Below are 50,995 nucleotides of genomic sequence, written 5' to 3' on the forward strand. Positions count from 1 at the left end.
GAAAAAGAAAATAAAGAAATACATAGGGAATTTTGATTTTGTCCACAATTTCTTAAATACAACACAAAAGCACAACCATAAAAGAAAAAAAAATCTTCAAAATACAAAAATTGTACTTCAAAGGATACTTTATAGCTACAAGATACCACTTTCTACCCACTAACTTGGCAATAATAAAAAAGATACATAATAGCAAGAGTTGGTACCGATGAGTGGATATTTGAACCCTCACTGCGTATGGGAATGTAAAATGATGTGGCTATTTTGAGAAATAGCCTGGCAGCTCCTTAAAATGTTAAACAGAGAGCTGCTATATGATCCAGAAATTCCACTGAGAAATGAAACATTATGTGCACATAAAAACTTGTAAAAATATTCATGGGGGTATAACTCATAATAAAAAAGTCAAAACAACCTTATACCCATCAACTGAAGAATGGGTGGATAAGCTGTGATGTGTCAGTACAATGGAATATTATTCTGTAATTTTAAAAAATGAAGTCTGATGCAAGCTACATGGATGAACCTTGAAAACAGCATGCTGAATAAAAAAAAAAAAAAAAAATCCAGACATGAAAGGCTACTACACCATTTATATGAAATGTCCAGGCCAGGCAAATCTGTATACATGGAAAGTAGATTAGTAGTTGCCTAGGGATGGTGGAAGCAGGGGCAGAAAGTGGGGTGATGATTGATAGCTGGGTATGATGGTGCATGCCTGTAATCCCAGAGGCTTGGGAGGCTGAGACAGTAGAATCACAAGTTCAAAGCCAGCTTCAGCATCTTAGTGAAGCTTTAAGTAACTCAGTGAGACCCTGTCTCTAAATAAAATACAAAAAAGGGCTGGGGATGTGGCTCAGTGGTTAAGTGGCCCTGGATTCGATCCCCAATACCAAAAAAATAAAAAATAAAAAAGGTTGACAGCTAGAGGATGGGGGGGGGCGTTCTTTTGGGGGGGAATGAAATGTTCTAAAATTAATTGTGCCAATGGTTGTACAACTCTGTAAATTACACTGAATTGTTCACTTTTAATGAGTGATCTGTATGGTATGTGGATTATATCTCAACATGCTGTTTTTTAAAAAAACTTATAACATGATAATATGTACTCCTTACCATTTAATAGGACTTAAAGCTCAATCAAAAATGGTCAAGGGCTGGTCTTCGTGGTGCACACCTGTAATCCCAGCTACTCAGGAAGTTGAGGCAGGAGGATCACAAGTTTGATGCCAGCCTGGGCAACTTAATGAGTCCCTGTCCCAAAATAAAATTTAAAAAGGATAGGGGATGGAGTTAAAAAAAAAAAAAAAGAAACAACTGAGCACTTTACCAAAGAAGATACTGAAGATAATATTTATGAATAACAAACATGTGGAAACATGCTCAACATTGTTAATCATCAGGAAAGGCACCCTATCTCTAGGGGTTCAATAATTTTAGTGACTATCCTGCCTCCCAGGAAGCAATTTAAAGGTTTGCTTCCTCCTTCCTTCCTTCCTTCTTTCTTGCCTTCCTTCCTTCCTTTTCTTTCCTTTTCTTTTCTTTCTTTTCCTTTCCTTTTTAAACTGTAGTAAATCAAAGGGTTGTGGACATACAATTGAAACTACCCAGTAAAACAAGTCACAGAGAGAAGGGAAGATGAATGGATGGAGTTTTGGCAGCCAGGATGCTCTAGGCTTTGACCTGTGAAGGAAGAAGCAAGGGCTACTTCTATTCCAAGTGTTCCAGTTAGTCTTGTCATGAAAAGCAATGGTGGCTGGCAGTGGTAACCCCTAGCACTGGAAGAGTTCTAGAAATTATTGAAATAAAGAAACACACATTAATTTGGAGCAATAATTGCCCTTCATTCTCATTGGCAATGTTTGTGGACACCCACTAAAAACCTAGCCTTGAGCTGATGAGTGAGGCCAAGGCTTCAGTGCCCTCCCATGCAAATGTAACTGGGCATGATGCCCAACCCATAAATCATACCCAAAGGCCTTCAGCTGTGTGTCATCTACCAACATAGCAGGGCCATCAGAGTGTTCTTGAAATGTGAATCAGTGTCTAACAGCTAAAAATCAGAAGCATACAAATAAAAATATGTAATTCTGACTGCTCTTGAAAAACCTAAATGGCAACTGGGCCCTCGCTGCATTCGAATGACAACAATGTGCTGAGGAAAAGTCTCTTCAACAAGAGCTCTGGTGCTGTTTGAAGTGCCAACCCCTCCCACTCATTTCTGCCACATGCCAGGGGCCTGCACTCCAGCAGAACGTCATCCTACCTCTAAGAAGAGCCTAGACTGGCAAGGTTTGGATGCAGGCATGGTGTACAACCGCCAAAGCTCATGTTGAAATTTAATCACCACAACAATGTCACCTTAAAGAGGTGATTAGTACACACCATTGTACCAATTTTCCATGAAAGCTCTGCTTGTGAATCTATTCGTGCCTATAACACCAGAGTGGGTTAGGTGTTGCTGGAATGGGTTCCTCTGCCTTGTGTGCCTGCTTGTCCCTCTGCCACACAATAATGCTGCAGGAAGATTCTTCCCAAGTGCCAATGCCATGCTCCTGGAGTTCCCCGTCTCCAGAACCATAATCCAAATAAATCTGGTCCTTATAAATCAGCAGTTTCAGTTATTCTGCTAGAGTAGCAAAATGGACTGAGACACAACCATATTTGTATTTAAGTTTGGGATAGTGTTTATAATGGCTTGAGTCCAAATGCCTGTGGTTCTAATCCTCAGAATAATTTAATGAGATAGATGCTACTGCTATGCCTATTCCAAAGATGAAATAAAGGAAGTAAAGAAATGTCAAGTAACATGCACAATGTCACACAGTCTGTCCAGGGAGGAACTAAGATTTTCTCTGGGTAACCTGACTCCAGAGTTTGTGTGCTGAACCAGAGAGCATATGAAATCCAGGGTATTCCTCAAAGAGCACCATGATATCTAAATGCAACAAGGTCCTAGATGTTGTAAGCACTCCTCAGTAATTAAGCAGACAAATAGTCCTTTGTATTACAGTATCTTGGTGCTCAATTGGCTCTGTCTTGCCACATGGTCAGGGTTGAATATAATAGCCAATGGCTTCCAGCCTCAATATTTGTGCTCTGCTCCAAGAGCACAGAAGCCCTGTCCAAAACCTGCCAAGAGGAAACCTGCCAAGAGGAAACCTGCCAAGACTCTTGCTCCTCAAAGTGTGGTCCACTGGCCTTCTATATCTGCACCACCTAGGAACTTTAGGCTCATATAACTAACCAACTTCTTTTAGGATAATACATGTCTTCCTTTAAAGTTATTGAAGTCATATGGAGATATTTACTTTGGTCTCCTTGTCAGCACTGTGCCACATGACATTGAGTCCAGTCATGGGAAGGATGTGTAATCTATTCTTCCCCTCTTTCTGGGCATTTCCCTTCTTGCCACCCAAATCTTTGCTTGTCCAAGCTAGAATCAGGGAAGATGGGATAAAGGGATGGGAGTTCATCTGTTGGTTTTACATATCTGTACTGAGAACATAAGTATTTTCAGTATTCTCTATGGGCAAGCACATAGTTACTATCTCTCATTTGGCACACACACCATTGTACCACATTTTCCAAAAGAAAAATCATAATACACCATCTGATAGCTGCAAATCACCTTGCAGACAATCAAGTATTAAGTCAACAGGACTTGGTCTCTGGTGATCCTTCCTCAGTCTCTCTCTCTCTCTCTCTCTCTCTCTCTCTCTCTCTCTCTCTCTCCTTGTCTCTACCTGTTCATGGTCTAAGATGCCTGTATGAGCTCACATTGAGCAAAAGGTCATGGAGTCTCAATCTTTTTTCCTGTCTAAATCACAGATTTTCTAAGACAGCACCTGGATTTTTTTTTTAAGTATTGCCATCCATCAAGTGTGATCACTATCCAAAAGTTTACATGCTTGCTATCCAGAGTGTTCCATGGACCACCACAATGGCACTACCCGGGAGTATAAGAAACTCTGATCTCATTTCAGACCTATTGAATATGAATCTTCACATCAACAATATCCCCAGGTGACTCACATGAAGAATGAGGAGCACTCTTTATAGGACTCTAATTCAGAGATTCACCAATATATAGAATAGTTTCCCCATATTCTAGCAAATTGCATTAAGACCATTATAAATTCTTTGCTCACATTTGATCAGAAATCCTAGGGACCTGTAGTCTAGGATCTCCTTTTATTTGACAATCACTTTTTGTCAAGGGACAATGTTTACTGCCAAGCCACTAAATGCCAAGAACATCTGCAGTTAAATATTAAGTCACTTTAAAGCTGCCAACATACTGCTGTTGACAGCTGAGGCACAAGAAAAGACAGGCAACAAGAGCTTCCATGAAGTTTCCATAAATTTCCTCATCCTTTTCTCCCTGGAACTGTTCTTCCCATATAAAATAGGTATCATGTTAGCAGAGCAAATTTGGCCTTCACTGTCTCTTCACTTCCTACTAATCTTCCCCCTCCTCTTCTTCCTCCTCCTCCTCCACCCCTACAATGTCCTCAGTGAACTGTCAAGTGAAAAACAAGAACATTTGATCTAAAACACTTGCGTGGCATTCATGAAGCCCTGGATCCCATCCCCCAGGACCGAAATAAATGAATGAATGAAAGAAAGAAAGAAAGAAAGAAAGAAAGAAAGAATAAATAAATAAATAAATAAATAAAATACCATATACTTGACTTATTTGCCTGCTGACTCTCTCTCCCATTAAAATAGTATTTCATGCAAGCAGAGATTTTTAACACTTTGTTTTTTACTATATGTTCAAAACCTAAAATGGTCATTACATACATACAGTAAGCATTCAGTGAATGTTTATAAAATGACATAAATGAATGAATGAAGCTGGCAACAAGGATGTAATAGTCAAGGGGTAGGCTTTGTAAACATGGTTAAATCTGTTAGCTTCTAGTTGTAAAATTTTGGGCAAATTTCCTGAGTCTCAATTTTCCTATCTGTAAAATAAAGCTAATAATGCTGACTTTGCAAGATGCTGTGTAAATTAAACGAAAAATATGTGTAGTGCCTGACATGTAGTACACTCTCACTATGACTATTTTTTTTACATTAAATTAAAGATCTTTTTCCAGAGGGAAGCCTCCTGGATGGTAGCAATGAGGTGAGTGGTGTCTCCCCAAAGCTGAGCATCCCAGAAGCAATATTCCCCCCCCCACCTGCCCCCCATGGCCTCATGGCGGGAGGGGGCACAAATTCCCTGTCTCAGTGATTGAATCCGCCCCCCACCTCCAACCCCCTTGGCTTCCAAGGCATGGAGACCACAATGCTCACTTTAGGGGACAGTGGATGTCTGTGCTAGGGAATTCCCAAAGGACTAATGTCACAAATTAAATTAGAATGTAGGAAACAAGGCTTTTTAAATCTATCGCCCCAACTAGGTAAACTGCCTACTCCAGCAACGGAGCAGCTATGACCAAGAGCGGCAGCCTCTCAGCCGGCTGCACCGGTTACCACGGCAGCCTCGTGACCGCTAGGTTGACAGCGGCCCCTCCGGACGCCGCTCTGTCCCGCTCTGGGTTCTGCTCCCTCGCGGCCGCGGGGCCCCTTCCCGGCAGCAAAGGACAGGTCCAAACCACAGAGGCGAGTCCTCAGACATCTCGGCCAGTCCTCTGCCTAGTGGGCAGAGGCACGGTGGGAAGAGGCTGAGAAAAGTTCATTGTCCTTAGCAGATGGGACCGAGGTGACTTGGCTCATGCAGCTTAGCCGACCCCTAGGTCAGGGAGGAGCACTCGGGCCGCCCACGGGCAGCCCACTAGGGGGCGCGCTGAGCCTGAGCAGGCTGGGGCGGCGCCTCCCTCCACCCTGCGCTCCCTGCGCAGAGGCAAGGCGTGCCAGAAACCCCAATTTGTTGTTTAAAAAGAAACACACAAAAAAATTGGAAAGCAGAGAAAATATAAAGGGGAAAAAAAAAAGCTGTTCACAGCTCCTGAACTCTGGAATTCCTATTACTATATTTAGGTGATGAGTTGCATTTTTTTAAAATTTATTTTTTAGTGGTAGTTAGACACAACACCTTTATTTCACTTTTTTTTTTTTTTTTTTTTGTATGTGGTGCTGAGGATGGAACCCAAGCTCTCCCACGTGCAAGGCGAGCGCTCTACCACTGAGCCACAATCCCAGCCCATGAGTTGCATTTTTAAAAAGTAAGAGCAGGTATCTGGATTCTTCTTCTGGTGTGTAGGGGGAGGGCGGCCATGGATTTTTTTTTTTTTAATAAATTGATGTAATCTCTGGATTCAGGGTCAAACATTTTGTCCCTTTCTAAAGGAAAGAGCCAGATGAGAGGTGGGACTGTGTGTCTTTTGGAAAAAGGGATTCTGCAGTGGGAAGCGCTGGATGCATTCCTGACCTTGTGAGTGTGTTTGAGGGTGCTGTGAAGAGATGTTAATGTTGTGTAAGTGAACACATAAATGGGTTATCAGGGAAGCAGGAGCTCAGGAGGCCACGGCCCTAAAGCCTACTTACACTTCTTTGACATATCAACAGACTCTTAGAACAGATGATTCCTAGCATTTTGACACCATGAAAAGTGGTGTTCTACCAAAAATCGTGTAAAATGGGGAGCAGAGAGGAGACTGAAGAAGGTGGAATGAAAGGCCAGTCCCTCATTTCTTTAAGATGGTCTATGAGTGTGAAGACTCTATAGGGCCATAGTGTAACACAAGGTCATGTGAGTGCTGGAAGTTTCTCCTCTTGCACACCGAAGGAAGGGTGAGAATTCAGTAACAGATTTATTAGGTGCAAGCAAGGAATGCTCCCACTGCATGAGAGGGGTCCCAAAGAGGGTCCCACCGGTGGCTCTCTGCGTAGGGTTTTTTTGTACTGTTTTGACTTTCACTGGAAAGTCTCTCTTGGTTGTTCTTTTTTTCTGACTCAATTGAAACTGTACATTTTCAATCTCTTATTTCCATAATGGGGTTGCTTAATGTCTTTGTCAAGTTGAGTTCATGTTATACTTGTCCCTGAAAACAAAAGAATTGCTTAGTTTCAAAACAGTAGGGTTGACTAATGTTAGTGTAATCAAGGACATCTGTAGCAATAACAGAATATATGGGCATGTAAGAGGGAGTGGGGCCTTCCCGGCAGGCAGCCAAAAACAAACAAAAAATAAGCAGTTAGCTTGGGTTTATAATCTAGGGTGTGGAGATCCCATACTCTGAGGTCCCCATTTCTCTCTGCCTATAAATAATTTATCTCCTGCCTCAAAAGTAAAGAAAATATAAAGGAGAAAAAAAGCCCAATAACAGCCCTTAAACTCTAGAATTACTGATGGAATGTTAGTACAATGAGTTACTTCTTCAGAAAAACAGCTGACTTCAGGATTCCTCTTTTGGAGGGTGGGATTGTTTTTTAATTTTGTTTTTATTAGTTTTTAAGAAAATAAACTGATGGGCTGGGGATGTGGTTCAGTGGTAGTGTACTATGCTTAGCATGCATGAGGCCAGGGTTCAATCACCAGTATCAAAAAAGAAAAATAAAGAAAGAAATTGATGCATTCTCTGGATTTAGGGTAAAACATTTTATCCCTTACTATAGGAAAGAGAAAGATGTGGGATGAGACTGGGTGTCTTTTGGAAACCGGGATTCTGCTGTGGGAAGAACGGGATGCATTTGTGGCCTTGTATGGGTATTTGGGGTTGCTGTAAAGAGGTGTTGATTTTGTATAAGTGAACACAAGCAGCATAAATGGGGTATCAGAGAAGCAGGAGCTCTGGAGGCCACGGCCCTAGAGCCCACTTATGTCTTTGAAATATCAACAGACGCTTAGAACAGATGATTAATAACATTTTGACACCATGGAAAGTGGTATGCTACCAAAAATAGTGTAAAATGGGAAGCAGAGAGGAGACCAAAGAACGTAGAGTGAATAGCTAGGGCCTCATTTCTTTAAGCTCTATACGTATGGAAAAGGTAAAGGGCCTTAGAACAAAGGCAAGACAACTACAGCCCAGGGGTTGAATGTAGCTGGCCATGTGTTTTTGTAAATAAAGTTCTATTGGAATATGCATTGTCCATGACTGCTTTCACACTACAATAACAGATTTGGGTAGTAGAAGCATTGACCATATTTTGCTCACAAAGCCAAAGGAAGTATTTACTTGACCCTTCACATAGTTTGTGACCCCTTGAACATCATTATAGCCACAATTCATGTTCCTTGAAACCTTGAGACACACAAGAGTATAGGAACTGGAGGAGATTGTATGCCAGCGACCCTTGGACAAAAATGCAGAAGCCCACTGAGGGATTTTTCAGTTATTTGAAATGTTTCAAAGTTTCCAGTGAGATATACTCTACTTAAATAATAAGTGTCTACAAAATAGAGGCAAGGATTGTTATGCCCTTGTATTCTGCCATATTTCACATATATGTTGCTTTGTATTGTCATTCAAAGAAAAGAGGAAACCTATCTTTGAATGCCCACATGAGAATGGAAAACATATATGGATGCCAGTCTTGTCAATCATTTGGGGATAATTAGATAAGATAGATAACCTCAATGGAGAGAACCAGTGACCAGGTTCATCTATGGTACCAGAGTCCAGGGAGGCTTCTGCGTTGGGTCCTCTTAAGGGCAGGAGAGGCTCAGATCTCAGCTCTGCTCAGTCCTGAAATGCAGCCGACAAGTTAGAGAAATCTCTGCTTTGAATGCCTGAGAAGCCGAGGTTCTTAATGTCCATACAGTATCTTGATTAAAATAAAAAGGGAGTTTTTTGAGAAATGTTTTTGGAGCCAGGTGCAGTGTCACGATCCCAGCTACCTGGGAATCTGAGGCCAGCCTGAGCAATTTAGCAAGAACCTGTCTCAAAATAATAATAATAATAACAACAACAACAACAACAACAATAACAGGGCTGGAGATATAGCTCAGTGGTAGAACACTTGTCTGGGATATGCAGGCCCTGGGTTCAGTCTCCGGTATTGAACACAAACCAAAAAAAGAAAAGAAAGTAAGTAAGCTTTTATTTGTCCCCAGGATGACTTAATTTGTAGATTGCTGCTGCTATTATTAGAGGACACTGCCCATGCTATTTCTTCTGCTCTCATTCCAGAAATAAGGAATGCCTTGCAAAGGCATTCCATCTTGGAAGGTCACTGCCAAAAGACTCACAGGACAGTGCCTGATTTAGGCAAAGAAGAAGTGATGAAAACTGGGGGGTTGTAATAATGAAAACTTGGCCAGGCTGAACTGTGTTTCCCTGAATTTTCTCCTTTCTATGTTTCCAGTCAAGGTGAGTCAGGACAGGCTTTTCTGTGTGATTTGAAGGGCACAAAAGAAGCAGTCGTTTTGCTTGTTCTATTTGAAAGGGCAGGCCTGGTGTTTTCATGGCTCATGGCTCATTATCTCTTGATTGCTAGACCTACAACTACCCCACCGTCCCCTGGATCCTCCTTCCACATCTCCAAATCATGGCCTAGGTATACAGTGGGTGAGAGGCTGTGAGAGCTCACCAGGTTCTCATCCATCACTGGAGGCTACAGTTCATTGTTGGGGCTCCAGCCTGTCCTTGTTCTTCACATTTCACCTTCTTCCTTTCTCGACTGCCTGCCTTGGGGACTTTGAGCTCTGGCATCAGACATGAAGACAAGAGCCTCACAGAAACTACTTAGTTAGCCAGCTTTCACAGTTGCATAAGACTAATTTCTTAAGAAATATGTTTATGTTCCTCCTGATGGCTCTGTTTCTCACCAGACTCTGACTAAAACACTATTAAAGATACTGAATAAAACCAGGAATTAGAAAGTTAATAATACAGTTTCATTTCTGCCAATTCTGATTGTCACATTGAGGAAGTTATATTATTCTTATAATTTCAATTTCTTTAAAGTACAGGAGTTTTACCAAGTGATCCTCTTACATTTCATTTCAGCTAAGACTATCTGGTGACTAATTCTAATGCATAGCTCTTTATCTGCAAAGCATGGAGATAACATTGTGACTTCATCTATTTTTATATGATATTTGACCATCAAATACATAGTTTGGGTGACAGTAATACCAACTCAGGTCAAAGTATTAACTTTTTATTTCATTATATAATTTTTAAGAGAATGTTAAGCTGAGGAAGGTTAAGATGTAGGTTGTGAAATGGATGGAACTGGAGACTATCATGCTAAGCGAAATAAATCAATCCCAAAAAGACAAAGGCCAAATGTTCTCTCTGATGTGTGGATGCTTACACACAATAAGGTGGGGGTGGAGGTGGGGTGGAGGGAAGAATAGAAGTTCATTGGATTAGACAAATAGAAATGAAAGGAAAGGAGCAGGGATAAGAATAGGAAAGACTGTAGAATGAATTGGACTTTCCTAAGCTCATATATGAATACACGACCAATGTAACTCCACATCATGTTCAACCTCAAGAATGGTAAGTTATATTCCAGGTATGTACAATATGTGCAAATACACTGTACTATCATGTATATCTAAAAAAGAACAAATTTTTAAAATGAAAAAAAAAAAACAGGATTTGGAGAACTTCTGAATTGATGGCCATCAAGGTGCCATGCCACCAATTGAACATCTTGCTCCATGCATTTCTTCCATTTCACTGTTCCTGAGTTATATACGCCTTGTAATAAACTGGGAAATATTTTTAAAGTAGGTTGTGTCATCCTTAGCAATTAGCAAAATGCAAATCAAAACTACACTGAGATCATCTCACTCCTGACAGAATGGCAATCATCAAGAGCGTAAAAAAATAATAAAACTCGAGGAAGATATGGAGAAAAAGGAACACTTTTATACTGCTGGTGGGACTGAAATTAATACTGTCACTTTGGAAATCAGTATGGAGTTTCCTCAAAAGAGCTGGAGTGGATCGATTGTATGACTCATCTCTAACCCAGTCCTCGGTATATATCCTAAAGAATTTTTTTTTTTAAGAGAGAGAGAATTTTTCAATATTTATTTTTCAATTTTCGGTGGACACAACATCTTTATTTATTTATTTAAAGAGAGAGTGAGAGAGAATTTTTAAATATTTATTGTTTAGTTTTCGGCGGACACAACATCTTGGTTTGTATGTGGTGCTGAGGATCGAACCCAGGCCACACACATGCCAGGCGAGGGAGCTACCGCTTGAGCCACATCCCCAGCCCTATCCTAAAGAATTAAAGTCAGCATACTATAGTGATACATGCATACCCATGTTTATAGAAGCATAATTCACAATAGTCCAACTATGGATTTTGATGAGTAGATAAAGAAAAATGTGGTCTATATACACAATGGAGTTTTACTCAGTCATAATGGAAAATGAGAGGTTTTTCAAGATGGCAGAATAGAGAAAGTCACTTTCCTGGCTGCTCCATGGCATGAAACCAAGAAAGGAGACAGGCAGCTTCTCAGCAAGTGAGGTATTAGAACCTTCAGGGGCACTATAAGGTTACAGGGTAGAAACTCCACTGCCTCAGATTCATACTGTTAGATGGGTAGACAGACAACAACATGAAAGAGCAAGGAAACAAACTGCCCCAAACCAAACAAGATACTCTAATAACAGAATCCATTGACACCACAGTGGAAGAAACGTTGGAGAAGGAGTTTAGAAAGTATGTAGTTAAACTGATCTGTGAAGAACACTATAAGGAGTGAAACCAGAGAGAAAATACAGAAAAAGAAAGTTCACTCCAATACAGAGATAGAGATTCTGAAAAAAATAAGCCAAGCAGAAATCCTCAAAATAAAGGAATCGATAAACCAAATTAAAAAATTCAATTGAAAGCATCACCAATAGACGAGACCACTTGGAAGACAGAACTTCAGGCAATGAAGACAAAATATGTAAAATTGTAAACAAAGTTGACATGGAGGAGAGATGTTAAGAGACCATGAACAGAACTTCCAAGAAATATGGAATAATTTGAAAGAGCAAATTTAAGATTTACTGGGATAGATGAAGGCTTGGAGATACAAACCAAAGGAATGCACAATCATTTCAATGAAGTAATATCAGAAAATCTCCCAAGCCTAAAAAATGAAATGGAAAATCAAATACAGTAAACTTCCAGGACCCCAAATGTACAAAATTATAGGAGACCCACACTAAGGCACATTATTATGAAAATACTTAACATACAGAATAGGCATAGAATTGTAAAAGCTGCCAGAGAAAAACAATAGGTAACCTACCCAGATCTCATTTGATCTCTCCACCCAGACCCTCAAAGCTAAGAGGTCTTGGAATAATATATATCAAACTCTGAAAGAAAAATGGGTGCCAGCCAAGAATATTATACTCAGCAAAATTAAGTTTTAGAATTGATAATGAAATTAAAAACCTTCCATGGTAAACAAAATTTAAAAGATTCACAACTAGAAAAGAGATGTTGATTGTTATATCTTGTTGATATATAATATATAATATATAAGCCTGCCCTATAAAACAAACTCAATAAAATATGAAGAAGAAATAAAATATAAAAGTGAAAACCAGCAAAGAGAGGAACTACACTAAAAGAATAGTTAATGTTTCTCGGGGAGTTATATAACAAGTTACCTTTCCTTTTCTCAGTTATTGAATAATTCTGTATCTATGCTAAAAGAAAAAGAACAGCTCACAAAACAAGCCCTCTCCATAGCTGGATTGACTCCAGAGCTAAAATCCAAAGCAAGAGTGGCTGAGATTTGAGTCACCGTGCGCAGAGGATCTGTAAACAAGACTTACCAGATCAGCCTTTCCACTTCAGTGTGTCAGAGAGATGTGGGGGAGAGCCACTAACACTTATTGACATCTAGCAATTTACCAGGTGTCAGTCGTGGGGATTTTCTTTTATCTAATTTAATTCTTAAAATAAATGTTGTGATAGGAAGCAGAGAGAAGCTAAGTAACTTTCCCAAAGCCACAGAGCTAGGAAGTTGCTCCCCCAAATGCCCAGTTTTTTGGTTTTTTTTTTCTATTTTTAACTTCAAAGTTGGAGGATCTGACAAGCTTTTATTAATTTGGAATATCAGCAAAAAAAAAAATATATATATATATATATATATATATATATATGCACAAAAACAGGTTTCAAATAGTTTTTTATGCTTTGGAAAAGCAAATAATAATAAAAATTAATAAATAAATATCTCATAAAATCTGACTAATGTGAAAAATGTAAAGTCTTAAGCTTAGGTTAAAATAGAATAATGAAAGCAAGTAAAAATATATATATTGTGGATTCCTGACATGGATGTTTCTTGGAAGGAGGTGTAAGCTCTTAGCCTCAGCATGCAGAGCTCCAGAAAGGGAAATTTCAAGACAGAATTTTATATAAATATATCTTTGGAACCTCCAGCCCCCAAGATCTGAATGTTATGACCTCAGTTTCAACACAGTTGCTCTTAGTCCTCATTTCCTTGTTTTTGGTTTCAGCAGTTGTTGAAGCTGTAGGAGTGGGGGATGCAATCACTCTCTTGTTACATGTGGTTGTCAGCGCTGCATACATCTGTGCTTGCCTTAGTGCCTCTGCACGGAAGAGAAATGAAGAGACCTGACCAGATGTGACTTTCAAGGGCCTCCTGAATCAAACTTTGCCCTGAAAACTTTGGGGCCTTTTGAGGTTAAACCGGAGCATTGGTCTATAAAGTTCCCAACGAACAGTAATGCTTTCTCAGTCCTAACTAGTCTCTCATGAAACAGGAACAAAGAGTTAATTAGGTGGAAAAAGACATGTTTTCTTTATAACATAATAAACTGAAAAAAAATGCTGTCTAGATATTGTATTTGATGCTTAGTAGGAAAGTCAAAGAAATTAGATGGCTCAAATTTACATAAGTAGTAATTCACAGTTTCAGAATTCTCAAAGTACATGCAATAGGAAGAAGGAAGCTCTTACCTAGAATCTAGCAAATCATCTCGTCCATTTACCAGCACTACCTCCTGAATTATTGAGGAGTCTTTTTCTCCATGTTTTTATCAGATGTTTACTTTACCCCAAGTTAATATTGTACTTAAATATCAAATAGCCAAAAAATGAAACATTTACCTCTAGGGGAAAGAAAGAAAGAAAGAAAGGAAGGAAGGAAGGAAGGAAGGAAGGAAGGAAGGAAGGAAGGAAGGAAGGAAGGAAGGAAGGAAGGAAGGAAGGAAGGAAGGAAGAAAAGAAAGAAAGAAAGAAAGAAAGAAAGAAAGAAAGAAAGAAAGAAAGAAAGAAAGAAAGAAAGAAAGAAAGAAAGAAAGAAAAGCTTTAGGGAAGAAAGTATTCAGTGAATTATAGTGGCACCCCCTTCTTCACAGAAAATCTTAACTAAGCTTCTCCAGAAATCTTCATCATTATTGATTGTAGGACTATCAGCAAAAGAGTCTCTACAAAAGAGTTCAAAGTAGGTAAACGTTGTATTTTCCTATTGCTGTATTTTACTTTGCCATTGGCCTGGTGCTGAATGCCCCTTTATTAGTTTTTCACAAACTTTTATCCAGTATAGTAGTTTGTAGAAGTGTTTATAAATGCAAAAATGTGATAATAAAAAGACAATTCCTTTAACAAGGCCTCTGGCCTTGAGCTGGGCTTCACAGAGATGTCTACATTTCTAAGATAAGTTACCAATTGGGCTCCAAGGTAACAGCTGGCAGCGGGAGGAAAGAAAGGGGAGAAGAAGCTCTCCCCTTCTCAGGTGTTGTCCTTGAAGGGTTAACTTGCCCAGAACAGTGAAAGAAAAACCTGCTTTTAAGTGAACTTCTACAGACTGTGAACTTCTGAGTCCCTCCCCTTACATGCTGGGTATTAAGTGATGAAACTACCTGAACTCAGGGTTCAGGGGATTAATTGATTACAGCGAAAGAACCTGGCTGCAGCCAAATAAAACTGTTTTCTGCTATCTTCGGTGCCTTGCCTTGTCTGTCCCCTACTACAGTATGTACTCTAGAAATGGAGAAAAGATTTAATGTAAAAACAAAAACAATATAGTGACATTGGAAGGGTGAAGAGACTTAATATAAACAAAACAACCTATATATTAATTGAGTAACATTCCCATGGTAAGACATACTATAATAATATACACTCATTATGATGTCCAAAAAAAGAAATATACATTGCATATGTATATACACACACATAGGAAATACATAATTAAATATAATTATAATTAAATATAGTAGACTTGTTTTGTATATATATAAACAAAATATATGATTATATAAAGCTTATATTTTAGTATATATATATTGGTTATATATTATATTTATATTTATTATTATATTTATTGGTTATATATTGGTATATATTATATTTATATTTTATTGTATTTATATTGAATTTAATGCTGTTATTTAATTTACATAAAATTTGTAAATTTTATTAAAATGTAAATTTTATATAAATAAATATATTATTTTATATATTATATAAAATTAAAAGAATACATAAGTATGTTCTATATAAAATAAATAAAAAGAAAATATTGTGTTCTTTCATATGTATATACATGTTCATATGTATTGAAATATATACAGTGGAAATACACAGAATGGAAGAGATTTATATGAACAATAGCTTCTGGCTTTACAGTGGCTTGGGTAAAACACATTTGAGAAAATGGCTTGTGTGAAAGATCAGTAGCATCAGAAAAATGACTTGCCCCCAGAAAATAGTTGTCATTTTTTTACTATATCAATAGAAGTAGAACAGACCCAAAAAGGGAAATTAGAAGTGTTCTAAGAAGAACTGATAATGTTTTCCTATTTGGTACGATGTATGCATTTGAGGCTTCAGTGCTTTAAGAGTAAACTGAGACCTGGCTCTTCTCCACACTACCCTTTCTGTCTTTTTCTATGGCATGTTTTCTTCTCCTTTCCTCTTAGTTTATTGAAAGTTTAATATGATACATATTAATGGAATGATACATCTGGTCAACTTCTTTGACCCAGGAATTCTGGATTTTTTTTTTTTTTTTGGAATGCATTCTACAAAAACCCACAAAATTATATAAAGATATGAGTACAATGATATTAATCACAGATTGTAACAGTGATCATCTGAGAGTAACTTAAAGGCCTAGCCAAAGAGGATTCATTAAATATCAAAGTGAGTCTATTAAATATTAGTCTTATATGTATCATAGAAATACATATGTGTATGTGTGTATTTATCTTTGAATTGAAAACCCAAAATGCAAAACAGCATGAATAAAGTGTATATGTCTCAAGGTCAACTTTGGACATTTATTTAGTCTACATTGGTATATTTCTTATATACATACATTTCTTATTTTTTATAATTAGAGAACATATGAAGACAGGCAAAAAATTTAAAGAGATGGATAGGTAGCAAAGAAAAACACAAATTATTATGAAGACTCTTCCATAATAGTTAGGGAAAAAGTAAAAGTGCTTTCAGGCAACCAGGAAATGAAACATAAGAAATGACTTGAGAAATTCGGAAGAAGAGGAAGGGTGTCCCGGGGCTTTCTTGCTCTGCCTCCCACTACCTCTCCCAGTGTTAACAGTGTTGAATTTGAATCTCGTAGTCCTCCTTATCCAAGGCTTCACTTTTCATGGATTCAGCCACCCAAAGACAATTATGGTCCAAAAATATTAAATGAAAAATTACAGAAATCAACAACTGACAAGTTTTAAATATATATTTTTTAATAGTTTTTTTTTTTTTTTTTTTTTTTTTTTTTTGCGGACACACATCTTTGTTGGTATGTGGTGCTAAGGACCGAACCCCGGGCCGCAGGCCTGCCAGGCAAGCACGTTACCACTTGAGCCACACCCCCAGCCCCGACAAGTTTTAAATTACACACCACTCTGAGTAGTGTAATAAACTCTTCCCACCATTCTGCTGTGTCCCAACCAGGACATGAATCATTCCTTTGTATGGTATATCCATGCAGTATACTCTTCCCACCCATTAGTCCTACTCTGTAGCTGTCTCAGTTAACAGATGGATTGACTGCCGAGGTTATCACAGTCCTTGTGTTCAAATAACCCTAATGGCCCCAAAGTGGAAGAATACTCATGATGACAATTTGGATATCCTGAAGACAATATTGTGCATAGGGAATGTATGCATAGGGAAAAAAATAGTACGAATAGAGTTTTGTACTATCTGAGGTTTCAGGCATCCACTGGAGATCTCAGAACATATCCCCCGAGGGTAAGGGAGATCATCACACTGCTTGCAGAAGTTTCCACTCCAAGTGGGGTCTCTCCTTGTCAGAGAGAACCTCTGTTTCTAATTTTGAGACTAGCCAGCTCAGGAACCTTCCAATTCTCATTTGGTACCAACTGAATCTGCTCATTCTCAGCCTGCCAAGGCATCTCATGTTGGTTCTGCTAGTTTCTGCTACTTTGGGCCATGACCATATTTATATGTAAGTTATGGGATTTCTTCACCATGAGTTTCAGTACTGATGTAATTTGTGAGGTCTTTTTATACCGACCCCCTTTTCTCTGTAGAGTTCCAGGAGAAGAAGTAGATATTTAAAAACTGAGTTGTCCCAATGTCCCTTTTAATAGTACCATTTCTAAAGTGGGGTTTAATGGTCTATTTAGGAAAGCATAGGTGAATAATGACTCTTTTTTTTCTCTTTGCATCCCAGCTATGGTAATCCTAATTTACCCTTAAAAAATAAAAGACACTCATTCCAGTCAGAATGGCAGCTATTATGAAGACAAACAACAATAAGTGTTACCGAGGATGTGGGGAGAAAGGTACACTCATACTTTGCTGGTGGGACTGCAAATTGGTGCAGCCAATTTGGAAAGCAGTATGGAGATTCCTTGGAAAACTTGGAATGGACCCACCATTTGACCCAGCTATCCGTCTCCTCGGTCTATACCCAAAGGACTTAAAAACAGCATACTGCAGGGTCACAGCCACATCAATGTTTATAGCAGCACAATTCACAATTGCTAAACTGTAGAACTAACCTAGATGCCCTTCAATAGATGAATGGATAAAAAAAATGTGGCATATATATACAATGGAATATTACTCAGCAATAAAAGAGAATAAAACCATGGCATTTGCAGGTAAATGCATGCAGTTGGAGAAGGTAATGCTAAGTGAAGTTAGCCAATCCCAAAACACAAATGGCGAATGTCTTCTCTGATATAAGGTGACTGATTCATAGTGGGATAGGGAGAGGGAACATGGGAAGAATAGAGGAACTCTACATGGGGCAGAGAAGTGGGAGGGGAAGGGAGGGGCCAGGGGATTAGCAATGATGATGAAATGTCATGGACATCATTATCCAAAGTACATGTATGAAGACATGAATTGGTGTGAACATACTTTATATATAGAGATATGAAAAATTGTGCTCTATATGTGTAGTATGAATTGTAATGCATTCCGCTGCTCATATATTTAAAAAATAAAAGCAATTAAAAATAAAATAAAATAAAAACCCTCTTGCCTCAGGTTTTATAGGTGAAATGTCTTGGATAAGGAAACGCAAAAGAAAAAGCACATTAGTATATTTCAAATTGTGATCTTGCTACAGAGGAAATCATAAATAACCTTGATTTAAAAACCCAAGTGCCTATTTCTGATGGAAGGTAAATATTTGCTAAGTACTCATTATAACTCTTGGCCAAGATTTCCTCCTTGACTTGAAACTTTAGTCAGTTTCCTTTCTATTTTAGCCAGAGGCATCTTCTTAACTTGGCCTTGACTTTGGCCTGTAGAGTCCAGTTTTAGGAAAGAATCTTGGTAAGTCAGTTTATTAAGAATGCCCCTACTTTTAATATCCAGTTAAGCTCCTCTTTCCTAATCCTTGATATCCAACCAAGTTCCTCTTAGTAATTTTCCTTTTACTCTCTTACACTATCCATTGGCTATAAATCCACATTTGTGTTCAGAGTTGAATTTCATCTCTCTCTTCTACTGCAATAGTGTCTCTCCCTTATTGCAATAGTCTTTAATAGTCTGCTTTATTGTTTTAAACAAATACCTGCTGCAAAATTTCTCTTTAACACTATCAGGTTTGTATTAATTCCTGAAGTTTACATATATGCAAATTAAGGTTCAGCTCAAGTTATTATTAAAGGTCAAACAACTGGTAATTGAAGGAACAGATTTGAATTCAGGCATCAAGATTCCAGAAACAGCGCTGGGGTTGTGGCTCAGTGGTGGAATGCTAGCATGCATGAAGCCCTGGGTTCGATCCTCAGCACCACATAGAAGTAAAATATTGTAAGTGTTGGTGAGGATGTAGGGGGAAAGGTACACTCATACACGGCTGGTGGGACTGCAAACTGGTGCAGCCAATTTGGAAAGCAGTATGGAGATTCCTTGGAAAACTTGGAATGGACCCACCATTTGACCCAGCTATCCCTCTCCTCGATCTATACCCAAAGGACTTAAAAACAGCATGCTATAGGGACACAGCCACATCAATGTTTATAGCAGCACAATTCACAATAGTTAAACTGTAGAACCAACCTAGATGCCCTTCAATAGATGAATGGATAAAAGAAATGTGGCATATGTACACAATGGAATACTACTCAGCAATAAAAGAGAACAAAATCATGGCATTTGCAGGTAAATGGATGCAATTAGAGAAGATAATGTTAAGTGAAGTTAGCCAATCTTAAATAACCAAATGCCAAATGTTTTCTTTGATATAAGAAGGCTGATTAATAGTGGGATAGGGAGAGGGAGCATGGGGTTAGAAATGATGGTAGAATGTGATGATCATTATTATCTAAAAGTACGTGTATGAAGACACAAATTTATATGAATATACTTTGTATACAACCAGAGATATGAAAAATTGTGCTCTTATGTGTAGTAAGAATGTAATGCATTTCACTGTCATATATAAATAAAAAATAAAAATAAATAAATTCAAGGTAAAAAAAATATTGTGTCCACATAATACTAAAAAAAAATAAATATTTTAAAAAAAAGATTCCAGAAACCAAGCCCAAGCATGTCACCACTAACTACACTTTACCTAATAGCTTAATTAAGACAACTTGATAGCTGATGAAGACATCTCAGTTTGGAACTACTTTAGAACATAAAAGTCTACTTGAGAGGAGGCATTAAAGGTAGGTAGGATCAATGGAGGTATTTGGCAATAAGACACACCCATGGGCTATGAGGTTTGATCCATCATAGGGCCAGATATTGAGAACTTGTACATATGGTGGGAACTAGATTCCAGGATATAGATCCATGAGATTTTAGAGTCACAGATTTTTATACTGAGAAAGGCCTTTGAAGGATCATCCAGGCTAATTAGTTTATTTCTCTGAGAATAAAAATGAGGCCTGCTTTATGATTTGTCTGTCAAGGCAGTTGGTGACAGAGCCAGGAACTAGAGTCAATGCCAAAACTCGAGAATTCCAAACATCCAACAGTGAGAGCAGATACTCCCTTTGCAGCCATCGTGTGCTGGGGTCCATTTTAAGGCTCCACAATAACTTATTCATGTGAACTCCTATTCTCTTTATAGATGAAGAATGGATACAAGTTTATACAAGTAGTGAATGGCAGAGCAGAAATTGGTACCCATGCAATTTAGATCCAGTGTCTTTGATCTCAAGCACAATGAACAAATGAGAATGTAAGAGTCAGACAGACCTGAACTTCCCTCCTTGGGCAGGCAGCATAAGCTCTCTGAATTATTGATTGATTGATTGTCTGGAGATTAAACCCACGGGCACTTAACCATAGCACATCTTCTCTTATTAATCTGGTAAATGAATAAGTTGAATGAAGTCCTGAATGCAAATTTTGATCACTATTAACTAGTGGTGACATTTCTCCAGAAACCATCCTAGTCCAATGGTTATTTTTAGATTTACACTTCCCCCATGGCTACATTCCTGATCCTCCCTCTAGTAAATTTCCCTTTGCCTTGCACACATTTCCTCCAAACACTCCATCCCAGTTGAGTCCCCAACCAGAAAAATAAAAGCTCTCCCTGTGAAAGTCTCCTTTTCCTACAGCAGGAAACCAGTGTAGATGAAAGTTAGTAGTACTTGCCAGGAACAAGCTCCATTTCATATTTGCAAATACACATAAAGGCACCCTTCATTAACAGCGCGGGGCTTCCTTTCCTCTGGGCTCCGCAGTCCCCTTAGGCAGAATTCTGAACAGCAAATCAGCCTTCGCCACAACACTGCAGGACCGCAGGGCAGCGACCATGAGGTAAAGGATTTTTTTCTTCTTTCTTGTATTGATTCCTTCAAATTACGTCTAATGCCATTGAAAATCTCAAAGCAGATTTTCTCAAGTGCTAGATTTTGACATCTGGTTAAATATGCTGCATGCCACAATCCAAAGAATGATCCCCCCCCCCCAAATCTGGTATTTTAAGTTCTGTGGCACATCTGGGCTCCTAGAGGCTTCCCCTAAAGGAAGCTTTTAGAAATCCTAAACTGGAAGTGGCCAGGACCGGGAGCTGGCAGGAACATCGCGGTTGTTGTTGGCGGAGGGGGAGGGGCGGGCTATCCGAATCCCTCATCGTCGCCACGTCTTCAACAGTTAGGAATACAAAAGCGGCAGAAATGTTCTTTCAGGCTCTTGTTTTTTAGGTTCTTCATCTAAAAGGCAGCCAGAAGCATAGGTTAGTTCATTATAATTTTTCAGAGTGGCGTACTTCTTTATCAGAGCTCAGCGCTGCAGCGCTGGTAGGGGATGAGCTGATTTCGTTGATCAATTCTTTTTCAAGGAACCGCAGTCTGTCGATAAGCAAGGATCCTCTCTCTCTGAAGTCCCCCAGAGCCTCCGGAGAAGCTGGGCGTGACTAATCCCAACACCCATGCACTCCCTTTCTGTTTTGTTTTATATCTTCAGTGGTCTTTAAAAAGTAAAAGGACAAACTAGAATCCTGAAAGATTTTTCTCAGGATAAAAATACAGAAAGCACACAAAAGGAATGTTGAGAAATTACCATCAAGTATAAGGGGAAAATTCGTATCGCGCCTAATATCACCAACCAGAAAAAAAAAAAAAAACTACATATATGCATGTGTGTGTGTGTGTGTATGTGTGTGTGTGTGTATTACTAAGTGAAAAGATAAGATTAAACTGTGATATACATCGTCAACTTTGAAAATTTTTCAAAAAAAAGTTGTGCGAGTATATGTATCTATGGATCTTTTTTCTTCTTTCCTTCATTTCCTTCCCCTCTCCTTTCTCCTTTTTTTCCCCTCACCTTATACCAGATTCATTCTTTTTCAGTTTCATCAAATGTATACATTCACACCATTTAAATAGTCAACATGATCTATAAAATGTATGGAAAATAGCAGCCCCCCACCACCTCCATTCCACCCTATTTCCCATTCTCTACAGGTTATTATTTACTGTGTAAGTCTTTTAGTGACTGTTTTGTAAAATACTTAAATAATATGATTATTGGTTGTTCTTGATTTTTAAGATTTTAGGCACTATAAATTGGTTTTCTAACGTAGAACTTTCTTTAAACACACACACACACACTTCTGCAGCACTCTGTGCTACCAATACCTGAGCCTTTGGAGAATTCTGCATTATACATTAGGTTGCTTTTTAAAATTTTTCCCATGGCTGGTAGATTTACTTTTCTTGGATTTGGTGAGCAATTACTGTTTGTCTAACTCATTCAGAGTCTTCAAGTTTTTATTGTATTTTGTACTCCTCTTTTTTTCCTTGTGAATTGAAGTCTAAAGTGAATTTTAAGGAAGGAACTAGAGTAGTATCATGTTCAATTGCTTGTCCTACAATACTTTAAAATTTTTGTTTTGGGGGGCGGTACCAGAGATTAAACTCAGGGGTGCTCAACCACTGAGCCACATCTCCAGCCCTATTTTGTATTTTATTTAGAGACAGGGCCCCATTGAGTTGCTTAGCGCCTTACTTTTGCTGAGACTGGCTTTGAATTCACCATCCTCCTGTCTTAGCCTCCCCAACACTGGGATTATAGGTGTGTGCTACTGCACCCAGCTTTTTAAAATATTTTTATATAGAACATCATCTAGGTTTTTAAAAAATTTAAACAATTGTAACTATCTTTGCCGTGAGCCTCCTTAGTTCATTAACCTTTCAGTCAACTGGTGTTTAAGCGGAGAACTGAAAGCAATAGAAGATATGTCTTAAGAGACATATCAAGGAATTGGTGGACATTAGAATGGAGACATTGCAAGGAATTGGCTTATAGGACTGTAGGGTTTGACAGCCTTTTGAAATCCATGGGACAAGCCATCCAGAAAGGCAGACTGGAACCCTGGGGCACAGGCTGTAGCTGTGTCACAGGCAGTATTTCTTCACTACAGAAGGTCAGCTTTGCACCTAAAGCCTTTCTATTGATTAATTCAGGCCTGTCCAGATTATTTAGCACTCTCTCTCTTACTTAAATTAACTACCAATAAACTTTAATCCTATCTACCACATACCTGCATAGCAGCACCTAGATTAGTGTTTGAATGAATAATTGGGGACAACAGCCTAGCCAAGTTGACATATCAAAAGACCATCGCAACCTTTGATTGAATAATTAATGTTTTGTACATTCCTAAAATTCAAGTTTTTATGTCTAAAATACCTATTAAATTTTGTAACAATACCCTACAAGTTCTAGTCAAAATATTCTTCAAGTACTCTTGTATGAGAATGCCCAATTCACCATATTCTTGTCAGATTCGATTTTTAAAAAATTGTAAGTGAATAATACTGTTCATTTAATTTGCATTTCTTTGATTATCAATGACCTTTTTCATATATGTTGGTAAATTTTAAATGACCTGTTCACATTAGAATTTTCTTTACCATTTGTTAGAACCCTTTAGCTATTAAAAATGATGCTTGTATTATTTATTTTCTGTGTATAGTTTTCTCCTTGATTTTTGTGAGTAGAATTTTTGGTGTGTTTCTCATCTACTCCAGATTTCTCTCCTTCTCTGTAGGTAATGTGTCTGTTGTTTTTGTGGCTACAGGGAATTTGGCCACTAACCAGGGGGAAAGGGTAGTGGGCTATGGCATCAGGTGGTACCCATCCAGGTAAGGAGTACGAAGCATTTGAATTATTTTAGTTCTTGAATTTGTCCTATGAGCCAGCTCAGCAAAGCAAATCAATGGGGACAGTGACATAAATAGCTCTATCCTCATAGGCCCAACCTCAGATGGATAAAATACTCACTATGGAACAACCTAAATAAACTAATTTTCTATGCACACTCCATTCCTATAAAAGGACTCAGAGCATTCTCTCTATTCATACGCAGGTCATTGACTGATCTACAAGTATTTGGGCAGATTGGCAGAAGGGACTTGAACCCAGTAAATCGAGAAACAAATCTAACTGTGGTGGAAGGAAATGCTCTCCTGCACTTTTAGGTTGGCCTGGCCAGGACACTGAGCTAATGATTAGCTAGTTAGCTAGTGCTGTTCAGGGTGAGTGCTGGCTCCCCATGTTAGTGAGACAAAAATGTCTCCTTCCCCCATGTCTGGTCCATTAGTTAATTTTCTCTCACCACCTTGTTTGAGGCAGAATGAAAAAGAGGGCATGGGACTCAGAGTTGAGCTACTAGTATTTGAGAATAATGAGATATGTCTCAAATTTCTCATCTTGTATCTGAGGTGTGATCAAGCACCCATGCCCCAAAAACACTGCCTCCTGCTACTGTTGCCTGTCATCCTCAATTCCTTCTTTTTCTTCCCCTGTAGTGAAATTGCCAAACATTCCTTGGAAAATATCTTACCACAACTGAAATGTCACTTTACCTGGAATTTATATGACGAAGAAAGTTCCTTACAGGATTTAGAAGACAGAGTTCGTGATCAGGTAGAATTTCTAAACACAGAATTCAAAACGATCATGTACAATCTGTTTGCCTATGTTAAACACCTCAGAGGCCAGCATGAGGTGGCCCTGGTATACCTTCGAAGAGCAGAGGAGTTTAATCTGCAGCAGCAGGGCCACCAAGGCACAATCAGAAGCATGGTCACCTGGGGGAACTATGCATGGATCTACTATCACATGGGCAGATTCTCAGAAGCTCAAGTTTACATCAACAAGGTGGAAAAACTCTGTAAGACATTTGCAAGCTCCTATAGAATCGAATGCCCTGAGATTGACTGTGAAGAAGGATGGGCACTTTTAAAATGGGGAGGAAAATACTATGAACGGGCTAAGGAGTGTTTTGAGAAGGCTCTGGTAGAGAAACCCACCAATCCTGAGTTCTCCCTAGGACTGGCAATCACACTGTACCGCCTGGGTGATGAAGCACCAACCGAAAACACCATTCGCCTCCTGAGGCAGGCCATCCAGCTGAATCCTAACAACCAATATGTTAATGTTCTCCTGGCTCTGACTCTTCAAAAGGTCAAGAACAAAGCCGAAGTTGAAGGAGACCAGTTGGTTGAAGAGGCCTTGAAGAAAACACCTTGTCCAACAGATGTACTCTGTAGCGCTGCTAAATATTACCGGAATAAAGGTTCCCTGGACACAGCTATAGAATTGCTCAAAAAGGCATTAGAATCAGTACCCAACAATGTCTACCAACATCTCCAGATTGGATGCTGCTACAGAGCAAAAATCAGACAAATACAGAGGTCAAGAAAGTGCACCACTAACGAGGAGGAAGAAAAACTACGGGAAATAATGAAAAATGCTGTGGATCATTTTAAAAAAGTTGTTGAATTGAACATCAACCTCCCCCGGGCCTGCTCGGACCTTGCCTGCCTGTATGCTATCACAGGCCAGTACGATGAAGCCGAGTATTACTTCCAGAAAGAATTCAGTAAGGATCTTTCTCCTGCCGAGAAACAAGTGCTCCACCTTAGGTACGGCAACTTCCAGCAGTACCAGAGGTTGAGTGACGACGTGGCCATCCACCATTACCTGGCAGGCTTGAACATACGTGGCTCATTGACTGAGAAGGGAAAACTGATCATAAACCTAAGGAGAATCGCCAATAAAAGACTCTCTGAGAATGCCTCAGATGCTGTGGGGTGGCAACTGTCCAGATTCATCCAGGAACTGAATAGAAAGGGGCAATCAACAGCTGGAGGCCCTGGGAGAGGACTGGGATGCCCATTGGGCAATCCGGCCTCAGATGCTGGCAGATTTGACCCTTCTGTGTCCCTGGATGGGAGGGGTAGGAATGAAACCTCAGAGGGTACAGGTGGGGCCCACCACCCAGCAGAGCAGAAGGCCCTCCAGAGACCTTCCTACCAGGTCTCTGCACTTCAGAGGGAGGTAAAGGAGACAGAGGCGTAGGAGGTCCTGTGTGTTAGTCTTGAAAGTGGGGTGGGGTGGAGGGGAGGCAGGCCCCAGCTGGAGAGAGCTGAGCAGATGACTGGGCTTTTCACTTGTTTCTCTCTCTTTCAGGTTCTGGGAATTCTCATGCAAATGCAGATATTTAGAATCAACTTTTCTTCTGTCATATGGATGACATATTGCTTTGAGATTATGTGACCATGGTTTATTCTCATTGTGTACCAGATTCCCCAAGAGATTCTCTGGCCCAATGCTCAGCACATTGGCTGGCACACAGTAGTCACTCAGTATTTGCTGAGAAAAAAGAAACTAGGACTCCCCTGGTGACTGGTCCCACCTCCTGGCTTCTTAAACTTCAAAATGGATTCTTTATAAATCAAAGTTTTCAGTGTTCAAAAAATAGAAATCATAAAATTGCCTCAATAATTCTTGAGATAATTAAAAAAAAATCTTAGGGTCTGGAAGTTGTATGTATGAAACAAAACCCCAAACTATTAATAAACTCAACTATATTACAATATATCTTGCATGAAGAGAATACCTTAAAAACGTCCAAAGGTAAATGACAAACTAAATGATAATATTTCTAAACATTACTAGGTTAAAAAAAATTAATTTCCTTAATATTGAAATAGTTCTTGTAAATCAAGACCCAAAAGACATCAGCCCAAGGGGAAAAATGGGCAGAGGTCACGAATGGACAGAAAATGAAAATAGCTTTTAAACAGATGAAAGGATTGTTAGTGTCATTCATAAAAAGCAACTTAAACCAACACTGCAAGTGAGGCTATTTCAGATCAGCAAGAAAAATCTCTTTCCTAAGAGTGTACTACCAAGGACATAGATAAATAGGCTGTATCATGTGTTGCTGTTAAAATAATAAAGGATATAATAGGAGGGAAATGGTTGATTGTCATTAAGAGCATCTGAATCTTTATATGTGTAATAAGAATTGTAATACATTCCACTGTCATGTATTTTTTAAAAAATAAATAAATAAAAAATAAAAAAGAGCATCTGAATCTTTGCCCCAGTAATTCCATTCATATGAATATTTGCATGTGCATGCAAAGACATGTACGTGGGTGTTCATGAAGCTTTGTTTATAAAAACAAAGAACTAAAAAGGACTGAAAATGACTAATTGGAGGACTTGTTAATTTGATTTTAACATTCCATGCATGGGATATCATGTGGCTATTGCAAATAATAACAATAAAGGAGTTCAAAATGTAAAAATATAGAACTCTTATCTCCAAGATATATTTAAATATAAATAGATAAAAGTACAGAAGTGTATATAGCATGTTAACATTGTTGGAAGGAAGGGAGAGAGAGAGGAAAGGAGAAATGAAAGAAGGAAAAAAGGCATATCACAACAGGCTCTATCATGTGTTGCTGTTAAAATAATAAAGGATATAGTAGGGGGGAAATGGTTGATTGTCATTAAGAGCACCTGAATAGGCATAAAATATTTGGGAAAGGATATTTTTCTCTTCAAGGTAGTCTCTAGAGAGGGAGCTAGTCATCTGGGAAGATTTACCTTCAACAGTATGTCTGTTTGAATTTTCTTCCCAGAACATTTATTATGTAGTCAAACAAAGTAAACCCAATTCAAGACAAAGAAGGTCAGACCAGAATGCTGTGATCCCTTCCTTAGTAGCCACTGCACAAAACATTCCTGATGTGTGCAAAGCCACATTCATGTTCGCAAATCTCTATCACCAACCCCTCACCCACCCACACACACAAAATGCCCTCCAACTCTTTTCGCTTATCCATAATTGTATTAATCAAAACTGATTTTTGGTCAATCAATCCTCTCCGGGTAGACTGTTCTGACCAATCCTCTATGACTTTCTGCTGGATTTTGTTTTTTATATTCTTTTGTCATCAGTGTTAGGAAATAATTTCTTAGGCAACAAGCTTCTAGTGGGCTCCCAATGGGTGTCAAGTAATGCGATGAATGAATTCCAAGTTGAAAGGCATATGCCTGACTCCAAGAGTTCACACAGCAGTTCAACTGTTCCAAGAGTTCACACATGGTGTTCTCAGCACCCAGCTCCTGCTGAGAACACATGTGCCCTTCAGGTTTCTTGATTTCCAATAAAGCAAGAATAGTTTCATACATTCCCTGTGCTATTCACTTCCCATGGGCTTTCTCTCTGTGTCATTTTAGATGCATGCAAACTTAATGTTGCAATCAGATTACAAACTCTAGAAAGGGAAGGAACAGGGCTTTTATTTCATAATAAAATTATGGAATTTTAACACACAGTGTTTGGCCTAGAATACGTGGTGGGGATCACTGCCTAAAGTCCTTTGTTAAGTACACAATAAATGTAGAGGAATAGGCAAAGTTTGGTGGGAAAACCCAAGAGTACCTTAGAAGCTTGGCTTCCAGAGCCCTGCTAATGCAGCTCACAAGAGAAGTGGAAATGTCCCTATTGTTCATTTCAAAAAAAGAAGAAATCCATACACCTGCAGTGAACACTTGAACATTTTGCACATTTCTTCTGACCACTTATGCTGTCTCTTGTACCTTTATGTGGACTTTTTCATATCCCTCTTCCTTTCTGATATTTTCATGATAATCTATTTTTACAACTTTTGATTCTCAGAATCAAATATGGAAAAAAATGCAGGAGACATACTTTGAGGGTATTAATTAATGTTCTCCTTAAAGAACATTATTAACAAAGGTCCTATTTGATTACAGGAGGTCTAGGACCCACAGAGTAAAAACATAACCCTTATCCCATAGTGCAAAGATGAGAATAAATATCAAAAAGAACTTCCCAGAGGATGAAGCAAGGTGTTTGGAGAACAATGGCAGGGTAGTTCCTATGAGATGACAGAACGAGGATCAAATCAAGAAATTTTCACCATCGCCAGGGTAGTGGATCTTCAAAAGACCCATCCAGCAGAGTTTCATCACTGCCATAGATCTCTAGAATTTTTCCACTTTCTCTTCAATTGGGTGTGTTTCTTATTATCCCGCACTAGTACTGCACATAATACATATGAAATAGCTAGTCTTATCTAGACTTTTAGTCTTTGTTTTTGATTCTTGAATCTCCAGACCACAAAGAATCTTACCCAGACCATTGGAGAGGACAGTGCCTCACTCACAGATCCCTGACCACAAGCTGAGGGCAGTGATTGCCTTGATTCTGGATGGGCTCCTTTGGCCAAGGTCTGAACATGTTCTATGTTTGGCAGGGAGGGTACATGTGGATCTTTAGAGTAAGAGTAGGGTGCTGGGGTAGAAGCAGCACATGATCCACCCAAGCCAGTACTCATCTTCTGTGGCACAAAGTTGTCACTGAGATAAAGGAATCGTATTCAGGAACTACATTTCTCAGCCTCCCTTTCTGTGTAGGAGAATATACTAACTCTTCTTAATGGAATATGAAAAGAAGTGTTGGAAGAAATCTGTCTCCTTGGATCATTGCACAGAGACTACCAGCTGTCCAGGAAAACCAATCTGGGATGGTTATATGAACAAGAGCATCTTTGTTATAGCAGCTAGCCTTATACCAATTTAGGAACCCTAAGAGAGCAACATTTTTTCTCTTTTGAGCACTTTTTCAAACCTTGATCTTCCCCAATTCTAAAATATTTTCAGTTTGAGTTAAACATTCCAACGCTTTTGGCAACAGAAGTATCCCTTTATACGGAGATGCTAACTCTTCTTCTAAAATAGTATCCTGGCCAAGAAAAAGGATAAAAAGAAAAAGAATGCGATATAGCAACTCAGTGGCATCCACCAATACTGACAGTTCTATATAGTCAATGCTCCATAGTAGAGCATAGACCACTTTTAAATAAGTGGCCTCTGGCCCTAGAAGTAAATGCCATTCCCAAATAGTAGTGGTGGCAGTAGTATATAGAGATGACTCTCCATTATTGGACATTTACTATGTGCCAGGCACTATTCTCTGCCCTTTATATACAGTGATTCACTTAATCTTCATTAAGCCTTGTATGGTAAGAACTGATACAGTTCCTATTTTAACAATGACAAAATTGAGGCTTAGAGAGGTTTCCAGCTGTATAACTCAGTGGCTGTTAGACCTTAGGCTCCTTCCATCCCTCATATATAATAATCCTTACCCTCTCTACTCACTTTTTTTTCCCATAGCACTTATCACATGCTATCTAGTTTATTTATTATTGTGTTAGTCTGTTTGGGCTGCGATAACAAAAAAAAAAAAAATCACAAACTAGGTGACTTAAACAACAGAAAACTATTTTTCCTCACAATTCTAAAGGCTGAAAATCCAAGACTAAGATGCCATAAAGATTAGTTTCTGGTGGGGCCTCTCTTCCTGGCTTGCAAATAGCCAGTTTGTCACTGTACCCTCACATGGCCTTTTGTGTGTGTGAGTGTGTGTGTGTGTGCGCGCGCACAGGCATGGGAATTTTCTGGTATCTCCTCCTATAAGATCATGAGTGCTATCAAATTAGCACTCATTACTTCATTACCCTTAATTACTTCCCTAAGGCTGTATGTCTTTATAGTTACCTTGGTGGTTAGGGCTTCAGTGTATGAATTTTGAGAAGAGAAGGGTGACACAATTCAGCCCACAACAATTGTGTTTATTGTCTTCTCTTTATGGTAGATTAAACTCAGGGAGACAGATCTTTGTGTACGGATGTGCCCAGGAGCCTAGAGAGGTGCCTAGCGCATTGCATATCATAAGCATTGGCTGAAAATATGAATGAAGAATGAGGGGGCTGGGGTAGTGGCTCAGTCGTAGAGCGCTCGCCTGGCATGCGTGAGGCCCTGGGTTCGATCCTCAACACCACATAAAAACAATTAGACAAAATAAAAGTATAAAAAAAAAGAATGAGTGAATGAAATATCCCTAGTAGTCAAACAGGGATAAGGGTCCAAGTTACCTCTACATAAGCTTATTTTCTTTGGGTTATTTGCTTAGGGCTATAAAGAAGTAAATTCATTTACTTCTATCACATTCCCAATCAAAAACTGTCCAAATATACTCTCAAAAAATTAACATTGAAAATGTCTTAGTCTATTTTGTGCTATATTTAGCCCCATTACCTTTGGGCCTGTGTCAGGGAAGTACAACATGATGGAGAAGGTGTGGCAGAGGAAGATGCTCACCTCATAGTGGCCTGGAAGAAAAGAAAAATACCGAAAGGGGGCAGAACTCCAATATCTCTTTCAAAAGCATGCTCCCAATGACCTAACTTTCTTCCACTAGATTCTCTCTCTCTTAACAGTTGCACCATCTTCCAAAAGTGCCACTGCTAGAGACCAAGCCTTTAAATCATGGGTATTTGAGGGGGACACTTATCCAGACTATAGCAACTTTTACAAAAAGAATATGAATGAGCTGTTTTAGTAACTATATCTTCTTAAAGTTTTTTTTTTTTTGGAAGATTCTTTTAAATATGTGTATTCATGAATGAGTACAGGAGTGAACGCTGAATCAGGTGGGAGCACGTTGTTCACACATTACAGGTCATATAGGTGTGAACACTATTGGACTAGCCTCCGGCTCACTTAGGTAGACAAAAATCCTCACATAGATACATAACAAAAAGAGCATCAATTTAAAAACAATCTCAATAGATAAGCATAGTATTTCATTTCATAGACGTAAAAGTATTTTCATTAAACTTTCAATATATGGTATGGTTCTCAGACTTTAGGATTTGCTGGGATTATCTGGAAGGCTTATTAATACATGGATTTCTGGTTCCATCAGTCTAGGAAGGAGTGTGAGAATCTGTCTTTCTAACAAGTTTCCAGATGGTGCTGATGCTGATTGCTGATCATAGTGTGAGAAGTATTGCATTTTACCTCCCTATAGCCAATGCTGATACTCATGGTGACTTTCCCCTTTCTGGGAATAGCAAGCAACTCCCCCTTTTTGAAACCAAGCTAAAATAGGTACAGTCCTAGGCCTATAGACTAGGGAAAAGATGCACAAATACTTGTGGTAACCAGAGTAATCAGAACTTTCACTAAATACATTTTTTCCTCAAGTAGAAGACAGCTAGCCATCCTTTCCACTTTCTACTTTGCAATGAGACTCAGTGTTCTTGCACTAACAAGCTATAAGGTGCATCTCTATTGTAGTTGCCCTGTATAAGGCATGGGCCAGAGAGAGTTCTGAAGGGTGAAAAAAGTTATCTGCAACCATTTCAGAGTGTACTGATCACTAGTGTACTGACCTCTGTGCCTTTATTTATGATTTAAACATTCCTACTCAACAGTTACTCTTGTATGGCTTTTATTTATTTATTTATTTATTTATTTTCAACTGGAGATTGAATCCAGGGTCTTACACAGGCTAACCAAGTGCTCTACCTCTGTGCTACATCCCCAGCCTTTTTAAAATTTTATTTTGAGATAGGGCCTTACTGTGTTGTACAGGTTGACCTTGAAGTTATGATCTTTCTGCCTCAGGCTCCCAAGTTACTGGGACTCCATTAAGTTTTCTTGAATGCAAACTCCAAGACCAAAACAAAACCCACAAGTGTCCCTGGTTTCCTATTTCAGCTTTCTTCTATACCTACACATTTTTATAAACGAATACTAGAATTTGTAAACTCATAATTTGTCATTTATGAGGGAGGCTTAAAAGTTACGAGTTTGCAACTGGGATAGGTGCAGCTGTGGATCCTAATGAAAGGGTAGAAGATTTTAAGAAGCATAGTTTCTGTTTCTACCCTGACCTAAGCAGAAAATCAAGATAAGTGACTTTCTCTAAGACTGAGTAAACCATCTTTCGGACTCAGTTTTGCTGGGAAGTAGGTATCACCTTTTCTCCGTGCCAAAGGCCTCTGGTGTTATTACTTTTGTCCAAGCAGGACAAGAATACTTTATGTAAACTATAATCCTTTTGTGGTTTAGAGTGGTTTTAGTCAGCTTTTTCCAGCTGTGACTAAAGGACCCAACCAGAACAATTTTAGGAGAAGAAAAGTTTATATGGGGGCTTGTGGTTTCAGAGTTCTCAGATCCATAGGTGGCTTGCTCCATTCCTCGGGGCTCAAGGTGAGGCAAAACATCATGGAAGAAGAGTGGTGGCAGAGGGAAGTGGCTCAAATGATCAAAAAGCAGAGAGAGAGAGAGAGAGAGAGAGAGAGAGACTGACTCCATTTGCCAGATACAGATACAGACTCCATTTGTCTCTTTGGTTAGTGATTTTAGTTAATAATTACAATAAAAGCTAGCATTTAGCTATTAGGTGCCAGGCACTATTCTAAATTTCACGTAAACACTCTTTTAATTGTCATCTCACTATTATGAGTTGGTAGCAGTATTGTTCCCAAATTGCAATCAAAGAAACTTAGGCAGAGACATTCAATAATTCCCCCAAATTTCATAGCATATAAACGGAGACTGATTTCAAATGCAGATAGACTGACTTCAGAGCCCATGCTTTGAATCATGTATTCACTCATTTAACAACTACTTTTTGAATGTCTGCCATACCATGCACTGTGCATATATTAATGCAGGGACTGGTGCTTCGCAGTGGCAGTGAAGGAAACAGACTAAAAAGCCCTGCCCTGTGGCTGGCAACTGCTCCTTACAGTGGCCTGTGGGTCGTAAGCAGGAGGGTGGATTTACATGGTAATGATGGGGACCTGTACTCTGTAAATGTATTCTTCTACACAGTGGGCTCCCAGGATGCCTTAGATCTAGAACTGATCATTCTGACTCGATGTAACAAATCTGGTTCCCGAAAAGCTTGTTTATTACTCAAGATCATTTCTCTGCAAAGAGTCCTGATTTCACTTTCCAGTTTCAATTTCTCTTTTGTAAAGTCAACCGCAGAGAAACAGGAAGAGTAACTGCCGACTTGCTGTTATATAAGAGTCTCTCCAGCATCTATCGGAGGCAGAGGAGGGAAGTTTCTGAAGCGCACAGCAGCCTGAACTTGCAGCCCTTCAGCACAATGGAAAACTGCATGGCAACCACAAGGTAAAGTTTCTTTGCCCCTCTCTATTCACACTGTAACAGTGTGATCACATTTGAATGCAAATCCTAAACAGCCTTTCTCCCAAGCAAAACCAGTTCTGTTTGCTTGAAGGGTTCCTACACCTGCACCTCCATCTCTGTAGCCGTTAATCTGTTTTATCTGTAGCTGTTAATCTGCTTTATCAGCACTTGCCGGATTACTCATAAAGCAGCACAAAGTCTGGTTTCCTAAGAACTGCAGGAGCTGAGAGCTGAGGTCAGACAGAAGCAGGCAGAGATGTTTAATTGGGCTGGAGTCTTCATGTCATGAAGATGGGTCTGGGGGAATTGCTCTTACACACTATCCCTCTTTTGTTTCTATTGGAAAAGATTAAGTTGAGGGCTTATAATAAAAAGTATTATTTAACAAAAGATTTCTTTTCAGTAGATATTGTTGAAGATGTATTCAGAAGTGAAAGTTCTTTTAATGGCCCCATTCATCTCACATTTGTACAGGGCTGGTAACTAAACAGAACTATTTTACTTCTCCTGTGCCCTACACAAATGATGGATTAGAGTATGAATTGAAGATGGGGTGAGTGGAGAAAAGAGTCCTCACCTCTAAAATCCTCTCCTAGCCTAGAAACATGAGATTGTCCTGAAGAGAAAGTGTTAACTCATTGGGAAGGAAGGAAAGCTTCTGTTTCTCTAGTTTGAGAGTAGGGTGGAGGAGAGTTCTGGAATCCAGTGCTTGGTTCCTAGAAGATGCACTGATTTCTTCTGTCAGGCTTCCAATCTCTGTCTTTGAAATGGCACTTCTCTGCTAGTCTAAGTATCTGCTTGATAAGAAAAAACGGGGTTGGGGGGGGGAGATTAAGATGTTTATAGATTTGTTTCTATGATCACCCAGAATCTGTATGAACTTTATTCTTATTTTTTAGGATTTTATCATGGACTGACCTTAGAATCTTTTAATAACTATCAGTTCCTCTTTTCACTGTACTTGTTCTTTAGTTATGGGCTCTTTCCCCTGGGTTTTACCACTGTGCTCTTAGACAGTAGTTCTCATAAAGTGGCATCACCTTTCTCCATAGACAAGTCTTAACTGGGCTTCTCCAGAAATCTTTACCATGGCTGATTTTAGGACTGTCAGCAAGAGAATCTCTACAAAAGAGTTCAATGCAGATAAACTTGCTATTTTCGTGTTGCCCTGTTTACTTGGTCACTGGCCGGGAAGAAATCAGCACTCCAGGTGCTGGACACCCCCTTACTAGTTTTTCACAAACATATCCAGTATAGTAGTTTGTAGAAATGTGCAAACAAGGCCTCTTTCCTTGAGCTGGGCTTCACAGAGATGTCTACATTTTTAAGATAAGTTACAAATGGGCTCCATGGTAACAGCTGGCAGGGGGAGGAAAGGAAGGGGAAAAGAAGCTCTCTCCTTCTCAGGTGCTGTCCTTGAAGGGTTAACATGCCCAGAACAGTGAAAGAAAAAGCTGCTTTTATGTGAACTTCTGCAGACTGTGAACTTCTGAGCCCCTCCCCTTACATGCTGGGTATAAAACTCCCTGAACTCAGGGTTCAGGGGATTGATTGATTACAGCAAAAGCTATGCCCTCTGAACCTGGCTGCAGCCAGATAAAACTGTTTCCTGCTCCCTTCGGTGCCTTGCCTTGTCTGTCCCTACAACATTCAAACTTGTGCATATGTCATAATTAACCTAAAGAAATTGTTAGAGGCAGATTCCTGCACTCAACTCCCCACAGATAATGATTTAGGAAGCTGAACTGAGGTCCTAGGGTGTGTGTTTCAATCAGGCACTCAGTGACCCCCATAGCCACACTCCTTATTCCTATTCTAAGAGGAAACCCCAAGTGAGAAAAATAAGATTCCAAAAGAAAACTAAAACAGGAGATGCAAATTATTAATAGATCAGCTCTGTGAGACATGTTAAGCTTATAAACCACCAGTCTAAGAAGTAGAAGGGGGGAGGATTATACTTTATTCCAAAAGATATTGCTAACATATATAATAATAATATTAAGAGATAGAATTTTATAAAAGCAGAGGAAATGAGAAAATATTAAGAATAATTGCAAATAATTTAAATGGTTAAAATAGAAAGATTCAACAGCAAAATAATGAGAGCATAAACTATCAAAATAAAATAACAAAACAAAACTAATTTGACAAAAGCTCAAAAAAGTTTGGATAGAAACTTTATTAAGGATATACTAAAAGCTGAAATGATTAGAGGAAAGTAATAACTTAAGATAAGTTATCAACTGGGCTCCATGGTAACAGCTGGCAGGGGGAGGAAAGGAAGGGGAGAAAAAGCTAGGGGAAAACTAGCCTCAACTCAGACAGACCCATGTCCATCTCTGTAATTCTGCTGTCCATTTTTTTCCCTAAGGCAAATTAATAAGAACTAAGGAATTAAGAATATAGAAGATAAAATAGAAGCAAATTTTAGAACAATATCTAAGAAATTTCCTGGGCACAGTGGTGTATGCCTGTAATCCCAGCGGCTCAGGAGGCTCAGATAGGAGAATTGCAAGTATAAAGCCAGCCTCAGCAATGGTGAGATACTAAGCAACTCAGTGAGACATTGTCTCTAAGTAAAATACAAAATAAGGCTGGGGATGTGGCCTAGTGGTTCCCTGAGTTCAATCCCTGGTACCAAAAAAAAAAAAAAAAAAAAAAAAAAAAATCTAAGAAATTTAAATCAGCACTGCAAAACAGGGTCCCAGAAAGAATAGAAATCTGTGAAACTAAGTTTTCCAAAATACTAGGTAAAGATGAAGAACAAACAAAAAGCAATTAAATAGTCTTATTATTTCTTTTCAAACTACCTAAATAAAATTTTAATCCTTTGCTGAAATCAGTTTCCAAAGATTTTGCAGCCCTGTCAGAATTACCTAACATGGCTTTTTTCTGGGAAAACTAGCCTCAACTCAGACCCATGTCCATCTCTGTAATTCTGCTGTCCATTGTCACCAAACTCCTGCTTCCTCATGTAGAAACTAACATATACGCTAAAACATTGGAAGGAAATTTTGTTCTTCTTAAATTTATGTTAAAATAGAGGAAAATATTTTATTTGCTATGATCCCACTTCTTGACAGATGATTCTATACTGTGTCTCAAAGTATCCATCTTTCTTTTTTTTTTTTTTTTTTTTCCCAACAGTGAGAGCGCTATCGAATCTTTGGCAAACAGCCTACAGCAATTAAAATGCCATTTCACCTGGAACTTGATGGAGGGAGAAGAGTCCTTGGATGAGTTCGAGAACAGAGTGTTCAACAAGTGTGAGTTTCAGAACAATGAATTTAAAGCCACAATGTACAACCTATCGGCCTACATAAAGCATCACAGAGGCCAACATGCAGCAGCCCTGGAATTCTTGGGGAAAGCTGAAGAGTCAATCCAGGAAAAGTATCAAGACCAAGCAGAGATCAGAAGTCTGGTCACCTGGGGAAACTATGCCTGGGTCTACTATCACATGGGCCAATTCCAACTGGCTGAGAGCTACGTGAACAAGGTGAAACACATCTGTGCAAAGTTTTCCAGCCCCTACAGAATTGAGAGTCCTGAGCTTGAGTGTGAGGAAGGATGGGCTCGGTTAAAGTGCACAAAAAGTCAAAATGAAGGAGCAAAGATGTGTTTCCAGAAGGCTTTGGAAAAGAACCCAAAGAGCCCAGAAGCCACCTTTGGATGGGCCATCGCGAGCTACCGTTTGGATAACAGGCCACCATCTCAGAACTCCATTGAGACCCTGAAGAAAGCCATGGAGCTGAATCCACACAATCAGTATGTTAAAGTCCTCTTGGCTCTAAAACTTCAAGAGGTGAATGAAAAGGATGAAGGAGAGCGCTTAGTTGAAGAAGCCTTAAAGGAAGCTCCAGATGCAATGGATGTATTGTGCACTGCATCGAAGTTTTATAGAAAGAAACCTGACCTAGATAAGACTATAGAACTGCTAAAAAGGGCCTTAAAACACACGCAAGACAATGCCTACTTGCATTACTACATTGGGTGCTGCTATAGGTCAAAAGTCCTTGAAACAGGGAACAGAAGACAGAATGAAAACGTCTGGGAAAGAGAGGAGTTACAGAAACTAGTAAGACAAGGGGTGGATCACTTAAAGAAAGTTGAGAAAAATGAAAATTTCCAGCATATCTGTAGCTATATTGCTGCCCTCTATGTAATAGCAGGTCAATATGAAGAAGCAGACTACTACTTCCAAAAAGAATTCAGGAAGGAGCTTACTCCTGTGGGTAGACAATTGCTCCACCTGAGGTACGGCAATTTCCAATTGTATCAAAGGAAATGCAAGGAAATGGCCATCCACCATTACTTAGAGGGTCTGAAAATAAACGAGGAATCAAAGGAGAAAGAAAAGATCAAAATTAAACTGCAAAAGATTGTCCAATAACGACTTTTCTAAAAAATGAAGCCAATTCCGAAGCTTTGCAGCTCTTGGCATTGCTTCAGGAGTTGAATGGAGAAATGCAAAGAGCAGATGAAGACTCTGAGAGGGAGATGGACTCAAAGCTTCATCCCTTGAGACAGAGAATGAGATACAGGGACTCGATGCCCATAGGGCTTCAGCTGGCACAGGGCTGAAAGCCCTCCACCACATTGTTATTCAAAATAGTTAAATGACTGGTGTGGCACAGCATGGACTAAGACACTGGCCATAGTCCTGGATTGGAGTTATGGGGGAACCCTGCTGTGCCATCCACAGCTCAACTCCATATTCATTCTCTCCGTGTCTCTCTCCTTCTCCCTCTCCCCCACCCCCGACTCTCTCTGCCTTCTTTCTCTTGTTCCCTAGGCAATACTCAATGTCAAGTGTCCCATGCAGCATGACTTCCATTTTCCTGTTACCCATGGTAGAAATGTTGTTTGAAAAAAAGTGAGAGTAAAGACCAAGTCAAATCCAGAAGGGGCCTGTCTAGGAGACCATCAAGCAGCCACAGTTCAAGACTTTCAGGATGCCCCTGGGAAGATTCTGCCTCCCATCTGCCCTCCCTAAAATTGTAATACAGCATGTAAATAAGAAAAAGGAATTCTGTACCATATGTGTCATTTAGAAACTGAAATATACAGTTCTTTAAGACCTCTGTGGAAAAGCAAATGTCTCACACAGGATAAGCAAAAGAGAGAGAAGGGAGTGCTGGTTTCTCTTTGTAGATTGTAATCACTGAAAGAAATATTTACTATTGAAACCACTATTAGGAAAATTTCTTTGTAATTGCTTTCTTCAAAAATGCCTTGCTGAACTCAGGTTTGAGATGATAGGAGAGCAGCTGAATAGAAGAATAACTTAGTGACTAAAGGCCTAGTGGAAAGTCTTAAGGAATTAACATTGACAATGAATGGTAGGATTTTTTTTCTCCCTTAAGAAATATTGATTAACACTTCTTTTAACTCTAAAAATCTTCATAAATTTAAGTTTATATTAGTATTTGTGATTAAACAATTAAAACAGTATGTAAAATTCAACATTTTTTTAAATTAAAAATTTCAACTACTGTAACAATAAGTTCATGTGTTGAAAATATATATATTTGAGATCATCAGTGTACACAGTTAAAATTTCTGAAAAAAGTCATAGGTTTTATTAACAAATAAATTTGAGATTAGTGTTCTGGTTTATCTGAACTTTGGTTGTATCTTATGTCTTTTTATACTTAACTTCTGATAAGTAAAATATTGTGCTGAGTATGAACTGGCCCCAAATAAGCTACACTAGTCTGATATCATAATCACAAATAGAACAGCCTTAAGAGACGAGAGCTTCTATTTATACCCATCACCTGCCACATGCACACATGTGCACACAAACACCCTGCCCCCCCACATTGACAGGGTGTGGGGTGTTGTCCGTTTCTCTGTTCAATCTTGTGCTTTTTGTCATATTCTCTCTTCCAATCTCTATGATGAGAGATGAGGAAGTGTCACTAATTCTGTTTAGGCCTGGAGGCAATCCAAATATGTGTTGGAGTTTTCCTTATTATGTAAATAATAGAAAGAGACATGAAGCCCAAAAGTTTCTCTTCCATTTCAAAAGCTCTCTAGTGGAAAGTGCAAGCCATAGAGGCACAATGAGAAACTCACTCCATCAGACGAGGGGAAGTTTCAGCTCATTTTGCCTAAGTAACTGATTATTTTATCTGGTCCCCAGGGAAGACAACCAGGCGTGTTCTTGACGAAAGGCAAGACAGAAGACCATTAAAACTTGTGTGTGCTAAAGAAAGTTTATCAGGCACGTGTAATCTTCTTATTGCATGTCACACCCTCAAACCCTTGCTGGGACAGGACCCTGAGAGGGTAAATGGGGGAAAGTGTAGAGAAGAGATTTAATATATTAAACTCAGTATTTATTTGAGGACTTAAAGCTAACAAATGATTGGAAAACAATAAAGAAAATTATATTTGCAGCTCATTTTCCCTGAAATTTCTATCTAATGATAGCAAACAAAGTTACATGAATTGGGCTTCATTCATACTTCCCTGACTCTTAACCACATCTCCCAGTACATTACACATGCTCACCAAGGTGAATAGCAAGTGCGCATCAGGAGTCTCCTCCGTGCTGGTGAACAAGTTTGTCAGGATTATCTGACTTTATCTCCTGTTTGTATTGCTTCAATACAATTGTGGATATCATCAATGTCCACTGTCCACAAAACATCTCTGTGTTTGATTTCCACCTTGAGAGTACCGGCATACCTGCCAAAGATGTTCTCAGGTATGTTTACACAAATGAAAAAGTAAGGAGAATTTCTCTTATTCCCATTTTAGTTGTAAGTAGTGCTTATAATTTCTCAATGAAGAGATTTCTCAGCTTCTCCACTAAGCTAAGAACAGGACACTGAGTCACTATCTACTTTCCTCTTTCTTCACAACTCATGTCAATTGACTCAAAAACAGACATCTAGCCAGGCATGGTGGCACATGCCTCTAGTCCCAGCAGCTCAGGAGGCTGAGGCAGGAAGATTGCGAGTACAAAGTACAAAGATCCTCCAAAGTGTTCAAACTTATTTAATCTACCTAAAAACATTTGGAAAGTCTTTCTCATACCCTTCCAAAGAACTGAGCCTACTGAGGCTGGGGTTGTGGCTCAGCGGTAGAATGCTCACCTTGCATGTGTGAGGCCCTGGGTTTGATCCTCAGCACCACATAAAAATAAATAAAATAAAAGTATTGTGTCCAACTACAACTAAAAAAAAAAAAAGAATGGAGCACACTTAAACATTATTTTGCATCTGACTTATAGAACAGAAACTTTATGATCTAAGAGCTATAAACTGCTGAGTATACATTTTCCATTTTCTCATTTTAAAATTAAGCGCAGTAATTTGTCAAAACCTCAAATTTACACATACATTTTTAGGCTTAGTGAAACAAAACATGCTATTTTCCACTTAAAACTTAAAACATTTTAAAACTATGAAATATATTTTATAATTATTGATTAAGAAGACCTACAATGTACTAGAATATTTTATATGGAATAGTCTAAATAATACGTAAAACTTTTAGTAGACAGTTGATTTCTCTAAGTATTAAAGAGTAATTCATTATTCCCACCAGAAACAAATGAGAAATACCATTTCCAGAGTCCTCACTAATAGTGAAGGTTATCTGCCTTGACTTTTGCCAATCAGATGAGTCCAAGCATATATTCCCATAGAAGGCACTGGCTATACGTGTCACAGGTAAATAAAACATTCAAGAGTAAAATTCTTATGTCTGAACTCCTCTCACCCTCTGGACCTCAGAGCACCTAGTTCTTGGTCTCTCATTCCCTATCTCTACGTCTTCTCCTACCTCTCTCATATCTCTTCCTTCAAGTTTCTCTTTCTAGAGATGACTTTGTATTTTTGTGAATAAACTAGAAAAAAAAAAGCCCTCCTGGATTACACTTTTAACTCCATAATTTAATGGAGATTTCCTAGAATCATTTTTGTCTGATTAAAAACTCCAGGGAGAAATCAGTTTGGCCCATTTCAAGTCAAACATCCCTCCCTGGCAGGATCTAGGATGACCAAGAGAATGAGGTCATAGGTCAGATATAATAGGGGTGGAGGCTTTCTGGAAAAGACTTATGCAGGTGCTCCAGGAAGGTGCTACAGGAATAGGGAGGGAATAATTGGCAGATGAAATGACTTGCATACTGGGAACATACTTGAATGCTCCATCACCCTGGCACTGAATTTGGTGTGCAATCCAGCACTTCATCTTCAATGTTACCACTGGTGAAATATCCAGAGTTCTAGCCATACCAAGGCTTCTGGAGCTTTAAAGCGCAGAACCTACCTTCATATGCACACAATTTCCTGAGGATCTTGTTAAAATTCAGATTATGATTCGATAGGTTTGAATGAGTCTGAGATTCTATTTTTCTCATAAGCTCTCAAGTCAAATTTGTGTTGCAAGCTTATAAACTACAACTTGAGTAGTTGAATAACACCCAATTCAGTCTGGTTTCATTTTTCAGTCTATCCTTTGATCAAGTATGAAGCTCATATCAGTAAATTTTTCTTCTGATAGCTTTCTCTCTGCAATTAGACCTGTGAGAGCTTGTTGTGAAGAACAGACAGACTGGTCGAGAAGCAGCAAGCTTCTCGGAAAGGAGGAAAGCTCCAAACTTTATTTTACACCTGGCAGGCCCAGAGGAAAACAAAAGTTCAGATTCTGAGCACCATCACTGTTGGTAAAGTTGGCTCCAGGAGTGCTTCTCTTCCGGGAGCTCAGGTCCATGACACACTGAATGGCGCGTAAACCGCCACCTCCAATCCCTGTGAATGATGCAAACTTTGAATGGCGCACCTCCAATCCCTGAGTGGTGCGAACTCTCAGCCAATGAAGAAGTAGCAGCCCACTTGCCTTGCTCCTCTGCATCCTGCTTTAAGCCCGTAAATATCAACACCCTCTTCGTTCTCGCTCTCTTACTCTCTTGCTCTCTTACTCTCCCCTCTCTCTCCCACCTCTCCTCTCTCTCTCTCTCTCCCCCTCCTCTCTCTCTCCCCTCCTTCTCCCTCTCCTCTCTCTCTCCCTCCTCTCCTCTCTCTCTCTTCCTCCTCTCTCCTATCTTTCTCTCCCCCCCTCTCTCAACCCCCTTCTCTTCTGCAACTGGCCGCAAAGGTCCTGCTAATAAAATCTTGGATAGATAAACGGTTGTTTTGGCTTGTTGAGTATATGGAGCTTTTCCACCATCCTTTACAATCACCAGTTTTTCACAACATTTATAGGCTCTCTGGTGTTATAAATTTTCTTGTCTAAATGCTACGTGGTTGTGAACAGGGTTTCAGAAACTGTGTGATAAGGGGAAGAAATCCTCTTACAAGGCCTTCAGGAGAAATCTCTAGCCTTAGGCCTTGAGCCTCCATAGGGTTGTTTACTCTTCAAAGAAAAGTAGTTAGATCTGAGGGGAAGTCATTTATAATCTAAAAAGTAGGAGTGGGTGGTGTTAATCAGGTTCTCTGTTGACTACAAAGGAGAGAAGAATCTCCCTTTCCCAGGCACTAATTTTCTTGACTGTGCTTTGTTTATTTTGCATCCAGGCTTGGGTTAGTTACCCATTACTTTGATAAGACAATCTACTTTCACACTTCACGAATTAGCATTCTTGGGCTGGAATTGTGGCTCAGCAGTAGAGCACTCACCTAGTACCTGGGAGGTCTTGGGTTCAATCCTAAGCACTGAGTAAAAATATAAATAAAATAAAGGTATTATTTCCAACTACAACTAAAAATTAAATACTAAAAAAAAGAATAAGAATTCTTAATGTAAAATGTGCCACCTCTTTGGAAAACCATTGCAGTCCTCAGGTTGTTCACCAAGTCCATTCCCAGATATATACCTAGGAGAAGTGAAAGTTTCCTACACGAAACTTGTATTGAACATGAATATTCATGATAGTCAAAAATTGAACCCATCGGGCTGGGGATGTGGCTCAAGCGGTAGCACGCTCGCCTGGCATGCGTGCGGCCCGGGTTCGATCCTCAGCACCACATACAAACAAAGATGTTGTGTCTGCCGAGAACTAGAAAATAAATATTAAAAATTCTCTCTTTCTCTCTCTCTCTCTCTCTCTCTCTCTCTCTCTCTCTCTCTCCTCTCTCTCACTCTCTCTTAAAAAAAAATTATTAAAAAAAAAATTGAACCCATCAACTAATGTATGGATATCTTAAATGTGGTATATCCATACAATCAAATTTTGGGAGCAATTAAATACTTACTGATACATGCTAAAGCATACATGAAACTTGAAATCCTTATTTTTAGTGAAAGAAGTCAGACACGCAAAGTATTATATGATTTTGTTTGTCCAAAGTAGGCAAAAATAGATTAGTAGGTGCCTAAGGCTGGGTGTGGGGAAGATTAAGGATGATAGCTAAAGGGTACAGGGTTTCATTTGGGGATAATGAAAAATCTTCTAGAATTCTAGAATTGTAGAATTGTATATTTTAAATGAATTAATTCTATGGTGTGTGAATTATATTTCAACACAGCTGTTTAAAGAAATGGTTGCTCTTGTTTCAAGTGTATAAAATAAGAAAACTTTGTCACCTTCTATTTATTATTGCTGCTTTAAAAAAATATTATATAGTGTCCTTATTGCTAGCCTTTTATTACTCTTGCAACCAACCAGTAAATTGGATACATTCTATATTCTGTTTTCTGAGTATGGGTATAAAAATCTAGTCCTGTCTGATTTTGTATTTATATGCCCATCCCTAGAAATCATTCACCTGCAAATGAACACAAAGGAAAAATTCAAATGCAGAAAAAAATGTGACTTGTAAATATAAGTTCAAATGTATGTGAATAAAAAAAGTATGTTATATAAATTTAAGAATAATATGAATGTTTAATTAATTAATATTCAATTCTTTAATTGACAAATAACATTGTACATATTTATCATATATGACATAATGTTTTGAAATATGTATACATTTTGAAATGACTAAGTCATGCTAATTAACATATGCATTACCTCACATACTTACATTTTGAGGTGAGAACACTTAAAATCTACTGTCAGTGATATTCAAGAGTACTGTGTGTTGTTACTAAGGATAGTCACCATGTTGTACAATAGATCTTTTGAAATAATTCTTCCTAGCTTACAGAAATTTTGTTTCCTGTGGCTAACATCTCCCCAACTCTTACTCCACCAGCTTCTGGTAACCGCCACTCTATTCTGCCTTTATGAGTTCAACTTTTTAAATATCAACATATAAGTAAGATCATGTGACACTATGTTTTTTTGTTTGTTTCTGTGCCTGGCTTATTTCATCTCCCATAATGTCCTCTAGTTTCATTCATATTATTGCAAATGATAAAATTTTCTTTTTTAAAAATGTTTCATACAAAACCCAATAAGGAGATATTCTAAGAGGATTTTTTTCAAAGAGCCCTATAATCAATTTAGATTGATTAAGAGCTGTTTTTCAGGCTGTTTCTGAGGCCTCTGTTTTCTCTGTTGGATCTCTGCCATCTTTGTAAGTTACCGAACTTTGTACCTATCTAGTGATTAAATTGTTTTTTTGTGGGACTGGGGAGGAAAACCCAGATCTCATTCATGCTAAGCAAATGCTCTACCCCTGAACTACATCCCCAGCCCTAATGACTACAATTTTAAAGCAAAAACAACAAGATCTTTATTTTCATTTGTATTCTGATGCATATAGTATAGGTATATGTTTGGTATGTTTTGGCAGCATTTATATTAATATAGGTGTCTGTATATCATCTATGTCATACCAAGCTAAACTAGGGTGCTCACAAATTGATAAACTGTTTCTACAATTTACATGATTTTAGTAGATTTGGTAAATAAATATTAGTGTTCTCCAAGTAGACATTTCTATTTGGGTGGAGGTTGCTGGGATAACCCTGGGGTCTCAACATAAGCTAATGGCATGTTCTGCCACTGATCTACAACACTCAGCCCTGGTCAGATCTATGCACATTAAATATTGTACAATATACAGACACACAACTTTTTGTTGTTGTTGTTAGGTGTTCAGAGTCACAAAAGTTGAGATATTTTTAATTAAAAATGAGAAAATCAAATGACCATACTGAAAGGAGTTAAAAATGTTATATTAATCTTTAATTATGTTGTAGAACATGCCTGCTTAAGTTTCCCGAGTCTCTTGAAGAGCTATACCCTTAGTCTGAGTCAACTAAATGAAACAATGTCTATTCAGTGACTACCTAGGTCACTTCCTAATAAGACAAAACATTAAAATAGTCATTGCTTAATCTGGGTGTAAGGTCAGGCAGCGGCAACCATAAAGAGGCAGATTTTAAAATGCTGCTGAATGAGGCTTTTTGTTTGTTTCTGTGCCTCTCAGTCGGAGCCCTCAAACCAGCAGGGTGGGTCTGATAAGAAATGCAGGGGCCCTATGGGACTGGAATTTTTATTGGACTTAGGGCAGGAAGGGAGGGCTTGGGACAGGAAAAGGGGTTTATAGAGTCCCTTATCCTACTGGAGTTTGTCAGGCAAGCTGGCTAAGATCCAGGATTGGCCAGGAGACCCCGCTGATTGACAGGCGGTTCCTTCAGTGTCTGATTGATGTTTCTTTGGCTCTTGGGTTGCTTGGTGCTTTGTTCCTCAGCCACCTCCATCAACCTAACACTGGGTTTAAATTTATCCACTTTTGGCTTTGTTACCAGTGTAAAAAAGATGCTCAGAGTTGGTGATCATGATATAATTAGGAACACACAAATATACACCTGAAAGAAAAAGGAAAAGATAAAAGGGCTGAATAGTATTCCATTGTGTGTGTGTGTGTGTGTGTGTGTGTGACATTTTCCTAATCCATGCATCCATTGATGGACCCTTACATTGATTCCATCACTTGGCAATTGTGAATAATAGTACAATGACCACAGGAGTGCAGGTATCTCTGCAACATACTGGTTTCATTGCTGAGAAGTCATTGCTTTGTATCTGGCATCATGAGGCTCTTTTGAAGTTAGCTTTGTCTCCTTTCTGCTATAACTTGGTTTGGGTATGGAGCACCAAACAGACTTAAAAGAAAGGTTATTTTTCAAACTTCACTAGCATTTTTTTAAAAAAACATTACCAAGGTGAGGAAGATTCATGCCTATCTGGTGACTTGTTGAGCAAAACCATCCTTGGTTTTGAAACTTCATTTTGCCTTCCTAGACAGGCAATTTGTTGGCTTCTCCAACTTACCAAGACTTTTTCCTGAGCAATTTCAAGTGTTTGGAATTGTACTTATACCCCAATGTTCACTTTCTTTTCTATACATCAATATTGGTGGAGTCAGGAAGTGCCTAACACTAGATCATTTTATATCCTATGCTTCGTAACCTCTTCAATGTGGATAGAAGTAGGTGATAAACCCAGCCTAATTCTCTCTTAAGATCAGGAGCCATCTTGTCAAAAGTTGTAAAGGATTCATTTCTGTTTTCTGTAAAATATTAGGATTTCTACTTGGCCTGGACGTATTTTGATGTTTTAAACTTGCTTGAAATGCCTGCCCATGCCTTGAATTCACCCATGCCTTGAACTCACCCATCCCTGGCTTTCCCTGACCAGATAACAACCCTCTCTGAAACCCTAATGGCACCTCATAAATTCTGATGTTGGGATCTAAATTTACCCCCTAAGTGTTGAACCATTTAGACCATTGACCTGCCTTGGTATTATGCTTGTCAAAATTCTGTTATCTGTAAGTTCTCAAGACACTCCCCTTTTGCAACTTTTTGTGCTACAAAACTGCCCTCCTAGAGAGCTGGAATACTGTCCTCTAACCCAAGGATTTTGGGAGAGACAGTCCCAGCCGGTCAGAATTATAAGCTTGCTTTAATTTGATTTAAAATTGGAGTCAGTGGTCTTTTCTTTGTGTTGTGCTTTAACAGTAGGTTGAGCTGCCTAAGGACTGAGAAAATGCCTAAACTGTGTCAGTGTTGTGAAGAAGGCAGAGTTCTTACTGATGCATGTGATTTTGAATATTTTTGTTGCAATTTGAATGAAGGGTGCACTTCCCTTTTTATGGCTTCTTTTGAGAAGAGATTTTCTTATTATGTCAGAATAAATTTTATTACAGTCTTTGTTTTCTACTAATAGAGAAAAAATAATATGGAATTTTTTAACTCCAAAGAATATTATTTAGTCATATGCACTGTCATAAATACAGTGTTAATTCATGAACATTTCTTCAGCCAGGATAATTCCTGGATATTATTCCAGGATAATAGAGTAAATGTGTAAGAAGGGTTCACTTCATGCTTTGAGCATAACCCTTACTGCTCTGTGGCTTATTTTAAAATTGACATGTTTATTTGTTGGTTTGTTTCATTTTGTGTTTTCCTTTCTCTTCTCCCTCTCCCCCTAGCTAACTATGGTTGGGAAACAGGATTAACCTTCCCATCCTAGGCCACTGTACCTGTACATGAGGTCACACACTACAAGGAGTGAAGGAATCCAGGCTTCAGGACTGGCCCCAGAAGTTCTAAGAAATGGCTGTCTCTCAAGGCTACAAGTGAATTTTGATCCATGTCAGGGCACAAATGGAATGTAGCTTTGGAATCACCTTTTCAAAAGCCCTCTATTTCCCCTGACAATGAGACGCACAGCCTCTAGAACAGGAGTTCCCTGTGTTTCTCTTTTGCTAGCAAAGTAATAAAACTTCTTTTTTCTTTTTTTCAGAACTGCCTCCTCATTATTGGATTGGCATCAGGGACAAAGACCAAGTTTTCAGTAACAAAAAGAAAAGTGAGAAAATGAACGGTTGGTGTTACTGTACCAGGTGGTAACTTTTCATTATGTTAAAAATCTACTGTACTCTGGTAAAAGGAAGACTTTGATAAGGTTAGTTAATTTGCTTTTTTTTTCTCTGATCTAATCACTTCTGTTGCTTAGATCCTTTTTGCACAACAAAGTAGAATCTGTCTTTAAAATCAGCACTCTCACAATGCACAAAGGTTCAAAATACAATTTCCTTTTGATTTGAGGGAAGAAGTCAAAAGAGAGACAAGTTCCTCTTGGACTGGATGTTTAGGATTGCCATTCCCACTGTTGCAGGATTAAGCACTGAGTTTGGAGTATCATAGATCCAAGTCCTTTTAAAGACATATATTTATTGTGTATATGATAAATGAAGCCTTCTAAAACACAGGCCAAAAGCAAAGGCCCATCTTACCTGGGTCAAAAGATAGCATTCAAACCTTTTATAAAGATGTGTCATTTTAGTATTAACAGGAAAATAATTTGTTAGGTAAAGCAACCACTCAGGATTATGAAACCAGAATTAGACAGGCAGTCAGTGTGGATAGGTAAATTGAGTTAGGTCGGATCAAGGAGGCCAATTTTGAGTGAGTCCAACAAGTTGGAGACTGTACTCTGAGGGATTGAAATGTTCATTCCTTCAGAGCCCTTCCTCCACCCTTATCAAGATAACTTGCCCCTGCTCCAACCTGTTGCCAAGGTAACCTGTCCCAGGGATTGTCCCTCCCTACAGTGAGGTAGAAGGTTGTTAATGTGTCCTGGGCTGCTCCATCCTGCCCTTCCACCTTCAGCCCACCTGTTTCCCACCTTTGGGCCATCTCACCAAGCATTCCTGGGCCTTTCTTTCTGATCTTCAAGAAGAAAGATCAGAGGGAAAAGGCAGGAGAACAAAGGAAGCCTAAGACCTATAAAAAGGGCAGAACACCTCACTTCTTGGGATACCAGGATACCAGCTATGGCCCCCTTCTCCTTCCCGGGAAGGGAGAAGTCTATGTTACCCCTTTTTAAATAAACCTTGCTTTATATGCTTGCCTCAGCGTGCTTCTCTAATGTTCAAACTTCAGCATGTAGGGAAACAGGACTCGTCACCCATCACCAGCGGGGTATCACAGACCGGTCCAAGTTCAGGTTACTTTCATGGGACGCAACAACCATCTCTAACTTTGAAATGTGAGACTGTTATTGATACTGGCGATGAGAATCAGTCTGAGTCCGGTTTCCCTGATGTTGAAGATTGGACACCTAAGAGACACCACGGCAAACACAGAAAACAAATTTTATTTAAAGGACAGAACAGAAATAGACTTCTCCGCAGACAAGTGGCCCTATAGTTGTATGAGGAAGGGACGGGGTGGGGGGTACCCTGCCCCTTTTATTTCAGATTTCCTTTGTTCTCATGCCTCCTCCTTCCCTTCCTGGATCCTGAGTAGTGACTAGTGACCAAAAGGGGTGCCAAAAGGTGGAGTGATCCAAGGACAGGAACTGCAGCCCAGGGCTACAGGCAGGAAGAGAGTGGCCAGGATACATTCATTAACAACCCTTAGAATTACAGGCTGGGAGGAAAAAAATTCCCTGCAGGCAGGTAGCCTTGGCAACAGATTGAAGGGCTGGAGGAGGGGAAATGCTTTGGAGGCTGGAGGTATTAGCTTTTTATTTCTTCCTGAATCAGCCCCCATCTTTCTGACCCAATTGTTCATTACCTACATTGACTGTCCTTTTGCCCTACTCCACCCCATTATCAGGCCACTTTTGCTAACCAAGCGCCTATGTTTGTGTAGCTTCAGGACAGAAGAAGCCTTACTTCTCCCTAACCCACAACTCCTTCAAACCTGTAAAAAATCTACTTCCTGGGTTTTTTGGTGGATATTTACATCATGCCTGGGAAATGTCCTTAAAATTTTAGAAAGAATCTCTTAGGGCAATATCACTTCTTCAGAGCTCTAAGCATAAATATATAAATGTATCATTAATCTATTGATTAAACAGTAACACATTTTAGAACTGGGTAAGCTAAACTACTCAGAGATCCCTCTAGTGCTCGGCTTCCTATACTTGTAAGGGGTAAAATGGACAGTCAGGCTCAGTGAT

The 50,995-nt window shown here is 39.0% G+C and overlaps 3 protein-coding genes across 3 annotated transcripts; all 3 read left to right on the plus strand.

The window, feature by feature from the left end:
- Positions 1 to 13,336: 13,336 nt before the first annotated feature.
- Positions 13,337 to 13,516, plus strand: LOC113188631 (small integral membrane protein 30-like). Its single transcript, XM_026397033.1, has one exon. It carries the CDS (start codon positions 13,337 to 13,339, stop codon positions 13,514 to 13,516), a length of 180 nt encoding a protein of 59 aa, XP_026252818.1.
- Positions 13,517 to 20,905: 7,389 nt separating this feature from the next.
- On the plus strand, positions 20,906 to 27,099 carry LOC113188634 (interferon-induced protein with tetratricopeptide repeats 2-like). The gene is made up of 3 exons (XM_026397040.2): positions 20,906 to 21,132; positions 24,630 to 26,163; positions 26,296 to 27,099. Exons 1-3 carry the CDS (start codon positions 21,128 to 21,130, stop codon positions 26,380 to 26,382), a joined length of 1,626 nt encoding a protein of 541 aa, XP_026252825.2. The 5' UTR covers positions 20,906 to 21,127; the 3' UTR covers positions 26,383 to 27,099.
- A 6,936-nt stretch (positions 27,100 to 34,035) lies between these two features.
- On the plus strand, positions 34,036 to 39,612 carry Ifit2 (interferon induced protein with tetratricopeptide repeats 2). Its single transcript, XM_026397030.2, has 2 exons — positions 34,036 to 34,146; positions 37,312 to 39,612. Exons 1-2 carry the CDS (start codon positions 34,121 to 34,123, stop codon positions 38,555 to 38,557), a joined length of 1,272 nt encoding a protein of 423 aa, XP_026252815.2. The 5' UTR covers positions 34,036 to 34,120; the 3' UTR covers positions 38,558 to 39,612.
- Positions 39,613 to 50,995: the final 11,383 nt, after the last annotated feature.

Source organism: Urocitellus parryii, chromosome 5, assembly GCF_045843805.1.
Source record: "Urocitellus parryii isolate mUroPar1 chromosome 5, mUroPar1.hap1, whole genome shotgun sequence".
Classification (NCBI taxonomy): Eukaryota; Metazoa; Chordata; class Mammalia; order Rodentia; family Sciuridae; genus Urocitellus; species Urocitellus parryii.

Coding starts and splice junctions, on each gene's coding strand:
- LOC113188634 (XM_026397040.2), top strand. Junction 26,164..26,295: donor TCTCTGCACTTCAGAGGGAG/GTAAAGGAGACA, acceptor TCTCTCTTTCAG/GTTCTGGGAATTCTCATGCA.
- Ifit2 (XM_026397030.2), top strand. CDS start 34,121: ATGGAAAACTGCATGGCAACCACAAG. Junction 34,147..37,311: donor AACTGCATGGCAACCACAAG/GTAAAGTTTCTT, acceptor TTTTCCCAACAG/TGAGAGCGCTATCGAATCTT.
- LOC113188631 (XM_026397033.1), top strand. CDS start 13,337: ATGACCTCAGTTTCAACACAGTTGCTCTTAGTCCTCATTTCCTTGTTT.